Raw genomic sequence first — 61400 nt, 5'->3', positions numbered from 1 at the left:
TTACAAGGTTAATTCTTGGGATGGTGGGACTGTCATATGCTGAGAGAATGGAGCAGCTGGGCTTGTACACTCTGGAGTTTGGAAGGATGAGAGGGAATCTCATTGAAACATATAAGATTGTTATGGGCTTGGACACATGTTCCCGATGTTGGGGGAGTAAGCCATTTAGAACGGAAACGAGGAAACACTTTTTCTCACAGAGAGTGGTGAGTCTGTGGAATTCTCTGCCTCAGAGGGCGGTGGAGGCAGGTTCTCTGGATGCTTTCAAGAGAAAGCTAGACAGTGCTCTTAAAAATAGCGGAGTCAGGGGATATGGGGAGAAGGCAGGAGCGGGGCACTGATTGGGGATGATCAGCCATGATCACATTGAATGGTGGTGCTGGCTCGAAGGGCTGAATGGCCTACTCCTGCACCTATTATCTGTTGTCTATTGTTTATGTTGTCCTGCAACTTTAGGCTGTTCACACCATAACCAAGAAGCAGAAGATGGCATGGTTTGGACTGAGAATGTTCGCCCTGTATTCGTGCCGTGAATGCAAGATATTTTTTCTCCATCCTCATATTTATACAGCAGCGTCGGTATATGCAGCCTCGTTTCTTTGTCTGGTTCATAAACAGAGGAGCAAATAAATCTGATGTTTTTATATAAACAGTTTCGGAAAAATTCCAATCGCGGAACCTGTTCTGGCCTCTCTGGTTGAGTGGTTAATTCACAGAGAGACTTTCAATTTATGAATTGGACAATATGAAATATTCAAGTTTACTTAACACAATAAACATAAAGTTTTATACACGGGGAATAGAGGGATATGGCTCATGTGCTGGCAGATGAGGCCAGAAGGGTCTCGACCCAAAACGTCGCTCCATTCCTTCTCTCTGCTGATGCTGTCTGTCCCGCTGAGTTACTCCAGCTTTTTGTGTCTATCTGAACCTGGCATCATGTTCGGGACAAACATTGTGGGCCTTTATAACAAGAGGAGTTGAGTATAGGAGCAAAGAGGTCATAGAAACATAGAAACATAGAAAATAGATGCAGGAGGAGGCCATTCGGCCCTTCGAGCCAGCACCGCCATTCATTGTGATCATGGCTGATCGTCCTCAATCAATAACCCCGTGCCTGCCTTCTCCCCATATCCCTTGACTCCACTAGCCCCTAGAGCTCTATCTAACTCTCTCTTAAATCCATCCAGTGATTTGGCCTCCACTGCCCTCTGTGGAAGGAGATTCCACAAATTCACAGCTCTCTGGGTGAAAAAGTTTTTTCTCACCTCAGTCTTAAATAGCCTCCCCTTTATTCTAAGACTGCGGCCCCTGGTTCTGGACTCGCCCAACATTGGGAACATTTTTCCTGCATCTAGCTTGTTCAGTCCTTTTATAATTTTATATATTTTACAGGGCCCTGGTCACCAGGGCCTGGTGAGACCACACCTGGAGTACTGTGTGCAGTTTCCCGGTTAATTCCCGGGATGGCGGGACTGTCGTATGCTGAGAGAATAGAGCGGCTGGGCTTGTACACTCTGGAGTTTAGAAGGACGAGAGGATATCTCATTGAAACATATAAGATTGTTAAGGGTTTGAACACGCTAGAGGCAGGAAACATGTTGCCGATGTTGGGGGAGTCCAGAACCAGGGCCTACAGTTTAAGAATAAGGAGTAAGCCATTTAGAACAGAAACGAGGAAACACTTTTTCTCACAGAGAGTTGTGAGTCTGTGGAATTCTCTGCCTCAGAGGGCAGTAGGTGTGTATGTGTGTGGAGTTTGCAAGGGCTGAATGACCTACTCCTGTACCTATTGTCTATTGTCTATTTATTAATGTTTTATGTGTCATTCCTAACTGTCACTGTATGTCATGTTGTCACTTGTGGGTGGAGCACCAAGGCAAATTCCTTGTATGTGAATACTTGGCCAATAAACTTATTCATTCATTCATTCATATAAACTTTTATATATGTATTGATATCGTGATATATATATTGTTTATATTTATATATTAATTATACCCATTATGTCTATAACATTATATTTAAATTAATATTGATTCTATTAATATAAATCTATTGACATTAATATGTAAATCTATTGACATATTATAAAGATTGTTAAATGCTTTTATCTATGTCTTTTGAAAGCGATAAATGTATCTGTTTCTATAGCTTCCTCTGGCAGCTATTTCCTGGTACGGATCGGCCTCTGAGTAAAAGATTTGCGCCTGAGGTCCCTCTTAACTCTCTCCCCTCTCACCTTAAGCCTGTGCCCTCTAGTTTTAGAATCCATCGAGAACATAGAACGGTACAGCAGAGGAATGGGCCATTCAGCCCACAATAGACAATAGGTGCAGGAGTAGGCCATTCGGCCCTTCGATCCTGCACCGCAATTCAATGTGATCATGTCTGATCATCCCCAATCAGGACCCCGTTCCTGCCTTCTCCCCATATCCCCTGACTCCGCTATCTTTACGAGCCCTATCTAGCTCTCTCTTGAAAGTATCCAGAGAACCGGCTTCCACCGCCCTCTGAGGCAGAGAATTCCACAGACTCACAACTCTCTGTGAGAAAAAGTGTTTCCTCGTTTCTGTTCTAAATGGCTTACCCCGTATTCTTAAACTGTGGCCACTGGTTCTGGACTCCTCCAACATCAGGAACATGTTTCCTGCCTCTAGCGTGTCCAAACCTTGAATAATCTTATATGTTTTAATAAGATATCCTCTCATCCTTCTAAACTCCAGAGTATAGAAGCCCAGCCGCTCCATTCTCTCAGCATATGACAGTCCCGCCATCTAGGGAATTAACCTTGTAAACCTACGCTGCACCCACTCAATAGCAAGAGTGTCCTTCCTGAAATTAGGGGACCAAAACTGCACACAATACTCCAGGTGTGGTCTCGCTAGGGCTCTGTACAACTGCAGAAGGACCTCTTTGCTCCTATATTCGATTGCTCTTGTTATGAAGGCCAACATGCCATTTGCTTTCTTCACTGCCTGCTCTACCTGCATGCTTACTTTCATAGACTGATGTACAAGGACCTCCAGTTCCTGTTGAACTTCCCCTTTTCCCAACTTGACCCTCTGACTAAATAAATAATAAAACATTATTGATTAAACATGTGAATTACATAAAATACCAGAGCAAAAGGCTACAGATTTTTGGTTATTGATATATATATATAGTGTATACACATGTATTTGTGTGTATATATAGACATCAGACCGTTAAGACCAATTATTCATGCACACAGATATAAATATACACACACACGTATACATGTGTGTGTCTGTGTGTGCTACTGTCTATATAAATACATATATATATATAGATACACACATACACACAAGCATCCATACACACATATATATTTATATATATATGTGTGTGTGTGTGTGTGTGTGTGTGTGTGTGTGTGTGTGTGTGTGTTGTGTGTGTGTGTGTGTGTGTGTGTGTGTGTGTGTGTGTGTGTGTGTGTGTGTATATACACATACATCAGTTTGAAGAAGGGTCTCACCCGAAACGTCACCCATTCCTTCTCTCCAGAGATGCTGCCTGTCCTGCTGAGTTACTCCAGCATTTTGTCTCCACCATACACCTGCATATATATATATATATTTTTATATATATATATATATATATATATATATATATATATATATATATATATATATGTACCTGTATATGCCTATAATGCAATTATCAAGAAAGCTCATCAGCGCCTCTACTTCCTGAGAAGATTACGGAGAGTCGGTTTGTCAAGGAGGACTCTCTCTAACTTCTACAGGTGCACAGTAGAGAGCATACTGACCGGTTGCATCGTGGCTTGGTTCGGCAATTTGAGCGCCCAGGAGAGGAAAAGACTACAAAAGTAGTAAACACTGCCCAGTCCATCATCGGCTCTGACCTTCCTTCCATCGAGGGGATTTATCACAGTCGCTGCCTCAAAAAGGCTGGCAGTATCATCAAACACCCACACCATCCTGGCCACACACTCATCTCCCTGCTACCTTCAGTTAGAAGGTACAGGAGCCTGAAGACTGCAACAACCAAGTTCAGGAATAGCTACTTCCCCACAGCCATCGGGCTATTAAACCTGGCTCGGACAAAACTCTGATTATTAATAACCCATTTTATGTTATTTGCACTTTATCAGTTTATTTATTCATGTGTGTATATATTTATATTATGGTATATGGACACACATCTGTTTTGTGGTAAATGCCTACTATGTTCTGTGTGCTGAAGCAAAGCAAGAATTTCATTGTCCTATCAGGGATACATGGCAATAAACTCACTTGAACTTGAACATGAACTATAAATAGATATATTTTTGAAAATATATAATAATATATATATATCGCTCCATAGATGCTGCCTCACCCGCTGAGTTTCTCCAGCTTTTTTTTGTCTCCCTACCGAATAAACATTGTCAGTCCGAAATGAAGGGAGTGTCAGGAAGCTTGTATAGGACACCTCACCTGCGATAGTTCGCGAGAATCGTCACGCATTGGCTGAACAATAAGTTCGATTGAAATAAATTGTTACGACTGAGAGTTAATGAAATGGGTTGGTCGACAAAAAATGGTGGAGAAACTCAGCGGGTGAGACAGCATCTGTGGAGCGAAGGAAAGAGGCGACGTTTCGGGTCCAGACCTTTCTTCAGCCTGATGTCTAATGAAGTGGGTGTCAGTTTGGTGAAAGAGTCAGCGCCGTTCCTTGATCCATCGTGTTGCAATGTGGTTAAAACATAATCTGAAACTATTCTCTGTGACCCGCCGTCATTCGACTTTGAGCGACGAAATCTGGACAATTCATCGTTCAAATTGGATGTTTTAATAACTTCCATGATCTGGGAGAAAGACACAGAATGCTGGTGTAACTCAGCGGGTCAGGCAGCATCTCTGGAGAACATGGATAGGTGACGTTTCACAGAGTGCTGGAGTAACTCAGTGGGTCAGGCAGCATCTCGGGAGAACGTGGATAGGTGACGCTTCGGGTCGGGACCCTGCTTCAGGCTGGACGTTATCAACAAGACTGCAGAGAAACGGTTTTGCGTGATGTATGGACTGGAAACTTCAAATGATGGGGATATGGGGCAGAAAAAACGTGCAGAAGTTGGGTGCATCTCTCCACAGATGCTGCCTGACCCGCTGAGTTACTCCAGCACTCTGTGAAACGTCACCTATCCATGTTCTCCACAGATGCTGCCTCACCCGCTGAGTTACTCCAGCACTCTGTGGCTTTACTTAATGCACAATGTTTTTACACATGAATCGCCTGGCGTTGCATTATTTGTGCACTCGTTTGCAATGCTGCTCTTTACAAGGCTCCACCATTTATTTAATTTAGTTTTCGTTTAGTTTCGAGTTCCCACTTGTTCAATGTTATCTATCCCATTTCCGAGAATAAGGGACTACCCGCTGTAAAATATTACACACCGTGAACACGAAAAACAACATTTCGAATGATGGAAATGCTACATCCATTTACGCTTCGTTTCGTTTAGAGGTACAGCATGAAAAAAGGCCCTTCGGCCCACCGAGGCCGCACCGACCATCGATCGCCCGGTTCACCCTAGTTCTATGTTATCCCACTTTCTCATCCACTCGAAAGTAGACACAAAATGCTGGAGTAAACTCAGCGGGACAGGCAGCAGCATCTCTGGAGAGAAGGAATGGGTGACGCTTCAGGTAGAGACCCTTCTTCAGACTCATCACACGAGGGGGCAATTTACAGAGAGGGCCCAACTGATCGACAAACCCGCACGCCTTTGGGATGTGGAAGGAAACCGGAGCACCCGGGGGAAACCCGCGCGGTCACATGGAGAACATGCAAACTCCACACACATACACACACACACACACACAGACAGCGCCCGGGGAGGTCAGGATCGAACCCGGGTCTCTGGCGCTGTTGGGCAGCGGCACTACCCGCTGTGCCGCTCAAAAAACCAAATGGTTGATATCAAGAAATGGTTTAAGAAGCAGGACTCACACATTTAGAAGCCCGGTCGGCCGCCAATACAGGGTCACACTCTCTCAGGTTTTCGATAGAACCACCATTGTCTATTGTCTATAAAGTCAATAGACAATAGACAATAGGTGCCATTCTGCGCCGATTTCCTTCGCTCCATAGATGCTGCCTCACCCGCTGAGTTTCTCCAGCATTTTTGAGTCTACATCTTATTTACCTAGATCATAATCAATCTGCAACATTTTGGAGTTGTTAAGCACAAATTGGTGGAATAAAACATAAAGACCCTACGGGATTGCACCCAAGCACAATCTGAATTAGTCCCTTTCCAGTTCCACGCCTGCCGTGTCCTCGGCTTAGTTACACACGATGAACACAGCGCCAGAGGTCCCGGGTTCGATCCTTAGACAATAGACAATGGTCAATAGACAACAGGTGCAGGAGTAGGCCATTCGGCCCTTCGTGCCAGCACCGCCATTCAATGTGATCATGGCTGATCATCCCCAATCAGTGCCCCGTTCCTGCCTTCGCCCCATATCCCTTGACTCCGCTATTTTTAAGAGCCCTATCTAACTCTCTCTTGAAAGTATACAGAGAACCGGCCTACCCACTCTCTGTGAGAAAAAGTGTATCCTCGTCTCCGTTCTAAATGGTTTATCCCTTATTTTTAAACTGTGGCCCCTGGTTCTGGACTCCCCCAACGTCGGGAACATGTTTCCTGCCTCTAGCGTGTCCAACCCCTTAACAATCATATGTCACAATGAGATCCCCTCTCATCCTTCTAAATCCCTCTCATCCTGACTACGGGTGCTGTCTGTACGGAGTTTGCACGTACTTCCCGTGACCAGCGTGGGTTTTCTCCTCCCCACCCCACACTCACACACACACACACTCCAAAGACGTGCAGGTTTGTAAGTTAATTGGCTTCGGTAAAATTATAAAATTGTCCCTAGTGTGTGTGTGCGTGTGTAGGATAGTGTTAGTGTGCGGGGATCGCTTGTCCGCGCCGCCTCGGCGGGCCGAAGGGCCTGATTCCGCGCTGTATCTCTAAACTAAACTCTCTATAAATGTCCTAGAATTTAAATATTATTTATCTTAGAATAACGCTCTGGGAAACAAATTAAAAAAAACGCCACCATGTTGCAAACTTGCAACATTTCACAGTAAGGCTTCGATACTCTGGAGTTTAGAAGGATGAGGGGGATCTTATTGAAACATATAAGATTATTAAGGGGTTGGACACGCTAGAGGCAGGAAACATGTTCCCGATGTTGGGGGAGTCCAGAACCAGGGGCCACGCACAGTTTTAGAATAAGGAGTAAACCATTTAGAACGGAGACGATGAAACACTTTTTCTCACAGAGAGTGGCGAGTCTGTGGAATTCTCTGCCTCGGAGGGCGGTGGAGGCAGGTTCTCTGGATGCTTTCAAGAGAGAGCTAGATAGGGCTCTTAAAGATAGCGGAGTCAGGGCATATGGGGAGAAGGCAGGAACGGGGTACTGATTGTGGATGATCAGCCATGATCACATTGAATGACGGTGCTGACTCGAAGGGCCGAATGGCCTACTACTGCACCTATTGTCTATTGTCTAAAACACAATTATTACTTTTGGGAAAGAGGGGGTGTCATTCCTTGGTAAACCTGTATTTCCTTTTTTTCTACAATTATTCCCATCTGTTCTGGAGCACAGCTCTATGTATCGGCGGTAATATTCTGGTCGGTGGGGGGGGGGGGGTCTGGTCGGTGGGGTGGGGGGGGGGGGGGGGGGGGGGGGGGGGGGGGGGTTATGAGCGCGAATGCAACCTACAAATAATGTCGAACTCTAACCAATATCTCAGAGTTAATATCTTAATATGAACAGGTACACTATGATAGGACAGGTTTAGAGGGATATGGACCAAGCGCAGGCAGGTGGGACTAGTGTAGCTGGGACATTGTTGGCCGGTGTGGGCAAGATGGGCCGAAGGGTCTGTTTCCACAATGTGACTCTATTAAGTTATCATAATGTTACGCGAAACTTTTGAGACTTATCAATGCAGCGGTAGAGTTGCTGCCTACAGCGAATGCAGCGCCGGAGACCCGGGTTCGATCCCGCCTACAGGTACTGTCTGTACGGAGTTTGTACGTTCTCCCCGTTTTCTCCGAGATCTTCGGTTCCCTCCCACACACTTTCCAAAGCAGCTTTGCAGGTTAATTGGCTTGGTAAATGTAATTTTTTAAAAAACATTTTTTACATTTTTGGAAAAAGTAAAAAATTGCCCCTAGAGCAGGATAGTGTTAGTGTGCGGGTGATCGCTGGTCGGCACCGACCCGGTGGGCCGAAGGGACTGTTTCCGCGCGCTGTATCTCTAAACTAAAATCCCTTGCTGAATGCTTCCGTTCAGCCCTAAGAGCTAAATCTCTCGCTTTAAAAATCTGTACATGGTAAAAAATCTGTAGTTAGCATTACCGTCTAACTTATCAATATCTGGTGCATATTTCGAAGTCCTCTAAGTGTACGCAGTACGTTTCAATAGAAGCTATCATTGTGGTATGTAGATACTAAGCGGTTATCAATATCTTCTGTACATTTCAATATCCATATTCTAACAGTTTGTATAGGGCTCCGGTAAGACCACATCTGGAGTATTGTGTACAGTTTTGGTCTCCTATTTTGAGGAACGACATCCTTGTGATTGAAGCAGTGCAGCGTAGGTTCACGAGATTGATCCCTGGGATGGCGGGATTGTCATATGAGGAAGGATTGAAAAGGCTAGGCTTGTATTCACTGGAGTTTAGAAGGATGAGGGGGTGATCTTATAGAAACATATACAATTCTAAAAGGACTAAACAAGCTAGATGCAGGAAAAATGTTCCCAATGTTGGGCGAGTTCAGAACCAGGGGCCACAGTCTTAGAATAAAGGGAACCTTTTCACCCAGAGAGTTGTGAATTTGTGGAATTCCCTGTAACAGAGGGCAGTGGAGGCCAAGTCACTGGATGGATTTAAGAGAGAGTTAGATAGAGCTCTAGGGGCTAGTGGGGTCAAGGGATATGGGGAGAAGGCAGGCACGGGTTTTTAATTGTGGACGATCAGCCATAAAAATAAATTGGATAGGCATATGGATGAGAAGGGAATGGAGGGTTATGGTATGAGCGCAGGCAAGTGGGACTAAGGGAAAAAAGTTGTTCGGCACGGACTTGTAGGGCCGAGATGGCCTGTTTCCGTGCTGTAATTGTTATATGGTTATATGATCACAATGAATGGCGGTGCTGGCTCGAAGGGCCGAATGGCCTCCTTCTGCACCTATTTTCTATGTTTCTAAATATTGTATGTACATTTCAACCTGTGCGCGGGCACTCTCGTTTTCTTTAAGAAAGAACTGCAGATGCTGGAAATATCAGTCTGAAGAAGGGTCTCGACCAGAAACGTTGCCTATTCCCTTCTCTCCAGAGATGCTGCCTCACCCGCTGAGTTTCTCCAGCATTTTTTGTGTCGTTTTCTTTAGTTTCGTTTCGAGATACAGCGGAGAAACGGGCGCTGAAAGCAGCAACTGCACCGCTGCGCCCAATGTTCTAAGTTATCAATATCCAATGCACATGTCAATGGTACACAGCACTCCAGCAGTTGTCAATACGTTATGCACATTTTAACATGTACACGATAGTCTCGCAGTTATCATTGCTGTGTGCACATTTCAACTGTGTACAAGGTACTTGAAGTTATCAATATATGATTATATTTCAATCAATAGACAATAGACAGTAACTCAGCGGGTCAGGCAGCATCAGTGGAGAACATAGATAGGTAACCTTTCACAGAATGCTGGAGTAACTCAGCGGGTCAGGCAGCATCTGTGGAGAACATGATTCCACACATATAGGGCCAGGACTCTTTTTCCTAATGACCTGAAATGTCACCTATTCCTTTTCTCCAGACATGCTGTCTGACCTGCTATGTTAATAGACAATAGACAATAGCTGCAGAGTAGTCCATTCGGCCCTTCGAGCCGGCACCGCCATTCCATGTGATCATGGCTGATCATCCCCAATCAGTACCCCGTTCCTGCCTTCTCCCCATATCCCCTGACTCTGCTATTTCTAAGAGCCCTATCTAGCTCTCTCTTGAAAGCATCCAGAGAACCTGCCTCCACCGCCCTCTGAGGCAGAGAATTCCACAGACTCACCACTCTCTGTGAGAAAAAGTGTTTCCTCGTCTCCGTTCTGAATGGCTTACTCCTTATTCTTAAACTGTACACACGGTGCATGGTTACCAATATTTCATATACATTCCATATGTAGACGGTACTATGGGAGGTTTAAAAAAAAAAGTTTAGATTAGAGATACAGCGCGGAAAACAGGCCATTCGGCCCACCGAGTCCGCGCCGTCCGGCGATCCCCGCACACTAAAAACTATCCTTAGGGACAGTGTTTACAATTATGCCAAAGTCAATTAACTTACAAACCCGCACGTCTCTGGAGTTATGGTGGAAAGAGAAGACCTCGGAGAAAGCCTACATCCAAACTCCGTACAGACAGCACCCGTGTGAGGCAGCAACTCCACCCAACATACTAAGTTCTAAATATCGTATACACATTTCGATGTGTACATGGTTCCATGGAGTTCTCAATGCAGCCTGGAAATGTACACGCGACTCTTACAGTTAGCAATAAACCAGAGAATCTGCGATTCTTAATCAGCCTGAATCTAATCCAGCCACTTGTAAAATTACCTGATCACAAACTCGTTAGACTGTATTGATTTTCATCATACTCAATTGGACCGAGAATATAATATATTAGATGGAGAGACACAGAAAGACAGAGACAGATACAGAGACAAAATGTTTAAGAAGGAACTGCAGATGCTGGAAAATCGAAGACAAAAAATGCTGGAGAAACTCAGCGAGTTTCAGAGGGCGGTGGAGGTAGGTTCCCTGGATGCTTTCAAGAGAGAGCTAGATAAGGCTCTTAAAAATAGTGGAGTCAAGGGATATGGGGAGAAGGCAGGAACGGGATACTGATTGGGGATGATCAGCCATAATCACATTGAATGGCGGTGCTGGCTCGAAGGGCCGAATGGCCTACTCCTGCACCTATAGTATATTGAGGTAGTATCTATGGACGTACTCGCTAGAATGTAGAAGATGAGAGGGGGGGGGGGGGGGGGGGGGGGGGGGGGGGGGGGGGGGGGGGGGGGGGGGTCTTATAGAAACTTACAATTTTTTTAAGGGGTTGGACAGGCCAGATGCAGGAAGATTGTTCCCGATGTTGGGGAAGTCCAGAACAAGGGGTCACAGCTTAAGGATAAGGGGGAAATCTTTTAGGACCAAGATGAGAAAAAAAATTCACACAGAGAGTGGTGAATCTCTGGAATTCTCTGCCACAGAAGGTAGTTGAGGCCAGTTCATTGGCTATATTTAAGAGGGAGTTAGATGTGGCCCTTGTGGCTAAAGGGATCAGGGGGATATGGGGAGAAGGCAGGTCCAGGATACTGAGTTGGATGATCAGCCATGATCATAATGAATGGCGGTGCAGGCTCGAAGGGCCGAATGGCCTACTCCTGCACCTAATTTCTATGCTTCGATGTTTCGGGCCGAAACCCGATAGGCAGCATCTATGGAGCGAAGGAAGGGTTTCGGCCCGAAACGTCGCCTATTCCTTCGCTCCATAGATGCTGCCTCACCCGCTGAGTTTCTCCAGCATTTTTGTCTACCTTCAATTTTCCAGCATCTGCCTCCAGAGACAAAATGCTGGAGTCACTCAGCGGGACAGGCAGCATCCCTGGAGAGAAGGAACGGGCGAGGTTTCGGGTCGAGACCCTTCTTCATACTAGTTAGGGATGAGGGAAACGAGAGATGTAAACTGTGGTGTGGAGAGACAACGAACACATGAATGAAATATATGCAAAAAAGTCACGATGATAAAGGAATCAGGCTGTTTGTAGGGTATGGAGATAGATAGACAGGCAGACGGACCTATCTAAGCAGAAGACAGACAGACTGTGCGATAGATGTCTGTAGACTTGTATTCTAGGCTTGTATTCACTGGAGTTTAGAAGGACGAGGGGTAAAATCTTATACAAACATATAAAATTATAAAATGAGTCCAAGCTAGATGCAGGAAAAATGTTCCCAATGTTGGGCGAGTCCAGAACCAGGGGCCACAATCTTAGAATAAAGGTGAGGCCATTTAAGACTGAGTTGAGAAAAAAAAGCTTTTTCACCCAGAGAGTTGTGAATTTGTGGAATTCCCTGCCACAGAGGACAGTAGAGGCCAAATCACTGGATGGGTTTAAGAGAGAGTTAGATAGAGCTCTAGGGGTTAGTGGAGTCGAGGGATATGGGGAAAAGGCAGGCACGGGTTATTGCTTGGGGACGATGATCGCAATGAATGGCGGTGCTGGTTCGAAGGGCCGAATGGCCTCCTCCTGCACCTATTTTCTATGTTTCTATGTTTCTAACTCCATCTCACTGTAAGCTGGGGGGAGCTGCACCCTAAAGACTCTCAGTAGAAGCGGCCACACACTCGCCGGGCTGTGTGTGAGTGTGTGTGTAGACGAGGTTAAGACCTGGGTAGAAGATGCTTTAGTTTTTGCTGCCGAACCTGTTTTTACAAACAGCGGACAGCCTTCAAACTTCTAGGAGGGATAGGGGAGAAAAGGGGAAAATGTTCCCCTAAATTGGGTCTAATTGGCGGATGGTCAACTTTTTTCCAAGCTTGGAGTTCGTGAAGAGAAGATTTCCTACCTAGAAACACGGCCCCGGGCTGCGGTTCTCTCCGGAGACGCGTGCGGGTGAACAGGGTGTCACAGCGGCAATGACTCGCCTTCTTCCTTCGCCTCTTGCCCAACAGCCAAGCGTTTGGGATCCCACAAACGGGGGCGCGCTTGCTTGCTTGCGTGCGCGCCCCCGCCACACCATGTCTCACTTGGAGGTAAATGCGAACATAATTCATGTTGTTCTATTTACATAGAAAACAGGTGCAGGAGGAGGCCATTCGGCCCTTCCGAGCCAGCACCGCCATTCATGGCCTGATCATCCACAATCAGTACCCCGTTCCTGCCTTCTCCCCCATATCAATAGACAATAGACAACAGGTGCAGGAGGAGGCCATTCAGCCCTTCCGAGCCTGCACCACAATTTAATCTGATCATGGCTGATCATCCACAACAGCACCCCATTCCTACTTTGTTCCCATATCCCCTGCATCCCTTGATTCTGTTAGCCCCAAGAGCTAAATCTAACTCTCTCTTGAAAACATTGGCCTCCACTGCCTTCTGTGGCAGAGAATTCCACAGATTCACTACTCTCTGGGTGTTTTTTTTTCTCATCCTAGTCCTAAATGGCCTACCCCTTATCAGTGGCAGACTGAGTCTAAAAATATTGGTTGCCTGGAGACAAAGGGGGCCCACTTCATCAGGGGCCCACTTGCCATCGGGCAAGCTAACATCCTGGCCAGTCCACCACTGCCCCTTATTCTGTCTATACTTTCTCATTTCCATTTCGTCTGACTCTCAGTCTGAACAATGGTCTCGACACCTATTCCTTTTTCTCCAGAGATGCTGCCCGACCCGCTGCGTTACTCCAGCTTTTTAGTGACTACGGTATAAACCAGCATAAGTTTATCAGTTCGAGAAGCAGAATTAGGCCATTCAGCCCGTCAAGTCTACTCCGCCATTCAATCACGGCTGATCTATCTCTCCCTCCAAACCCCATTCTCCTGCCTTCTCCCCATAACCTCTGACACCCGCACTAATCAAGAATCTGCAGTTCCATTCCTACACCTTAATTAGTAACTGAGAACATTGTCTTGTACACTTCTGAAGCACCTGGTTCCCAATTGTCTATATAAAGAACCATTTGATACTTCGTACAGTCGAACTGTAAGTAATTAGGGGTTTTAAGATTAATTTGATGTGTGGAGATGTAAACATGTCTCCATGTTAGACACAGAGTGCTGGAGTAACTCAGCGGGTCAGGCAGCATCTCTGGAGAACATGGATAGGTGACGTTTCACAGAGTGCTGGAGTAATTCAGCGGGTCAGGCAGCATCTGTGGAGAACATGGATAGGTGACGTTTCACAGAGTGCTGGAGTAACTCAGCGGGTCAGGCAGCATCTGTGGAGAACATGGATAGGTGACGTTTCACAGAGTGCTGGAGTAATTCAGCGGGTCAGGCAGCATCTCTGGATAACATGGATAGGTGACGTTTCACAGAGTGCTGGAGTAATTCAGCGGGTCAGGCAGCATCTGTGGAGAACATGGATAGGTGACGTTTAAGAGTGCTGGAGTAACTAACTAAGGAGGACACAAATAATCTTCCTGATATAGTAGTGGCCAGAGGATCTGGGGTGACGGAGGAACTGAAGGAAATCCACATTAGGCAGGAAATGGTGTTGGATAGACTGATGGGACTGAAGGCTGATAAATCCCCATGGCCTGATGGTCTGCATCCCAGGGTACTTAAGGAAGTGGCTCTAGAAATTGTGGACGCATTGGTTGTAATATTCCAATGTTCTACAGATTCTGGATCAGTTCCTGTGGATTGGAGGGTAGCTAATGTTATCCCACTTTTTAAGAAAAGAGTGAGAGAGAGAAAACAGGGAATTATAGACCAGTTAGCCTGACATCGGTGGTGGGGAAGATGCTGGAGTCAATTATAAAAGATGAGATAGCCACTCATTTGGATAGCAGTAAGAGGATCGGTCCGAGTCAGCATGGATTTACAAAGGGGACATCATGCTTGACTAATCTTCTGGAATTTTTTGAAGATGTAACTAGGAAAATGGACAAGGGAGAGCCAGTGGATGTAGTGTACCTGGACTTTCAGAAAGCATTTGATAAGAGATTAGTGGGCAAAATTAGGGCACATGGTATTAGGGCACATGGTATTGCAGACATGGATAGAGAAGTGGTTGGCAGACAGGAAACAAAGAGTAGGGATTAACGGGTCCCTTTCAGAATGGCAGGCAGTGACTAGTGGGGTACCGCAGGGCTCGGTGCTGGGACCGCAGCTATTTACAATATACATCAATGATTTGGATGAAGGGATTCAAAGGTCCCCTAATTTGAGGAAGGACATTCTTGCTATTGAGGGAGTGCAGCATAGGTTTACAAGGATAATTCCCGGGATGGCGGGACTGTCATATGCTGAGAGAATGGAGCAGCTGGGCTTGTACACTCTGGAGTTTAGAAGGATGAGAGGAGATCTCATTGAAACATACAAGATTGTTAAGGGCTTGGACACGCTAGCGGCAGGAAACATATTCCCGATGTTGGGGGAGTCCAGGACCAGGGGCCACAGTTTAAGAATAAGGGGTAAGCCATTTAGAACGGAGACGAGGAAACACTTTTTCTCACAGAGAGTTGTGAGTCTGTGGAATTCTCTGCCTCTGAGGGCAGTGGTGGCAGGTTCTCTGGATGCTTTCAAGAGAGAGCTAGATAGGGCTCTTAATGTTCTCCAAAGATGTTGCCTGACCCGCTGAGTTCCTCCAGCACTTTGCGTTTTGCTCAACAAGGGTGGCACAACGGTGGAGTTGCTGCCTTACAGCATTTGCAGCGCCAAAGACCCGGGTTCGATCCCGACAACCAAGTGGGCAGATGCATCAGAGAGTGGTGGAGGCCGGCTCTCTGGATACCTTCAATTGAGAGCTAGATTAATCTCTTAAAGATAGCGGAGTCAGGGGATATGGGGAGAAGGCAGGAATGGGGTACTGATTGGGGATGATCAGCCATGATCACATTGAATGGCGGTGCTGGCTCGAAGGGCCGAATGGCCTACTCCTGCACCTATTGTCCATTGTCTATTGCTGTCTGTGTGGAGTTTGTACGTTCTCCCCGTGACCCGCGTGGGTTTTCTCCGAGATCTTCGGTTTCCTCCCACACTCCAAAGTGTGCGGGTTTGTAGATAAATTGGCTTGGTAAATGGAAAATAAATGTTCCTCGTGTGTTTATAGGAGAGTGTTAATATGAGGGGATTGCTGGTCGGCATGGACCCGATGGGCCGAAGGGCCTGTTTCTCTAAACCAAACCAAAAATTCTGTCATACCCTGGTCTCTTCATTAAAATTATATTTCATGTTACATTGTAAGAACATACAAAGAGCATACAGGACCTTCGGCCCACAATATCCCTGCTATACATGATGCCAAGTCAAACTGGTCCCATCTGCCTGCACGTGATCCATATCCCTCTGTTCCCTACTAATTCCCATGAATATTATACCAAATCCCCCACAATATAGTTTAAGGGGTTGGACAGGCTAGATGCAGGAAGATTGTTCCCGATGTTGGGGAAGTCCAGAACAAGGGGTCCCAGTTTAAGGATAAGGGGGAAATCTTTTAGGACCGACATGAGAAAAAAAAATTCACACAGAGAGTGGTGAATCTCTGGAATTCTCTGCCACAGAAGGTAGTTTGAGGAACTTGAGGCAAGTTCATTGGCTATATTTAAGGGGAAGTTAGAGGTGGCCGTTGTGGCTAAAGGGATCAGGGGGTTTGGAGAGAAGGCAGGTACAGGATACTGAGTTGGATGATCAGCCATGATCATATTGAATGGCGGTGCAGGCTCGAAGGGCCGAATGGCCTACTCCTGCACCTATTTTCTATGTTTCTTTGTAATATCACTTGCAGATTCACACCCACTAATCAGCGATGATTATTAAGTCAAGTCAATCACTTTTATTTCTATAGCACATTTAAAAAAACAACTCTCGTTGGCCAAAGTGCTTTACATTGGGTGGAGGTACTCACGTTATACAACAGTGGTTCATAGATTAAGTACATACATAAATACATACATATAGCCCTCCCTCAGAGGACGTCAGGAAAGGCTTGAGAGTAAAGTTTTAAGTCTCGACTTAAAAGAGTCGTTGGAGGGGGCAGTTCTGGTGGGAAGAGGGATGATGTCCGAGAAATATAAGCACAGGTTTTATCAATGAAACTGCTGATGTTGAACTATAGTTCAGTTCAGAGACACAGCGTGGAAACAGGCCCTTCGGCCCACCCAGGCCACCTGACCAGCGATCACCAGCACACCAGCACTATCCTACATGCACACACACACACACTAGGGACAATTCACAGAAGCCAATCAACCTACAAACCTGTAGATCTTTGGGATGTGGGAGGAAACTGGAGCACCCGGGGAAAACCCAGCGCTGGATACAAGAACGACTTATATTGAAAGCGAATTGACTACAAATCATTTTAACGAAATATATATGGATATATCTGGGGGTCAACATCTCCGATGACCTCTCTTGGACCCACAGTACCTCAACTCTGGTCAAGAAGGCTCACCAGCGTCTCTTCTTCCTGAGGAGACTGAAGATGGTCCATCTGTCTCCTCAGATCCTGGTGAACTTCTACCGCTGCACCATCGAGAGCATCCTTACCAACTGTATCACAGTATGGTATGGCAACTGCTCTGTCTCCGACCGGAAAGCACTGCACAGGGTGGTGAAAATTGCCCAACGCATCACCGGTTCCTCGCTCCTCTCCATTGAGTCTGTCCAAAGCAAGCGTTGTCTGCGGAGGGCGCTCAGCATCGCCAAGGACTGCTCTCACCCCAACCATGGACTGTTTACCCTCCTCCCATCCGGGAGGCGCTACAGGTCTCTCCGTTGCTGTTCCAGCAGGTCCAGGAACAGCTTCTTCCCTGCGGCTGTTACGTTACTTAACTCTGCACCTTGGTGACTGTTAGTCACCCCCCCCCCCCCCCCCCCCCGACAGTCCTTCCCCCAGAAAAAAATTGCACTAATGTATGCACATATATATATATATTCTGCTGTTCATTATTCTATGTTCACTTTTTTAGGGAGATGCTAACTGCATTTCGTTGTCTCTGTACTGCACACTGCACAATGACAATAAAGATTGAATCTGAATATGAATATCTACAATCATTTGTACTATATATATATAAATGTATCCGTATAAAATATTTGAATATATCTGTAAGCATTTGTGCAAAATGTATTTAGAAATCTGGGTGCAATCACACAGTTCTGGGGCAGCACGGCAGTAGAGTTGCTGCCTCAAAGCGCCAGAGACCCGGGTTTGATCCTGACCTTGGGTGCTGTCTGTACGGAGTTTGCACGTTCTCCCTGTGACCTGCGTGGGTTTTCTCCGGGTGCTCCGGTTGACTCTTGATGCTGTCATTACTACCTAAAGTACTCAGAACAGTGGATAGTTGATGGACCATCTTATATTAGTTTAGTTTAGTTTAGTTTAGAGATACAGCGTGGAAACCCCAGGCCCTTCGGCCCACCGGGTCCGCGCCGACCAGCGATCCCCGCACACTAACATGATCCTACACCCTCTAGGGACAGTTTTTACATTTACCAAGCCATTTAACCTAGTTCGGGTGTCAGGGATTATGAGGAGAAGGCAGGAGAATGGGGTTAGGAGGGAGAGGTAGATCAGCCATTATTGAATGGCGAAGTAGACTTGATGGGCCGAATGGCCTAATTCTGCTCCTATCACTTCTGACGTTTTGAGCATCTGACCGGGTGTGGCTTTCAAGTGCCTGTGATGTAAACCTGCAGGGAACTCTCCTGTGGTGCTGGGGCTGCTTTAATGCAATTGTGGGTCAACTAGGGGCACCTGCTATCTTCTCTCTCCTCACACACTCCTTCAATCAGTGCAGGGAGTGGAGGCAGGTGTCTATATCAGACGCTGCCACACATTCCACATGTACACGAACTCTAGAGGGAGCCTGAGACAGAGGTGGCAGTGAAGACACGTTATGGTGAGATGGGAAGATGGGAAAGAGGGAAAGGGAGTAAAGGGAAGGGGGGAGGGAAGGGGGAGGGATGGGAGAGGGAGGGAAAGGGGGGAGGGAAAGGGAGAGGAGGGGGAAAGGGGAGGGAGAAGAGGGAAGGAGGGGAGGGGGGGGAGGGAAAGGAGAGGGAGGGGAGGGGAAAGGGGAGGGGAGAGAGGGAAGGGAGGGATTGGGAGAGGAGAGGGAGAGGAAGGGGAGGAGGAGGGAGGGGAGGGAGAGGGGGGGAGGGAAGGGAAGAGAAATGAGAAGGGAGAAGGGAGGAAATGAGAGGAGAGGAGAAGGAGGAGAGGGAGGAAAGAAGGGAGGGAGGGAGAAGAGAGGGGAGGGAGAAGGGAGGGAGGGGAAATGAGAGGAGAGGGGAAGGAAATGAGAAGGAGGGGGAAGGGGAGGGACGAGGGGAAAGAGGAGGGGAGAGGGAAATGAGAGGGGAAGGAGGAAGGGGAGGGAGAAGAGGGGGAGAGGGGAGGGAGGGAAATGAGAGGAGAGGGGAGGGAAGAGGAGGGAGAGGAGAGGAGAAGAGGGGAGGGAAAGGAGAGGGGAGGGGAGGACGGGAGAAATAAAAATATATTGTGACTGTGACTTAGACTGTTTTTGTGGTTTACAAACTACATGCTGTGTCCAACGTTTGGGGAATGCGTTTCGAGTGCTGGTTTCATGAGCCGTGCCTTTATTTGTTTGATTAGAGTATTATATTTCTGACCCAAGCAAAAATAACACTCCGAAAAGAAAAATAGAATATTAGAAGTGTCTAAGGAAGGGACTCAATCTGAAACGTCACCTATCCATGTTCTCCACAGATGCTGCCTGACCCACTGAGTTACTCCAGCTTTTTGTGTCTATCTTTAAACTATTAGATTTCCATATCCTTATCTTCCTTCTGGAAAGCTGACACTTTTTTTAAACAAGCTGTGCTTTGCTAAATATTTTTTTGTTAACATTGAATGTAAATTATTTGATTTTATTCTGGTCGGGGAAGATGCGTTTTTGATGAACTCGCGTTTAAGAGGATTTAATTGTGAACTGTTAAAGTTTGTAATACGCCCTTCAATTTTTGTCAGGATAATAGATTGAGGATAGATGCAAAATGCCGGAGCTACTCTGCGAGACAGGCAGAGAGAGAGATGGGTAAGGTGTGAAAACGACAGATCAAAGCAGACGAGGTGATCAGGAAATTTAGAATGGTTCATTGCTAGCTGAGGAAGGTGACAATAAGCGATACCACAATGTGTAGGAAGGAACTGCAGATGCTGCTTTAAACCGAAGGTAGACACAAAAAGCTGGAGTTACTCAGCGGGACGGGAAGCATCTCTGGAGAGAAGGAACGGGTGATGTTTCGGATCGAGACCCCTCTTCAGACGTCACCCATTCCTTCTTTCCAGAGAGCGGTCACGGTGGCGCAGCGGTAGAGTTGCTGCCTTACAGCAAATGCAGCACCAGAGAGATCCCGACTACGGGCGCTGTCTGTAAGGAGTTTGCACGTTCTCCCTTAGACCTGCGTGAGTTTTCTCTGAGGTCTTCGGTTTCCTCCCACATTCCAAAGACGTGCAGGTTGTGTAGCTTGGTCAATGTAAAAATTGTCCCTAGTGGGTATAGGATGATGTTAGTGTGCGGGGATCGTTGGTCGGAGTGGACCCAATGGGCTGAAGGGCCTGTTTCCGCGCTGTATCTCTAAACTAAACTAAAAAAGATGCTCCCCATCCCGCTGAGTTATTGTTTGGTGGCAGTCAAATGTAAGTTGTAACGAGGGATATGGGCCAAACACACGGGCAGGTGGGACTAGCGTGGATGGACATGTTTGGTCGGTGTGGTCAAGTTGGGCCGAATGGCCTGTTTCCACACTGTGTCACTCTGTGACTCTAGGTGAGTTAAGGTTTGTAATCACCGATTTAAGGATGTGTGTGTATATATGTATATGTGAATAAAAGTGCGTTTTTTTTTCACTTCTGTACCCTCTTCTTGCCAGAGGGGAGACGAGGGAGTGGCCAGGAGTTATCTAGAGACGCGTGTTAATGGCCATTATCCGTTAAAAAAAAAAAATATATATATATATATATTTTTTTTTTTAACGGATAATGGCCATTAACACACGTCTCTAGATAACTCCTGGCCACTCCCTCGTCTCCCCTCTCCCATCTGGCAAGAGGTACAGAAGTGCGAAAACGCACACCTCCAGATTGAGGGACAGTTCTTCCCAGCTGTTATCAGGCAACTGAACCATCCTACCACAACAAGAGAGCGGTGCTGAACTACTATCTACCTCATTGTTGACTCTCGGACTATCCTTGATCAGACGTTACTGGCTTTATCTTGCACTAAATATTATTCTCGTTATTCCCTTGTCATGTATCTGTGCACTGTGGACGGCTCGACTGTAGTCATGTGTAGTCTTTCCGCTGACTGGTTAGCACGCAACAGAAGCTTTTCACTGTACCTCGGTACACGTGACAATAAACTAAACTTGTGTGACAATAAGCTGGGCAGCACTGTGGCGCAGCGGTAGAGTTGCTGCCTCGTAGTGCCATAGACCCAGGTTCCTGTACAGAGTTTGTACGTTCTCCCCAGACCTGCGTGGGTTTTCATCGGTTTCCTCTCACATTTTTATTAATTTATTTTTTTGACAGCAGTAGGCCATTCAGCCCTTTGAGCCAGCACCGCCATTCAATGTGATCATGGCTGATCATCCCCAATCAGTACCCCGTTCCTGCCTTCTCCCCATACCCCCTGACTCCGCTATTTTTAAGAGCCCTATCTAGCTCTCTATTGAAAGCATCCAGAGAACCTGCCTCCACCGCCCTCTGAAGCAGCGAATTCCACAGACTCGCCACTCTCTGTGAGGGGAAAAAGTGTTTCCTCGTCAACGTTCTAAATGGCTTGCCCCTTATTCTTAAACTGTGGCCTCTGATTCTGGGCTCCCCCAGCACTGGGAACATGTTTCCTGCCTCTAGCATGTCCAAGCCCTTAACAATCTTATATGTTTCAATGAGATCCCCTCTCACCCTTCTGAACTCCAGAGTGTACAAGCCCAGCTGCTCCATTCTCTCAGCATATGACAGTCCCGTCATCCCGGGAATTAACCTTGTAAAGCTACGCTGCACTCACTCAATTGCAAGAATGTCCTTCATAGAAACATAGAAACATAGAAATTAGGTGCAGGAGTAGGCCATTCGGCGCTTCGAGCTTGCACCGCCATTTAATATGATCATGGCTGATCATCCAACTCAGTATCCCGTACCTGCCTTCTCTCCATACCCTCTGATCCCCTTGGCCACAAGGGCCACATCTAACTCCCTCTTAAATATAGCCAATGAACTGGCCTCAACTACCCTCTGTGGCAGAGAGTTCCAGAGATTCACCACTTCCTCAAATTAGGGGACCAAATCTGCACACAATACTCCATGTGTTCAATCCTGACTGCGTGTGCTGTCTGTACGGAGTTTGCACGTTCTCCCTGTGACCCGCATGGGTTTTCTCCGGGTGCTCCGGTTTCCTCCCACACTCCCGACGACGTGTGGAGTAGGAAGGAACTGCAGATGCTGGTTTACACCGAAGATACGCATTAAAAAAAAAAAAGGCTGTAGTAACGCAGTGGGACAGGCAGCGTCTCCGGAGATAGGGAATTGGTGACGTTTCAGGCCGAGACTGGGGTAGTGGGGGGGGGGAACTAAAGATTTGGATGGGTACAAAGAACATATAAGGTGTGAAAAGAACAGATCAAAGCAGAGGACGATCAAGGAAATGTTCAACGGTTCCGTGTTGGGTGAAGGGAAGGTGACAATGAGGCCTACAAGCAGTAAAACTAATCAGGAGTGCAGTGAAATTAGTCGGGCAACTGGGATGGAGAGAGGGAAAGCAAGGGCTACTTGAAGTTAGAGAAGTCAATGCTCATACCGCTGGGGTGTAAACTACACAAGCAAAATATGAGGTGCTGTTCTCTCAATTTGCGCTGGGCCTCACTCTGACAATGGAGGAGGCCCAGGACAGAAAGGTCGGTGTGGGAATGGGAGGGAGAGTTAAAGAGTCTGGCAATTGGGAGATCAGATAAGTTTAGGCGGACTGAGTGGAGGTGTTCAGCGAAACGATCGCCGAGCCTGCGCTTGGTCTGGCCGATGTACAGGAGTCCACACCTGGAACAGCGGATACGGTAGATGAGGTTGGAGGAGGCGCAAGTGAACCTCTGCCTGAAAAGAGCGTCTGGACGGAGTCAAAGGAGTAGTCGGGACACGAGCATTCTGTGCCTGGCGAAATACGTGCAGGTTTAGAGGTTAATTGGCTTCTGTACTTTATCCCTGGTGCGTAGTGTTAGAGCTAGTGTATGATGGATCGCTGGTCAGTGTGGACTCGGTGGGCCGAAGGGCCTGTTTTCACGCTGTCTCTGATAATCTAAGTTCATGTGATAGACAATAGACAACAGGTGCAGGAGGAGGCCATTCGGCCCTTCGAGCCAGCACCACCATTCAATGTGATCATGGCTGATCATCCCCAGTCAGTACCCTGTTCCTGCCTTCTCCCCATATCCCCTGACTCCGCTATTTTTGTGCCCTATCTAGCTGTCTCTGGAAAGCATCCAGAAAACTGGCCTCCACCGCCCTCTGAGGCAGAGAATTCCACAGACTCAAGTCAAGTCAAGTTTATTTGTCACATACACATACGAGATGTGCAGTGAAATGAAAGTGGCAATGCTCGCGGAACAACAAAACAACCAAACAAATTATAAACACAATCATAACACACATATTATTTTACATAATAAATAATAGAAGGAAAAACGTTCTGTACAGTTAGTCCCTGGTGAGAAAGGCGTTTACAGTCCGAATTGCCTCTGGACTCGCAACACTCTGTGAGAAAAGGTGTTTCCTCGTCTCCGTTCTAAATGGCTTACTCCTTGATCTTAAACTGTGGCCCCTGGTTATGGACTCCCCCAACATCAGGAACATGTTTCCTGCCTCTAGCGTGTCCAAACCCGTAACAATATAATATGAGCAAAATTAAGCCATTCGGTCATGGCTGGTCTATCTCTCCCTCCTAACCCCATTCCCCTGTCTCTCTCCCCCCCCCCCAATAGCCCCTGACATTCATACTGGTCAAGAACTGCTAGCCAATCTATATCTGATAATGCCACTGATTGAGCAGTTTTTCCTGTCTCATGTGTGAACTTTATTTTTTGAAGGGAGAAGAATTGCACCAGGACAACTGAAGCCATGCCGGTTAAAAGCGAGTTCACGGTATGGTTCCGTTCTGATCCCCTTTCATGCTCGCGACCGCCCATTACAGATGTGTTAAATCCAACTGTAGAAACGTATAAAATTATAGAACGACTGGACAAGCTTGATGCAGGAAAAATGTTCCCAATGTGGGGCGAGTCCAGAACCAGGGGCCACAGTCTTAGAATAAAGGGGAGGCCATTTAAGACTGAGGTGAGAAGAAACTTTTTCACCCAGAGAGTTGTGAATTTGTGGAATTCTCTGCCACAGAGGGCAGTGGAGGCCAAGTTACTGGATGGATTTAAGAGAGAGTTAGATAGAGCTCTAGGGGCTAGTGGAATCGAGGGATATGGGGAGAAGGCAGGCACGGGTTACTGATTTGGGGACGATCAGCCATGGTTACAATGAATGGCGGTGCTGGGCTCGAAGGACCAAATGGCCTCTTCCCTCACCTATTGTCTATGTTTCTATGTAACTGTAGTTCATAAAAGCCACTGAACCTTGGCAAAGTGAAGTTTTATTCTCCTACTTGGGCGGCAGGGTGGCGCAGCGGTATAGTGCAGGAGTAGGCCATTTGGCCCTTCGAGCCAGCACCGCCATTCAAAGTGGGTATGGGGAGAAGGCAGGTACGGGGTACTGATTGGGGATGATCAGCCATGATCACATTGAATGGCGGTGCTGGCTCGAAGTGCCGAATGGCCTACTCCTGTACCTATTATCTATAATGTGATCATGGCTGATCATCCACAATCAGTACCCCGTTCCTGCCTTCTCCCCATATCCCCTGACTCCGCTATCATTAAGAGCCCAATCCAGCTCTCTCTTGAAAGTATCCAGAGAACCGGCCTCCACCGCCCTCTGAGGCAGAAAATTCCATAGACTCACAACTCTTTGTGAGAAAAAGTGTTTCCTCATCTCTGTTCTAAATGGCTTATTCCTTATTCTGAAACTGTGGCCCCTGGTCCTGGACTCCCCCAACATCGGGAACATGTTTCCTCCCTCTAGCGTGTCCAAGCCCTTAATAATCTTATATGTTTCAATGAGATCTCCTCTCATCCTTCTAAACTCCAGAGTGTACAAGCCCAGCCGCTCCAGTCTCTCAGCATATGACAGCGTATAACTTTCTGGCAGGGTTGGGTTCTGGGTGTTTGAACGTGGTGTAGGTCGTAAGGGATAGGAATAGAATCCTCGAACAAGACACTAGATTGACATCTGCAGGTTTGTGAATGGTTGTTTTTCAAAGCCTTGCCTTCCTCCCATCCAGATCCTTAAGTGGTTTGTGGTCGTGACTGAATTAACCAGTTCACCACCGGGACGTTGTAGTAAATAGCGCTCATTAAGATACAGGAGCACTCTTCTGGGCCTGTCCCACTTAGGCGACTTTTTCGGCGACTGCCGGCACCCGTCATAGGTCGTTGCAGGTGGCCGACAATTTTCGACATGTTAAAAATCTAGCGGCAACCAGAACAAGGTACGACTCTTTGGGCGACTACTCACGACCATACAGACTTCACCCCCGCGACATGTCACCAGGGCATCACCTGTACGGTCGTGAGTCGTCTCCTCTGTCGCCCAAAGAGTCGTACCGTCTTTCTGGTCGCCACTGGATTTTCAACACGTTGAGAATTTTCGGCGACCTGCAACGACCTTTCACGGGTGCCGGCAGTCGCCGATAAAAGTCGCGTAAGTGGGACAGGCCCATTAGATCATTCGGCCCTTCGAGTCTACTCCGCCATTCATCCATGGCTGAATCTATTATTTTTCATCTCATTAGTCCATAAGTCACAGGAGCCGATTTAGACCGTTTGGCCCCTCGAGTCTCCTCTCCACGTCCACTATATCCAGGCCTTTCATTCTCTGGTAGGTTTCAATGAGATCCTCCCTCGCCCTTCTAAACTCGAGCCCGAACAATGGCTTTGTAAGTCATAGGGGCAGATTTAGGCCCATCAAGTCTACTCCACCATTCTATCAGGACTGCCTCCTAACCCCATTCACCTGCCTTCTTCCCATTGCCCTTCGAGCCAGCACCGCCATTCAATGTGATCATGGCTGATAATCACCAATCAGTGCCCCGTTCCTGCCATATACCCTGATAGGAAATGTGTGGAGTGATGTGGGCCAAACGTGGGCAGGTGGGGCATCTTTGGTTGGCATGGGAATGTTGGGCTGACAAACTGGATGTTGTTGTGTTGCAGGCAGGCACAGAGTGCAGGAGTAACTCATCGGGTGAGGCAGCATCTCTGGAGAGAAGGAATGGGTGACGTTTCGGTGGCAAGAGACTGATGGTCTGAAGAAGGGTCTTGACACGAAACGTCGCCCATTCCTTCTCCCCACAGATGCTGCCTCAACCGCTGAGTTACTCCAGCATTTTGTGTCTGCCTTCGAGTATCCCAGCGTCTGCAGTCCTTTCTTACACATTTTGTCCCATTGCAGCTTTGCTCCCTTATTGACGGGGCTTTCAATGCCAATGCTTTTCAAGCTTTGGAGGAATTTCTGTTGGATACAAATGACTATCCACCTCAGCATTGCACCAAGCCGGCCCTGAACAAGCTCGACAAGTTGGCACACAAGGTAAGGCACCTGCCCCGCACCACTTGCGAAAGAGGGGTCGATGGTCAGTACTTTGCTTGGCGGATGGCAATATCTAATCGAATATAGATACAAAGAGGTCCATTGCAGTTGTACAGGGCCGTAGTGAGACCACACCTGGAGTATTGTGTACAGTTTTGGTTCCCTAATTTGAGGAAGGACATTCTTGCCATTGAGGGAGTGCAGCGGAGGTTTACAAGGTTAATTCCCGGGATGGCGGGACTGTCATATGCTGAGAGAATGGAGAAGCTGGGCTTGTACACTCTGGAGTTTAGATGGATGAGGGGGTGTCTCATTGAAACATATAAGATTGTTAAAGGTTTGGACATGCTAGAGGCAGGAAACATATTCCTGATGTTGGGGGAGTCCAGAACCAGGGGCCACAGTTTAAGAAATAAAGAGTAAGCCATTTGGAACGGAGACGAGGAAACACTTTCTCACCCAGAGAGTGGTGAGTCTGTGGAATTCTCTGCCTCAGAGGGCGGTGAAGACGGGTTCTCTGGATGCTTTCAAGAGAGAGCTAGATAGGGCTCTTAAAAATAGCGGAGTCAGGGGATATGGGGCGAAGGCAGGAACGGGGTACTGATTGGGTCTAACCTGATGAGTTAATAGAAAACAGGTGCAGGAGTAGGCCATTTGGCCCTTCGAGCCAGCACCGCCATTCAATGTGATCATGGCTGATCATCCCCAATCAGTACCACGTTCCTGCCTAGACTGGATAGACAGTCAGAATCTTTTGCCAACGTGGAAATGTCAAAGATGTCGAGGCTAGGGTGTAATGTGAGAGGGGCGAAATTTAAAGGACATGTTCCTGGTCAAGAATTTTATATGAAGATTGTCGCGTGTACCGAGGTACAGTGAAAAGCTTTTGTTGCGTGCTAACCAGTCAGCGGAAAGACAACACATGATTACAATAGAGCCATTTACAGTGTACAGATACATGATAAGGGAATGATTCCAGAACCAGGGGCCACAGCTCAAGAATAAGGGGGTTTAAGGCATTTAGAACGGAGACGAGGATATATTTTTTTCTCACAGAGGTGCGTCTGTGGAATTCTCTGCCTCAGAGGGCAATGGAAGCCGGTTCTCTGGATAGATTCAAGAGAGAGCTAGATAGGGCTCTTAAAGATAGCGGAGTCAGGGGATATGGGGAGAAGGCAGGAACAAGGTACTGATTGTGGATGATCAGCCACGATCACATTGAATGGCGGTGCTGGCTCAAAGCCCAGCTGCTCCATTCTATCAGCATATGACAGTCCTGCTATCCCGGAAATTAACCTTGTAAACCTACGCTGCACTCCCTCAATAGCAAGAATGTCCTTCCTCAAATTAGGGGACCAAAACTGCACACAATACTCCAGTTGTGACAGATCAGGTGTAGGTAGATAAGAGTTGGTCTTGGCCTGGATATTATGGGCTAAAGGACTTATTCCTGTGCTGTGCTGATCGTAATCGCTTATCTGGTCTGTTTTATTTTAATTATTATTATTTTTTAATTTTATTTATTTTTTGTTGTTGTAGGAAATGGATAAAAACCAATTCTCGAACATCTCTCTACTCTTGAAAGCGGTGCAGAGATTTACCAAGGATGAATCTGATGTTGGTCTGAATGATTTAATTAAGCATGGTCTCATTCAGAAGATAAGTAGACTTATTCAGCTTGGGCATTTTCGTATCGAAGGCTATTTTTTTCAATCACGAGGAATTGCAGGTGCTGCAAATTTTGCTGAGAACTCGAAGTGCTGGAGGAACTCAGCGGGTCGGGCAACCTCTCTGGAGGATGTGGATATGTGACCTTTTGGGTCTGGACCTTCAGTCTGAAGAAGGATCCCGACACACAGCGTCACCTATCCATGTTCTCCACAGATGCTGCCTGAGCCGCTGAGTTACTCCAGCTACAATGCTTATCACTATATTTCTGAATCTTCCCCTTGTGAACTTTGCTCTACTTGAGATGGGTTTGATTGTATTTATTGAGTATTATCTATTTGGAAAGAATGCAAAACAAAGTTTTTCATTGTACCTCGCTACACTTGACAATAATAAAGGGCCTGTCCCACTTGGGCGTCATTTGCCGCCATTTACGCAACAAGTGCTCTTGAGGGCCCTGCTTCTTTTGGGAGCCATTTGCGACGTCACTCGTACTTAGTCTGATCTCCGCGGCAGGGATTTTCCCAGTGAAAATGTTCAAAACTCTGCGCGCTTTATACCCGGGTGGTCACGTGGCGCGGCACTCAAATGGCGTACGCGGCGAAGCATGGTTACGGACGTTGACGCACGGTGACGCATAATAAATTAGCATAGGCAATGTCCGTGCGTAACCATGTGTCACCACGCGCTGCACGTACGCCATCCGTACGTCAGCGTGCGACAGGGATACGTCACGCAGGTGGTGACCGTGGATTTTGAGCATTCCAAAATCCTGGGGCGCCGCGAGTTACCGCGCGTCACTGCATACGCCACCACGTGTCGCCACGCGCCAACCGATTTTTAGGATGTCGCGCGAATGACCTGCTAATGTCACCCAAGTGGGGCAGGCCATAAGCCTGAGCCTAATGTTTGCAAAATTCATTTCCTAAAGTAACTAAGTCTCCTGTGTTGTTTCACATGCTCCTTTGGTTCGAGCGGGCTACAGAGTTTATGAAAACCGTTGAGCTGAAAGCAAATGAGTCTCTCGTGACTTTGGTTGAAGATATCTTTGACACTGCATTGGTAAGTGCCCCCACACTAGGGGCAGCACAGTGGCATAGCAGTAGATCCTTAACACAGGTGTAGCTGCCTGCAGTGTAGCTGATTACTGACGATGGCTGCCACCGTGTACTGCTCCTTGCCGTTCTACTTGCGGGCGGAGCACCAAGGCAAATTCCTTGTAGGTGCATACTTGGCCAACAAACTTATTCATTCATTATAGCACCGGAGACCCCGGGTTCGATCCCGACTACGGGTGCTGTCTGTACGGAGTTTGTACGTTCTCCCCGTGACCTGTGTGGGTTTTCTCCGGGAGTTCCGGTTACCTCCCACGCTCAAAAGATGTGCGGATTTGTAGGTTAATTGGCTTCGGTAAAATTGGAAATTGTCCCTAGTGTGTGTTGGATGGTGGAGTGCGCAGGGATCGCTGGTCGGCACGGACTCGGTGGGCTGAAGAACCTGTTCTAAACTGAATGGGACTAGAATTAATTTGTGCCACATCTTGAAACGTGTGTCATTTTCTTCTTTTTTTTTTTTCTCTCTCGTAGGTAATTTGCAAATGCAGCGGGGAAGGTAAGATGAGAAAATTGGCCTAATTCTGCTCCTAGAGCCTAATAATTATTTTTACTGAGAGAGAGAGAGAGAGCGAATGGAGACAAGCCCTTCAAAGGAAAGAAAGAGGGTGATGCATTTTCAATTAGCTCCCTGGAATCTTTCTCAGACTTATGGCCCTGTCCCACTTGGGCAACTTTTCAGACGACTGCAGGCGAGACTATGCGGTCGCCACATGTTCGCGGGTGGTTGCCGGGCAGTCGCCTTCATGGTTGTGAGGGGTTCCTGCAACATGTTGAAACATTAGCGGCGACCAGAATGAAGCCGCCATTGAGAGTAGCGAGAATTCTCGTGCCGTAGGTGGGTCGCCAGGAGGTCGAAGGTTCCCGTAGGTTGTAGCCGGTGCTGACCGGTGAATTTCATTGGCTCATTGGGGGGGAAAAAAAAAATGGAAGCATCAGTTTTCAGAACCAAGAATAACCGACCGGTAATGTTAAATGTCCGCCGAGCTTCACAGCCGTGTATCTCTGGCTTCTTAAAAGTTGTCTCCACTCCTTCTCCCTCCTTCTCCAACCCCTCCTCTTTTAAAGGACTTATCGTACACTGTGCTTTAGCCCTCTTAATTACAGCGCCAACCTTCCTGTTCATCGCGGTGTGTGTCTGTATCACTTTGGCTTTGCGCGGTGGGTATTTTTCAGACAGCGCTCCCCCACTTGCCCTGTCCCCCGCCTGCATAACGGGCTGGTGAAGGAAGCGATGCGTGTGTACGCGTGTGTGAATGTATGTGCGACTCTGACAGTCTCCGGCAGTCTCCGGCAGTCCGCTGAAAAATCACCTAAGTGGGACAGGCCCATTACAGGAAGGATTAATCAGATGAGATTCAGCGTGGAAACTGGCCCTTCGGCCCATCGAGTCTGCACTGACCCGTGGTCACCCTGTACTCTAGTATTGTCCGATACCATTGGGACAATTTCTAAAGTTCTGTGGAAGTTGATGGGAGCCAAACCTCCGAAGCCTATTATGGAAGTAAAGGTTTAAAGTGTGGGCAGGGACTGCAGATGCTGGTTTACATCGACACAAAGTGCTGGAGTAACTCGGTGGGACAGGCAGCATCTCCGGAGAGAGGGAACGGGTGACGTTTCGGGTCGAGACCCTTCTTCAGACCTTGAGTCGGGGGAATGGGAAACTAGAGATATGGAAGGGTTAGGTGTGAAAACGAGAGATCAGAGGTGATGAGGTTCAAGGAAAATGTCGAATGGTTCGTTGTTGGCTCGGGGAAGGTGACAATGAGGCACACAAAGGTAAAATGTAATCAGGAGGACAGTCAAACTAGTTGGAGAACGAGGATGGGGGAGGGATGGAGAGAGAGAGAGGGGAAGCAACGGTTACTTGAAGTTGGAGAAAGCGATAGAAGAAGAGTCTCGACCCGAAACGTCACCCGTTCCTTCTCTCCAGAGATGCTGCCTGTCCCGCTGAGTTACTCCAGCATTTTGTGTCTATCTTCAATGTTCATACTGCTGGGGTGTAAGCTGCCCAAGCGAAATATGAGGTGCTGTTCCTCCACTTTGTGTCGGGCCTGTCTCTGACAGTGGAGGAGGCCCAGGGCAGCGGTTTCAAGTGATCTCCTTGCAAGTTGTGCTCTGGTCTGGATATGTTCCAATGTTTTGAGCCTCCGCTTGCCTGGAGTCATCTTTCTGCAAATGGAATCATCCTTTTGATCCATGGGATGGCACAACTGGTAGAGTTGTGTCTGGGGTCTATTTGTTGTAATGTATGGCTGCAGAAACGGCATTTCGTTTGGACCTCAAGGGGTCCAAATGACAATTAAATTGACTCTTGACTCTCTTGACTCTTGAGTTGCTGCCTCACGGCGCCAGAGACCCGGGTTCGATCCTGCCTACGGGTGCTGTCTGTACGGAATTTGTGCGTTCTGCCCGTGACCTGCTTGGGTTTCCTCCGGGTGCTCTGGTTTTCTGCCACATCCCAAAGACGGACAGGGTTTGTAGGTTAATTGGCTTCTGGAAAAATTGCCTCCCCCCCCCCCCCCCCCCCCCTAGTGTGTTGCGAGTCGATGAGAAAGTAGGATAGCATAGAACTAGTGTGAATGGGTAATTGATGGTCGTCATGGACTAAGTGGGCTGAAGGGCCTCTTTGCTCGCTATATCTCTCTAAACTCTGATTTCTAAATGCAATGGACAATAGGTGGAGGAGTAGGCCATTCGGCACGTCGAGCCATGTAAAGAGGAGTCATGAACACATTGTGTCTTTACTACTTTTTATTAATATCACATAACCGTTGCTGCCCTAGCTGTACGTGGTCTGTCACCGGAGCTAGAGAGAGATCAATGGGTGGGGAGGTTGCAATTATACTTCTGATATGGGGAGTGGTTAGTAGTGGTGAGGTCACTATATTAAAGGCACATGCACATGATCTACAAGCCAGCACTGCTATGCAATACACAATAGGTGCAGGAGTAGGCCATTCGGCCCGTCAAGCCAGCACCGTGATCGTGGTTGATCATCCCCAATCAGCACCCTGTTCCTGCCTTCTCCCCATATCCCCGGACTCTGCTATCTTTAAGAGCTCTATCTAGCTCTCTCTTGAAAGTATCCAGAAAACCGGCCCCCACAGGCACAGAATTCCACAGATTTGCAACACCTGGGTGAAAAAGGTTTTTCCTCATCTCCGTTCTAAATGGCCTACCCCTTATTCTTAAACTGTGGCCCCTGGCAACAGCAATAGCAAGAATGTCCTTCCTCAAATTTGGAGACCAAAACTGCACACAACTAATATAAAAAAAAAAACCCAAAAAACCCCCAAATTAAATAAATCAATAACCCCACTAATACTTCAAAAACAGAAGTCTGTTAGAGTGTTCATTAATGTTTAGGGTTCAAGAGCCTGATGGCTGTTAGGGGGGAAACCATGTTCTTGATCACAGTTCTAAGACTCCTTTTTCTTCTTTCTGATGGTCAGAGTGGTGAATTTTGAATTGTCTACTGTATATCGTGTAGTCATTTGTGAGCAAAGCAACAAGGCAAATTCCTTGTACGCATTCATACTTGGCTGATAAAAAATGTATTGGATTCAATCTGTGGAACTCATTGCCACAGTGGGCTGTGGAGGCCAAGTCAGTGGATAATTTTAAGACAGAAATAGATAAATTCTTGATTAGAATGGGTGTCAAGGGTTATGGGGAGAAGGCAGGAGAATGGGGTGAGGCGGCAGAGATCAGTCATGATTGAACGGTAGAGTGGACTCGATGGGCCGAATGGCCCTATTCTACTATAACGTGAACTTGCGTGCGTATCAACTTCTGGGGCGGCAGAAGGGGACTGCAGATGCTGGAAAATCGAAGGTGGACAAAAGTGCTGGAGAAACTCAGCGGGTGCAGCAGCATCTAGGGAGTGAAGGAAATGGGCAACGTTTTGGGCCAAGCATAGGCTGCCTCACCCGCTGAGTTTCTCAAGCACTTTTGTCTACCTCAGGTTTGTAGGTTAATTGGCTCCTGTACATTGTCCCTAGTGTGTGTAGGATAGTGTTGGATTACGGGATGATCGCTGGTCGGCGCTGACCCGGTGGGCTGAAGTGCCTGTTTCCACGCTGTATCTCTTAAGTCTAATAGGTCCCATCTAGATGGCTGAGAAAGATTCCAGTAAATTAAATTAAGATTAATTGCCCTATTCCACTCCTTTGAAGGGCATGTTTCCATTCTCTCTCTCTTTTTCCCCCATCAAGTCTACTCCACCATTCAATCATGGCTGATCTATCTCTCCCTCTCAACTCCATTCTCCTGCCTTCTCCCCATAACCCCTGACACCCGCACTAATCATGAACCTGTTAATCTCTGCCTTAAAAAATATCCATTGACTTTGCCTCCGCTGTTGTCTGTGGCAAAGAATTCCACAGATTCGCCACCCTCTGACTAGTGACATTTCTCCTCGTCTCCTTTCTAAAGGTAGACAAAAATGCTGGAGGAACACGGCAGGTGAAGCAGCATCTATAGAGAGAAGGAATAGGCGATGTTTTTGGTTGAGAGCCTTCTTCAGACTGAAACGTCGCCTATTCCATATAACCATATAACCATATAACAATTTACAGCACGGAAACAGGCCATCTCGACCCTTCTAGTCCGTGCCGAACACATAATCTCCCCTAGTCCCATACACCTGCGCTCAGACCATAACCCTCCATTCCCTTCCCATCCATATAACTATCCAATTTATTTTTAAATGATAAAAACGAACCTGCCTCCACCACCTTCACTGGAAGCTCATTCCACACAGCTACCACTCTCTGAGTAAAGAAGTTCCCCCTCATGTTACCCCTAAACTTCAGTCCCTTCTGCGCTCCAAAGAATAAAGCCCTAACTTGTTCAACCTTTCTCTGTAACTTAGTTGCTGAAACCCAGGCAACATTCTAGTAAATCTCCTCTGTACTCTCTCTATTCCTTCTCTCTATAGATGCTGCCTCACCCACTGAGTTCCTCCAGCATTTTTTGTCTTTTTTTTTCAGCATTTGCAGTTCTTTCTTAAACATAATCCTTTCTGAAAGGTACATCATTTTATTTTGGGCCCTCTGGAAATATCCTCTCCACATCCACTCTATCCAGGCCCCGATTCAAATCTTCACTGATTTGTTTTATTTTCTAGGCCAAATTCAGCTCCTGGATGGTTTCCTACTGCAACTAGGCCATGGTGTGACTGACTTCCGTCTCAAAATTACTATAAGACTGGAGGTAAAAATTCAATTGACCATGTAATTAGTTTACATTAAAGCTAGGTGGCGCAGCGGTAGAGTGGCTGCCTCACAGCGCCAGGGGCCCAGGTTCGAACCTGCCCACGGGTGCTGTCTGTACGGAGTTTGTACGTCCTCCCCGTGACCCGTGAAATCTTCGGTTTCCTCCCACGCTCAAGACGTCCAGGGTTGTAGGTTAATTGGTTTGGTGTAACATCTACAATTGTCCCGTGTTTGCGGGTGGGGTAATGTTAATGTGCGGGGATCGCTGGTCGGTGCGGACTCGGTGGGCCGAAGGGCCTGTTTCTGAGCTGTGTCTCTAAAACCAAAGTTAAAAAATTAAAGCATAGTAGTCTGAGAAGAGTCTTGACCCAAAACGTCACCTATTCACGTTCTCCGCAGATGCTGCCTGACCCGCTGAGTTACTCCAGCATAGTTTGTGTCTGTCTTCTTAAACTAAAAACAAAATTGATTTTATTTATTTCTCCCCTGCAGGCCTTGAGAACCTTTAATTCGATGCTTGATTTAATCTCTCGTGAGAGGAAGATAAAATTTCACTTGTCTGAAGAAGCACATGGTTTAATGTAAGTGTTTAGACTAATTAATCACCTTTTCCCTCGAGATATACAGGTAGTTCTGTTACAACACAATAGTTTTCTTACTCCGAGAGAGGGAGAGAGATAGTGTTAACAGATTCATGATTAAACAGTCCCTTCGGCCCAACTTGCCTATGCCGGCCAACATGTCCCATCTACACTAGTCCCACCTGCCTCGTTTGGCCCATATCCCTCAAAACCTGTCCTATCCATGTACCTGTCCAAATTTTTCTTAAATATTATTGTCCCAAAACTAAACTAATGTGTATCAATTGTACAGATATCAGGCAACTGAAACATCCTGCCACAACCAGAGAGCAGTGCTGAACTACTATCTACCTCATTGGCGACCCTCGGTCTATCCTTGATCGGACTTTACCTTGCACTAAACCTTATTCCCTTATGTATCTGTACACTGTAATAGCTCTACTGTAATCGTGTATTGTCTTTTCGCTGACTGGTTAGCACGCAACAAAAGCTTTTCACTGTACCTCAGTACACAATGAACTAAACTAGTACGAATTGCAAGCTATCTTATTAGGTGGTCAAGGTGGCGCAGCGTTAGAGTTGCTGCTTTACAGGGAATGCAGTGCCGGAGACCCGGGTTCGATCCTGACTACTGTTGCCGTCTGTACGGAGTTTGGACGTTCTCCCCGTGACCTGCGTGGGTTTTCTCTGCGATCTTCGGTTTCCTCTCACGCCAATGATGTACAGGGTTTGTAGGTTAATTGGCTTGGTGTAAATGTAAAAATTGACCCTTGTGTGTGTAGGATAGTGTTAATGTGTGGGGATTGCTGGTTGGCGCGGACTCGGTGGGCCAAAGGGCCTGTTTCCGCGCTGAATCTCTAAACTAAATTATCGCCTGTTCATCATGTACAGTCTTTTCCCTGATGTTGAGTGGTCCAATAGACAACAGACAACAGGTGCAGGAGTAGGCCATTAATTCGGCCCTTCGTGCCAGCATCGCCATTCAATGTGATCATGTCTGATCATCCCCAATCAGTACCCCGTTCCTGCCTTCTCCCCATATCCCCTGACTCCGCTATTTTTAAGAGCCCTAACTAGCTCTCTCTTGAAAGCATCCAGAGAACCTGCCTCCACTGCCCACTGAGGCAGAGAATTCCACAGACTCGCCACTCTCTGTGAGAAAAAGTGTTTCCTCGTCTCCGTTCTAAATGGTTTACCCCTTATTCTTAAACTGTGTCCCCTGGTTCTGGACTCCCCTAACATCGGGAACATGTTTACTGCCTCTAGCGTGTCCAAACCCTTAATAATCTTACATGTTTCAATAAGATTCCCTCTCATCCTTCTAAACGCCAGAGTGTACAAGCCCAGCCGCCCCATTCTCTCAGCATATGACAGTCCTGCCATCCAGGGAATGAACTTGGTGAACCTACGCTGCACCATCTCAATAGTAAGAATGTCCTTCCTCAACTTTGGAGACCAAAACTGCACACGATACTCCAGGTGTGGTCTCACTAGGGCCCTGTACAACTGCAGAAGGACCTCTTTGGTGCTCGAAGTTTGATAATCCATTTTATTGATGTCTTGCCTTGAGTATCTGAATTTGTGGTCTTTGTATTTGCAGGCTTGACCTGGCAAAAACGATCCTGGATGTTGGCGGTAAGAACTTCAATTTATTTATGTGCTATTTTTCTTTCTTGAAGAATGAAGCGCGGCACGGAGACCCGGGTTTGATCCCGACTGCGGGTGCTGCCTGTATGGAGTCTGCACGTTCTCCCCGTGACTGTATGGGCTCTCTCCTGTTTCCACGGGCACTCCAAAGATGTGCAAGTTTGTAGGTTAATAGGCTTCAATGAAAAAAAGTTGGTAAATTGTCCCGAGTGTGGAGGAGAGTGTTGGTGTGCTGGTCAGCGCGGGGTCGATGGGCCGAAGGGCCTCTTCGCGCGCTGTATCTCTAAACAATTTTATTTTTGTCATACTTCTCTTCCATCCAATTTCAACAACTATTTTTGTTTCGAACCGTCATCATAAGGCCATGAGATATAGGAGCAGATTTGGTTAAGACCAAAGTTGGACCCTTGAAGACGGAGAAAAGTGAATTTATTATGGGGAGCAAGGAAGTGGCAGATGAGTTGAACAGGTGAAACTTTGGATCTGTCTTCACTAAGGAGGACACAAACAATTGTCCTGATATAGTAGTGGCCAGAGGATCTGGGGTGATGGAGGAACTGAAGGAAATCCACATTAGGCAGGAAATGGTGTTGGATAGACTGATGGGACTGAAGGCTAATAAATCCCCAGGGCCTGGCGGTCTGCATCCCAAGGGTACTTAAGGAAGTGGCTCTAGTAATCGTGGATGCATTGGAGATAATTTTCCAATGTTCTATAGATTCAGGATCAGTTCCTGTGGATTGGAGGGTAGCTAATGTTATCCCACTTTTTAAGAAAGGCGGGAGAGAGAAAACAGGGAATTATAGACCAGTTAGCCTGACATCGGTGGGTGGGTCAATTATAAAAGATGAGATAGCCAAACATTTGGATAGCAGTAACAGGATCGGTCTGAGTCAGCATGGATTTATGAAGGGGAAATCATGCTTGACTCTGAGCGCGGTGGAGGCAGGTTCTCTGGATGCTTTCAAGAGAGCTAGATAGGGCTCTTAAAAATAGTGGATTCAGGGGATATGGGGAGAAGGCAGGAATGGGGTACTGATTGGGGATGATCAGCCATGGCCACATTGAATGGCGGTGCTGACTCAAAGGGGCCGAATGGCCTACTCCTGCGCCCATTGTCCATTTGGCTTGTTGAGTCTACCTCCCATGAGGTTGGGAGGGAGCTTTCCCTCCCAACCCCATTCTCCAGTCTTCTCCGCATAACGTTTGGTGCCCTAACTAATCCAGGAACTAGCAATCTGTGGTTTGAAAACACCCAATGACTTGGCCTTCACAGCCGTCTGTGGCAATGAATTGCACAGATTCACCACCTTCTGGCTAAAGAATTTCCTCCTTATCTCCATTCTAAATGTAAGTCCTTTTATTCTGAGGCTGTGCCCTCTGGTCCTAGACTCTCCCACTGGTGGACACATCGGCTCTGTCCAAGCAGCTTAGTTTATCGTCATCACATGTGCCGAGCTGCAGTGAAAAGATTTATTTGCTTATCAGGAATGCACTGCCTGTAGATAATGGATGCCAGGAGCTATTGTCAGTAGCATCACGGAGTCACACAGCTCGGAAGTAGGTCCTTCGGCCCAACTTGAATCCTTAGGCCATTCGGCCCTTCGAGCCAGCACCGCCATTCAATGTGATCATGGCTGATCGTCCACAATCAGTACCCAGTTCCTGCCTTCTCCCCATATTCCCAGACCGCTATTTTTAAGAGCCCTATCTAGCTCTCTCTTGAAAGCATCCCGAGAATCTGCCTGCACCGCCCTTCTGAGGCGGAGCATTCCACAGACTCGCCGCTCTCTGTGAGACAAAGTGTTTCCTCATCTCTGTTCTAAATGGCTTACTCGACGAACTCGGTCATGACTGCCCATGGGTGATGCATCCTGGTCGGATGCAAGCCTGGACGATGTTATACGGAGGACAGGCTGTTGGCCATACAGCACGTCCCCCCCTCTCCACATCCAGAGATCTGTGGAATTCTTTGTTTCAGAGGAAGGTGGAGGCCGGTTCTCTGGATACTTTCAAGAGAGCTTGATAGGGCTCTTAAAGATAGCGGAGTCAGAGTACATGGGAGAAGGCAGGAACGGGGTACTGATTGTGGATGATCAGCCATGATCACATTGAATGGCGGTGCTGGCTCGAAGGGCCAAATGGCCTACTCCTGCCCCTATTGTCTATTGTCGATCCAAAGGGACAGCAGGGCTGTTACAGTTTGACACCAGCGCTGTCCCAGGAGCTGCCTTAGGGAGCTCCGACTCGGGATTTTTCTTGAGGTTTACACCTGGAGCCGTTTTCCATGACTGGATATGGCCACATGGCAGCGGAGGTTTTGAATCGTAGTTTTCCCTCTCCTAGATTCCTGAGACTAGTGGGGGCGGGAGCGTTTACCTTCTCCTGCAGGTCTATAGCACCTGCCCACTGCCCAATATACAGAATAAGTGGATAGCATTAGTGCACAGCAGGCACGTGCCGTGCGTAATTACTCAGGGTAGGCAGTCAGTCGGCTTTTTAAAAAAAAAAAAAAAGCCTTAAACCGCGTTGTTCTCCTCAGTAAAAATAAAGAATTAAAAAAAAAAGTAACAATTCAATTTGCCCAATGCTTCCAAATCTCCTTCATTGTGAATTACTGAATGGGTGGGGGGGTGAAGGGTGACGGCAGGTGGTGAGGTGGTGGGAAAAACGGGAGCACACCGGGACAAGTTGAATCAGTTGTGATCTTATTGAATGACAATACTAGTTCAAAGGACCAATTGCAGGGAGAGTTCCTTTCAGAGCGTTTGGGGAATCTGGCCAGGGGTAAAGTTGCGGGGAGGGCAGGAGCGTTGAGAAGGAGGGGGTCGGGGATCATGCCAGCAACCTGCTCAAGAGTGGGTCAGCGGGCGATGGATAACAGGTCAGCGAGTGGTGGAGCTTACTCCATGTGTCCGTGCAAGTAACCTCAATTGTTCCCTTGTTCGCGCTGACACAGGAGGAGTAAGCTCCACTGCCCGCTGTCCTGTTATCCATCGTCCGCTCACCTGCTCTGCTCTATGATCTTTGCTCTCGAGCTGGTCCCCTCACTGTTCAGATTGAGAGCACTGCCAGAGATGAGCAGACCGGCAGAAGGCGTTGAGGTTCCGGCAGCCGCTCACAGCCACCCGAGCTGCTTCCCTCCCCGGCCACATTGCGGTGGCTCCATGCCTGGGGCGCCGCGGCAGGGGTGAATGAGTGGGTTACTGGCATGAACCCCGACCCCCTCCTTCTCAACGCTCCCACCCTCCCCACAACTTTACCCCTGGCCAGACTCCCCACTGCATGCGCAGTACACAGTCCACGCTGCAAAGGCAGAATTTCAGCTGCCATCAGCTCCCCTTGTCATTAACGGCTTGAAGCAGCGTCGCCGGCACATGGGCTGCACACACTTTCCCGTGTTACATATACTGTGCATGAAAGGCACGGAGAATTATGCCGACCTAAAAGATCGATGCCTTAGATAGGCATAATTATCCCGTGCCTTTACTATTTCCATTTAATAATTATCATTTTATAATTTTAGTCCGGGTAAGCAGTGCCTGCCTTGTCTACCCTGACGGCTCGTGCCAGGTACATGGGGTCATGTAGGAAGAAATTGCAGATGCTGGTTTAAACCAAAGATAGACCATCTCCAGAAAAAGGAATTAAGTGGGGTTTCGTCTCTCTCCCTGAAACGTCACCTATCCATGTTCTCCACAGATGCTGCCTGACCCGCTGAGTTACTCCAGCACTCTGTGAAACGTCACTATCCATGTTCTCCACAGATGCTGCCTGACCCGCTGAGTTACTCCAGCACTCTGTGAAACGTCACCTATCCATGTTCTCCACAGATGCTGCCTGACCTGCTGAGTTACTCCAGCACTCTGTGAAACGTCACCTATCCATGTTCTCCACTGATGCTGCCTGACTCGCTGAGTTACTCCAGCACATTGTGTCCATCTTCAGTGTACAGAGTTACTAGTTTTGCCCCTATTTTGAAGTCCCATCCACTGTATATAGATGAAGGGAATGATTATTAGTGCAAGATGAAGTCCGATTAACGATAGTCTGAGGGTCTCCAGTGAGGTAGATGGGAGTTCAGGACCGCTCTCTAGTTGGTGAGAGGACGGTTCAGTTGCCTGATGACAGCTGGGAAGAAACTGTCCCTGAATCTGGAGGTGTGCGTTCGTTTTCACACTTCGGTACCTCTTGCCTGCTGGGAGAGGGAGTGACCGGGGGTGTGACTGGTCCTTGATGATGCTGCTGGCCTTGCCGAGGCAACGTGAGGTGTAGATGAAGTCAATGGAAGGGAGGTTGGTTTGTGTGATGGGCTGGACTGTGTCCAATGGGCCGAAGGGCCTGCATTCATACTATATCTCTAACCTAACAACTTCCCTCTTCCATTTTAAAACTAGACTATGAAATTCAGGTCGCCATTTCTGAGGCGTTGTGCCGAATGACCGACAGGAAGACGCGGGAGACACTTATTGATACGTGGTTTGACGAGAGGAATGGAAACGCATTCAAAGAGATTAAAGACTTTGAATTTGAAACTGTAAGTTTGCTAACATTTTTTTCTTGTGACTAAGTGCTTGTAGGATATTGATATGGAAATGAGAAAGATTTGTACTCCAGTCAAGTGTTGTCATTGTTTTGTTGTTTAAGAAGAAACTGCAGATGCTGGAAAAACCGAAGGTAAACAAAAATGCTGGAGAATCTCAGCGGGTGAGGCAGCATCTATGGAGCGAAGGAAATAGGCGACGTTTCGGGTCGAGACCGTTCTTCAGACTGATTGTTTTGTTGTTTTTGATATTCTTGTTATTAAGGGAGTGCAGCGTAGGATCACCAGGTTAATACCCGGGATGGCGGGACTGTCATAAGCTGAGAGAATGGAGCTGCTGGGCTTGTACACTCTGGAGTTTAGATGGATGAGAGGGGATCTTATGAAACATCTAAGATTATTAATGGTTTGGACACGCTAGAGGCAGGAAACGTGTTCCCGATGTTCGGGGAGTCCAGAACCAGGGGCCACAGTTTAAGAATAAGGAGTAAGCCATTAAGAACGGAGACGAGGAAACACTTTTTCCACACACAGTTGTGAGTCTGTGGAATTCTCTGCCTCGGAGGGCGGTGGAGGCCGGTTCTCTGGATACTTTCAAGAGAGCTAGATAGAGCTCATAAAGATAGCGAAGTTAGTGGATATGGGGCGAAGGCAGAAACGGGGTACTGATTGGGGATGATCAGCCATGATCACATTGAATGGCGGTGCTGGCTCGAAGTACCGCATAAGCTCGAAGTACCTGCAACTATTGTCTAATTTTTTTATTGTTATACGTCTCAAAACGTGTAATCATGTATTGTCTTTCCGCTCGTGTCCTGACTACTCATTTGACTCTGTCCAGGGACCCAGGCACTCTTTAGGTGAGGCAGAGGTTCACTTGCGCCTCCTCCAACCTCATCTACTGTATCGGCTGTTCCAGGTGTGGACTCCTGTACATCGGCCAGACCAAGCGCAGGCTCGGCGATCGTTTCGCTGAACACCTTTGCTCCTGGAACTTATGACCAGCGACCACCCCTTCCACTGGCACTATCCTACACACACTCGGGACAATTTACAACTTGCCCATGCCAATTAATCTCCAAAACCCGCACGTCTCTGGAGTGTGGGAGGAAACCGGAGCACCAGGAGAAAACCCGAGAGGCAGGTCACGTACAGACAGCACCCGTAGTCGGGATCGAACCCGGGCCTCTGGGGCTGTGAGGCAGCAGCTCTACCGCTGCGCCACGATGCCACCCTGTATTTGCTGCTGATAGTTTAAATAATAGACAATAGGTGCAGGAGTAGGCCATTGGGACTTCGAGCCAGTACCGCCATTCACTGTGATCATCCCCATTCAGTACCCTGTTCCTGCTTTCTCTCCATATCCCCTGACTCTGCTATCTTTAAGAGCCCTATCAAACTTTACTATTTGCTCTGCGAAATGGTCACTAAACATCTTTTTTTCTTAACCTTGAAGGACTGCCGAAAATTTCTCAACAGACTGAACGCAAGCCTTTTGAATAAAAGAAGGTAGGAGCCTGTTTTATTTGCACTGGAAGATATTTATGTTAAAAATACATCACATACTGCTATGAAGAACATGAAAAATATTGTCTCCCCACCCCCATCAGGCTGGTGGTACAGAAGTGTGAAAACGCACACCTCCACGTTCAGGTGCAGTTTCCTCCCAGCTGTTATCCTTCTTCTCTCCAGGGATGCGTGCTGCCTGTCCCGCTGAGTTACCCCAGTATTTATGTCTACCTGCAAGATTAAATAAGCAAGCTTAGAACATAAAGTACCCTGACTTCTCCCCAGCTGTCTAATTCTCATACGTCGGATTTTATAGTTTGTGATAAAAGTCATCCAAAGTCTAAACTAGAACCAATTTGCTATTGAACAAATTCTTTACAAGGTGGCACAGCGCTAGAATCGCCACCTTACAGTGCCAGAGAACCGGGTTCGTAAGATAATTAGTGATAGGAGCAGAATTAGGCCATTCGGCCCATCAAGTCTACTCTGCCATTCAATCAATAGACGATAGACAATAGGTGCAGGACTTTCCTCCCAGCTGTTATCCGGCAACTGAACCATCCTACCACAAGAGGGCTCCTGAGCTACTATCTACCTCATTGGTGACCCTCGGACTATCTACAATTACTGGACCTTATCTTGAACTAAACTTTATTCCCTTTATCACGTATGTGTACACACTGTGGACAATAGACGATAGGTGCAGGAGGAGGCCATTCGGCCCTTCGAGCCAGCTCTGCCATTCAATGTGATCATGGCTGATCATCCCCAATCAGTACCCCGTTCCTGCCTTCTCCCCATATCCCCTGACTCCGCTATCTTTAAGAGCTCTATCTAGCTCTCTCTTGAAAGTATCCAGTGAACCCGCCTCCACCGCCCTCTGAGGCAGAGAATTCCACAGACTCACAACTCTCTGTGAGGAAAAAGTGTTTCCTCGTCTCTGTTCTAAATGGATTACCCTTTATTCTTAAAATGTGGCCCCTGGTTCTGGACTCCCCCAACATCGAGAACATGTTTCCTGCCTCTATTGTGTCCAAACCCTTAACAATCTTAAATGTTTTGTTAAGATATCCTCTCATCCTTCTAAATTCCAGAGTGTACACTGGGCATGTACTCGCTGGAGTTTAGAAGGATGAAGGGAACACCTCATTTACCGAACTTACCGAATAGTGAAAGACTTGGATAGAGTGCATGTGGAGTGGATGTTTCCACTAGTGGGGGAGTCTAGGACCAGAGGGCACAGCCTCAGAATTAAAGGACCTTCCTTTAGGAAGGAGATGAGGAGGAATTTCTTTCATCAGAGGGTGGTGAATCTATGGAATTCTTTGCCACAGACGGCTATAGAGGACGTCAGTGGATATTTTTAAGTTGGGTCAATTTTATTTCTACAGCGCATTTAAAAACAACTCTCGTTGACCAAAGTGCTTTATATCAGTGCAGGTACTAACGTGCTACGAACAGTGGTACATAGATCAACAATACATACATAAATACATACATAGAACCTCAGAGGACCTCATGAAACACTTGTGTGTAGAAATAGGTTTTAAGTCTCGACTTAAAAGAGTCGATGGAGGGGGCAGTTCTGATGGGAAGAGGGATGCTGTTCCACATTCTAGGAGCTGCAACCCCAGAGCTTATGCCTAGACCGCGGGATGTTCAGTAACCCCAAGTAGGCCGATCTGAGGGACCTGGAGGTGGTGTGGTGGGTAAGCAGACTTTTGATGTAGGTGGGGACAAGCCCTTCTTTGTAAACACAAAGGAGGATCTTGAAATGTATTCGGAACCGCACAGGGAGCCGGTGGAGAGAGGCCAGGATCGGGGTGATGTGGTCCCTTTTTCGGGTGCCCGTCAGGAGTCTCGCTGCGGCGTTTTGGACCAGTTGCAGGCGGGACAGGGAAGATTGGCTGATGCCAGTGTAAAGGGAGTTGCAGTAATCAAGGCGGGAGGAGATAAATGTGTGGATGATCTTTTAAGGCAGAGATAGATAGGCTCTTGATTAGTACGGAGTGTCAGAGGTTATGGGGAGAAGGAAGGAGTATGGGGCTAGGAGGGAGAGATAGATCAGCCATGATTCACAGTTTAAGAATGAGGAAACACTTTTTCACAGAGTTGTGAGTGGAGTGAATTCTCTGAATTGGAGGGTACTTTCAAGAGGGAGTTAGATAGAGCTCTTAATGATAGCAGTCAGGGGATATGGGGAGAAGGCAGGAACGGGGTACTGATTGGGGATGATCAGCCATGATCACATTGAATGGCAGTGCTGGCTCGAAGGGCCGAATGGCCTACTCCTGCACCTATTGTCTATTGTCCACAGTGTGTACACATACATGATAAAGGGAATAAAATTTAGTTCAAGATAAGGTCCAGCAATTGTAGATAGTCTGAGGTTCACCAACGAGGTAGATAGTAACTCAGGAGCCCTCTTGTGGTAGGATGATTCAGTTGCCGGATAACAGCTGGGAGGAAACTCCTGCACCTATTGTCTATTGTCTATTGATTGAATGGCAGAGTAGACTTGATGGGCCGAATGGCCTAATTCTGCTCCTATCACTAATGATCTTACGAACCCGGGTCTCTGGCGCTGTAAGGTGACGATTCTAGCGCTGTGCCACCTTGTAAAGAATTTGTTCAATAGCAAATTGGTTCTAGTTTAGACTTTGGATGACTTTTATCACAAACTATAAAATCCGACGTATGAGAATTAGACAGCTGGGGAGAAGTCAGGGTACTTTATGTTCTAAGCTTGCTTATTGAATCTTGCAGGTAGACACAATGCTGGGGTAACTCAGCGGGACAGGCAGCACGCATCTCTGGAGAGTAGAAAGGTCTCGACCCGAAACGTCACCCATTCCTTCCCTCCAGAGATGCTGCCTGTCCTGCTGAGTTTACTCCAGCATTTTGTGTCCACCTTCGACTTTAACCCGCATCTGCAGTTCTTTCTTACTTAAGTTTTGCATTTTGGTTTTTGCAGAGTCTACACTTATCCCTGTAACTCTGCTTTCCTAGATCTGAATGAGGTAAGGGTGCTTTGTCATCTTTCAAGAATCTGGTGTCATTAAAGTTGTGGGGTGGCGCAGCGGTAGAGTTGCTGCCTCACAGCGCCGGAGGCTCGGGCTTGATCCTGACTACGGGTGCTGTCTGTACGGAGTTTGTACGTTCTCCCCGTGACCTGCGTGGGTTTTCTCCGAGATCTTTGGTTTCCTCCCACTCTCCACAGACGTATTGGATTGTAGGTTAATTGGCTTGGTGTCATTGTAACTTGTCCCCTAGTGTGCGTGTGTGTGTGTGTAGGATAGTGTTAATTTAGTTTAGTTTAGAGGTACAGCAAGGAAACGGGCCCTTCTGCCCTCCGAGTCCGCTCCGACCAATGATCCTCGCACATTAACACTATCCTACACCTACTAGGGACAATTTACACCAAGCCAATTAATCTGCAAACCTGCTGAGAGAATGGAGCGGCTGGGCTTGTACACTCTGGAGTTTAGAGGGATGAGAGGGTATCTCATTGAAACATATAAGATTGTTAAGGGTTTGGACACGCTAGAGGCAGGAAACATGTTCCCGATGTTGGGGGAGTCCAGAACCAGGGGCCACAGTTTAAGAATAAGGAATAAGCCATTTAGAACGGAGACGGGGGAAACACTTTTTCTCACAGAGAGTGGTGAATCCGTGGAATTCTCTGCCTCAGATGGCAGTGGAGGCCCATTCTCTTGATGCTTTCAAGAGAGAGCTAGATGGAGCTCTTAAAGATAGCGGAGTCGGGGGACATGGGGAGAAGGCAGGAACGGGGTACTGATTGGGGATGATCAGCTATGATCACATTGAATGGCGGTGCTGGCTCGACGGGCCCAATGGCCTACTCCTGCACCTATTGTCTATTGTGTACAAAATCATGAGAGGAGTTGACCAGGTAATTGCACAGTCTCTTGCCCAGAGTGGAATTGAGGACCAGAGGGCAAAGGTTTAAGGTGAAGGGGGTAAGATTGAATAGGAACCTGGGGGGTAACTTTTTCACACAAAGGGTGGTGAGTTGCCAGTGGAGGTGGTTTAGGCAGGGACTATCACAATGTTTATAATAATATAATAATAATAATAAGTTTATTTATATAGCACATTTATAGTCAATTTTCATTGACCCCAAAGTGCTTTACATAATTTAAAAATCAGTTCCATACAAAGCATAAAGATGGGTTAACAAAATAATAAAATGCATAAACAGGACACAACATAAACATCCACCACAGCATTCATCACTGTGGTGGAAGGCACAAAAAAAAAAAAAACATTTGAGCAGGTACGTGGATAGGGCTGCTTTAGAGGGATATGGCCAAATGCAGGCAGGTGGGACTAGCGTAGATGGGGCATCATGTTGGTTGATGGGCCAAAGGGCTCGATTTGTGAGCAATTGCTCGACGTTCATCTTCGTTGACTTTGCAGTTGAAGATGCCAGCTGATGATAAACTGGAGAACTTCTGGATTGACTTCAACCTGGGCAGTCACAGTGTGACGTTCTTTATCAAGGATGATCACGATGCTGAGGTGAGAACATGTCTATTCTATCAGAAGCCACAGAGTGATGCAGTGTGGAAACAGGCCCTTTGGCCCAACTTGCTCACGCCGGCCAACGTGTCCCAGCTGCACTAGTCCCACCTGCCCGCGTTTGGTCCATATCCCTCCATACCTGTCCTATCCATGTACCTGTATTGTTACTCAATAGACATTAGGTGCAGGAGTAGGCCATTCGGCCCTTCAAGCCAGCACCGCCATGCAATGTGATCATGGCATACTCCCAGCCTCCACTACCTCCTCTAGCAGCTCGTTCCATGCACCCATTACCATCTGTGTGAAAATGTTGCCCCTCGGATTCCTATTAAACCTTTCCCCCTTCACCTTGAACCTATATCCTCTGGTCCTCGATTCCCTTACTCTAGGCAAGAGACTCTGTGCATCTACAGGGCTCTCGCTTAACTTTTTTTCCCTGTTGCCAGCCGGGCAACCTCGGCAGCTTTTAAGTTGCCAAATGACAGTTTAGGTGGTCATTTAAGACAGCTTGCATGACGTGTGCGATAATGTGCTTGGACGAAGTGCATAGTTACCAGTCGGAATTATGGTCGAAGCATTCATATTATTTCTGCTTCAAATAAAGTCACAAACTAAACATATTCACCAATCAAGACATGATATATACTACAATGCCTTGCAGCAAAATTACAATACGGTATCTCACCTCTTTTTACACGTTGCAATGAATGCAATTTCTATTATTTCCAAACAAAAATATGGTTATTCAGCGTATGATCAACCTCGGTGAGACCAAGTGCAGGCTTGGCGATCGCTTCGCACAACACCCCCACTCAGTTCGCAATAACCAACCTGATCTCCCGGTGGATCAGCACTTTAACTCCCCCTCCCATTTCGAATTCGACCTTTCTGTCCTGGGCCTCCTCCATGGCCAGAGTGAGGCCCACCGTAAATTGGAGGAGCAGCACCTCATTTGAGTACTTTACACCCCAGTGGTATGAATATTGAATTCTCCAATTTCAGGTAGTCCCTGCTTTCTCCCTCCTTCCCCTCCCCTTCCCAGCTCCCCCACAGCCCACTGTCTCCGCCACTTCCTTTCTTCTTCCCCGCCCCCCCACCCGCACATCAGTCTGAAGAAGGGTCTCGACCCGAAACGTCGCGCGATTCCTTCGCTCCATAGATGTTGCCTGCACCCACTGAGTTTCACCAGCATTTTTGTCTACCTTGTTAACCTGTTCTAAGTTTGGTTTGAGTTCATAATTAATTTTTTCCCCTTATCTCTTTCTCTCTCTCCTCTTCTCTCTCTAGAATGACCTCTGGGAAACAGTCAGCTTGTCATATGAAGCTGTCAAAACTTTTGTTGTGGAAGGTAATAAAATACTTCGAGATACGCACATGTTGCCAGGACTCGAGAGCCTGAGCTACAGGGAGAGGTTGAGCAGGCTGGGACTCTATTCCATGGAGCGCAGGAGGATGAGGGGTGATCTTATAGAGGTGTACAAAATCATGAGAGGAATAGATCGGGTAGACGCACAGAGTCTCTCGCCCAGAGTAGGGGAACGAGGACCAGAGGACATGGGTCAGGTGAAGGGGTAAATATTTTGGTCCCTTGGAACCTTGAGGGGTAACATTTGATACACAAAGGGTTTGTATTAGGGGGTTTTGTGGTTGTATTTTTTTTTTTTTGTATCATTTTTGGTTTTTTTTTTTTGTTTTTTGACGTTTTGGTTTTTTTGTTGTGTTTTGTGTGTTGTTTTTTTTTTTTTTTTCTTGTTTTTGTATGTATTTTTTTTTTTCTGCTTTTTGTCTTTTTGTTTTTTTTTGTGTTTTTCTTGTGTCTTTTTTGTTTGGTTTTGTTTTTGTTTTGTTTTGTGGTGTTGGTTTGTTTGTTTGTTTGTATGTTTTTGTTGTTTTGCTTTTTTTTTTTGTTGTGTTTTGTTCTTTGTGTGTGGTTGTGTTTTTATTTTGTTTTTTGTAGGGAACGAGCTTATGGAGGAGGAGGTAGTGAGGATGGGACTATACAATGTAAGGAGCATTATGCAGGCAAGTAGAGCGTACGGGTTTGGAGGACATTTGCCTAATGCAGGCTGGTGGACGGCATGGGTGCAGTTGGTTAGAAGGGCATGGCTAACGCTGTAGGAAATGAAAAAAATAAAGTTGCGCTGTAAAGTTCTTCCAATGTAAACTACTTATCAGAGTTAATTCAAACGCCAATCAGTCATATCAACAGCTAAACTACGCATCAATGCAATATAGACTCAGGAGTGCTGGAGTAGACTCATGCGGGTGCAGGTCTAGCATCTGTGGTGGAGAACAGGCGATAGGTGACGTTTCAAGCAGAGTTGCTTGAGTAAAAATCAGTGGTTCAAGCGCATGGTGGTCATCTGTGGAGAACAACGGATAGGTTGACGGTTTCACAGAGTGGGCTGCGAGTAACTCAGGCGGGATCAGGCAGTAGGCATCTTGGAGAACATGATTTTGTAGACCCTCTATGAGAAATCACCCCTGCATCCTCCTGCGCTCGCATGGAGATAGAGTCGCAGACTGCTTCACTACCTGGAGCGGCTCAGGGCCCATCGGTCCCTGGGCAACGTCTTGGTAAGTCTTGCTCTGCAGCGTTTGTCATCTCGATGACGGTTCCTAAACTGCCTCCGCTCCCCTCCCGCAATGTGCAGCACGTAGTGAGAGCGCAACAATCCTCCTTCATGAACTTGAAGGGAAAGCTGCTGGTGCTCAACAAGAATGGGGGAAGGTCAAGAAGGTGAAAGATATATTTTGACTTCTACATTTGAGAATGCCTGGAGGCGGCGCAAGCTGGTGTAGGCTGCGTGGAAAAGTATGCTGGTAGGCGTGTTCAAGATGCTATTGAGTTTTTGGTTTGGTTAAGTCGCAATGTTGGGCAATGTCGTGCGCAGATGAATTAGGGCCATTCGGGCCCATGTCAATACTGATACAAACATTGCTCATCCTGGGCTGATCTTTTTTTTTTCAGTTCTCATCAGAACTGTATTTTTCACAGCCAGAAGAGATGGTGAATCATCTCTGGATTTCTCTGTTCACAGAAGTTAGTTGAGGCGGGCGTGTTCAATGGCTAATATTTACGAGGGAGTTAGATGTGGCCCTTGTGGCTAAAGGGATCAGGGGGTATGGGAGGGTAAGGGAGACAGTATCAGGATACTGAGTTGTGATGACTCAGCCATGAGCATATTGAAATTGCCGGTGGCGCTCTAGAACGAAGGGGTCCGAATTGGCGTGCTAACTCCTGGCACGATCTAATTTCTATGTTTCTCTATCTATGCGTGTCTCCTACCCGTCAGCGTCTGGTGGAATTCATTCTCTGGCCTCGAGAGGGCGGTGGAGAGTTTCCGGTTCTCTGGAACTTTCAAGAGAGAGTTAGATAGGGCTCTTCAAGCTAGGCGGAGTCAGGGGGATATTGGGGAGAAGGACAGGAACAGGGGTAGCTCGAATTGGTGATTATGGGGCACGCATGATCATCATTGAATGGTGGTGCTGCGTGCGATTAGGGTTCCCCCCGAATGGCTCTAGCTGAATTAATGAAAACTTTATTGTTAAAAAAAAAAAATAAAAAAAAAAAAAAAATAAGCATTCAGATATACACGCTAGACATCAGTGTCAATCTCTTGAATTACGAAATTTTTCGTTGGCATTTGACTGCTTTCTCTCAAAATCAGGGGGGTGTAAAAGTTAAAAGTTCGCAGGTGTCGTCCATTAAAAATGGCGTCATGGTCGGCATGGTTCTGACTATCAGATAAATTATATAGTAAAAAAGTTTTTACAAGTGACGATATTTAAAAAGTTCTAGTTCCCCGCCTCGTGGTTTTTTGTGATTGGGTTCAGATAATCTTTATGGCTGGCTGGGGTATGAAGCTGTTGTCAGAACCTGGTTGTCCGCGCTCTTCATGTGTCTGGGCGGTAGTACCCTGCGCATCCTGCCCAGAGTTTAGAGCAGTATGAACAGGTCGGCAAATTGTGGGTGTGTGGGGGCTCTGATAAATGCCGCTTAGGTCCTACTCAGGACACTGTTCTTGTACCCATGTCCTGATGGAAGGAAAGAAAGCCCAGTGATTTTTTACCGGGCTGTCCTCTAAAACCACTCTCTGAAGGTCATAGCCTTCCATCCCAGGGCTGTACAGCTGGCCGCACCACGCTACTGGAGATGCAGTGGCTGAGTCATATACACGACTCAATTCTTCTTGTAGAAAGTGGTGCTAGGATGGGAGGGTGGAGGTGATAACTTCTTCGAACCTAGGTCGGAGGAAGTACAACCTCTGCTGGTCCGCGTTTTGCCACGAGATGTAATGTTTGTTGGACGCAGTTTAAGGTGTCGGCGTTATTGCGCGTCCTCCAGAATCGTCCTTTTCACCTATTGTCTATTGGGGGATGCCGGGGTCACCCGGTCGCGGTCTTAACCGCTAGATCCTACACACACCAGGGACTTTTAATCAAAGGCATTTACTATCCTAAGGGACCAATCCAATTAACTCAGGCAACTTGCCGCACATCTTTAGAGTGTGGGAGGAAACTGCAGATCTGCAAAGAAAACCGCAGAGCGGTCTAACGTACATAGGTCCGTACAAACAGCAGCGCGTTGGGGGCTCCGGATGCGAACGCCGGGTCTCTGGGGCGCCGTGATGCAGCAGTCTCTACCCGCTGCGGGCGACTTGTCGGAAATTGCTTGCTTTTAGATTCTTTTTTGTTGGTTGTCACGTTATTTTCTTTGGAAATTTAGAGCAAATCCTTGGAAGTGGTGTCTCTTCCAACTGCGAGCCTGGGTCTGAAATCACTTCAATGGGGCCGTCAGTGACGGGGAGCTTGAGAGGAAGTCTGTGCTCCGTGCACCCCGACTGGCAAAGACGCCACAGGCGATAAAAAACACGAGGGCGAACACGCGCAATCATTCAAGGCGAGTGTCGATCGCGGCTTGGTTTAGAGGAGCACACGGTGCGAACCAGGCCGGCTTCGGGAGCCTTCTAACCGAGAGCCGTGGCCGTCAGGCGTCCTCCCTCGGCAGCGCATACCACATAGCACTATTCCATAGCTACACCACACCCCTTAGCTGACAATTTATAATTTGTTTACAAGTTGTTTGGGTATGATATGGCTGGTTGTGCCTTTATAACAATAGGAGTTGAGTATTCGAGCAGGTGCTAGAGGTCGTGCTTCTGCAGGTGTAGCAGAGGGCCGCTAGTGAGACGCACAGCCTGGAGCATGCGTGGGGCAGTTAGGTCCGTCTAATTTGAGGACGTAGGGGTCTTTGTGGCTATTGAGGGAGTAGTGCAGGTAGGGTTTACAAGGGTCTAATTCGCCCGTCGTGATGGGCGGGGACTGTCCAGATGGCTGAGTAGAATGGTCAGGGCGAGGTCTGGGCTTAGTACACTCTTGAGATTAGAAGATGAGAGGAATCCTCATTGAAACGTATGGATTGTAAGGCTTGGGCACACTAGAGGGCGGGAAACATGTTGCGCATGATGTTGGGGTGAGTCTCAGAATCTCAGGGTCCACAGTTTAAGAATACGAGACTAGGGAAACACTTTTCCTCGACGAGAAGTGTTTAGTCTGTGGAAGTCTCATGTCTCATAGGGGGCGTTGAGGCAGGTTCTCTGTATATGCTTTCTAGAGAGAGCTAGAGGACCTCGTTCTCTATAGGGCTTGATAAATAAGAGTTTATTGTCGCCTGTCAACAGTGAAGATTGCATATGATAGGTTTGATCTTCACGCAGAGAATTGCAACAACAACTATCAGGCGAATGTAACGTCTAGATGACGGCGAGTCGGGCCACTGTTGGCAGAAATTCTTTTTCTCGTCATCATCTGCGGCCCGCCAAGTTCCTCACCTCGGAGGGGCAAATGAGGGACAAAGAGGGCAAAATACGGGAGCAAATTCCCCACGGCGATTCGTTGTACCTAAAAAGAAAAGAAAGGAAAAACAAAAAAAAAAAAAAATCGACTCAGCTTCGGGCCATGTGCCTGGGTGACTGATGAGTTGGCCTCTTCGGGTGCTGGACTGCACACAAATCCGCTAGGCCGGCGGGGCCAGCTGAGGAGTTTTGGTCCCCTCCCCGGATAGAGCTTCTGGGGGCGCGCGCGACGCTCAGCTCACCGCTAAGATCTGCTGCGGCGCCCGTCCAACTCACGAACTCGATAGATCGGCGCAGTGAGAAGGAGGGGTGGTGGTGTGTCTTCCCAGGGCGGTAAGGCGAAGGTTCGTGACCGCTGGCCGTGGCTGGCGACCGAGCGGATGGGGGCTCAAGTGAGGGGAGCGAGGCGGCTGCTGCGGTTGCTGCTGCACTCGCGATGGGCTGGGGCACTTGAAGCGCAGGAGACGGGTGAGGCGGACCCGCAGTCCGCTCGACCCTGAGTAATAGCGGTCAACGATATCGGGACAAGGGGCGGTCACACCACCCGATCAGGGACAAATCAATTTAGCCCAATATACTGGATGTCCGGCTAATACATGGACGAGTTTGCAACACTAATCACAGAATACACAAGCAAATGCTCCATTCGTCAAGGCACATCAGCCACATTAGCCTTGCAGAGCCTTCCTCGCCCCACGTCGCTGGTCGCCTACCGAGTCTCGTCTCCTACCTGTTGGATCACCCGCCACACACAGCTCTATCCTGGGTCCCATCGTATAGCCCCACTTTTAGGCCACTTGCCAAACATTAGCTTATTGTTGGAGGGTGGGAGTAAACTAGGAGCACCCGGAGAAAACTCCGCGGCAGATCACGGGAGAAGTACAAAAAACTCCGTAGTGCTATACTGGTTCGCCTGTGGTCCCGGATCGTAAACCTCTGTCGCCGGATGTCGGCAACTCTACCGGCGTGACAATACGGGTGCGCACCCGCGATGTAATAGAATTGAGGGATATTGGCGATATTCAGGGCAGATGAGATGGGGTGAGTTGAACGACACTGTGTACATCACCAGACATGATGACCAAAGGGGCCGTCTGTTGCTGTGTTTCGGCCGTGCAGGAAGGAAGCTGGCATTATGCTGGTTTAGAACGTTAAGTAGAACTCTCAATAAAGCTGGAGTAACTCATTTGGTTGGTGCATTTTGGATCAGACCCTTCTTCAGATTGAGTGCGTGTGACCGGGGGCGAAAGAGAAATGATTGATATAGATTTCACACCATAACATGGCCTGTTTCCTGTTTCATCGTTTTTGTTTTACATCTTTGCATTCCATTTTTGTCTAATGCCGTCAGAGGTTCCCTCCAGCCACGGGTACCATGTAATCGCTGTTGCTTACACCGGCCTCCATGTCAGATATGTCTGGGCGACAAAACCGTCTCCCCCACGCTTGTTTTGGCCAGTTATGAGGGGGCTGTGGACCCCCATCAGGACGCGAACACAAGACCTGTCAAAGGCGGAGAGCCCGCTCACTAACGGATCGCAACGTCCTTCCATCACTTCAGTAGAAGTTGCGATGCACTGTCGACCTAGCTTAGAAAGAGCATAGAAAATAGGTTGCGATGGAGGAGGCCTTTTTCGGCCGCTTTGTGGTCCTAGCACTCCTAACTGCCATTCATTGGCGCGTGCATGGCTGATCATCCGCGCCTAATCAATAACCCGTGCCTGTGCCTTCCTCTTCCTGTTCTCCCATATCCCTTTGATTCACTAGGCGCCCATTGAGCTCTATCTAACTCTCTCTTAAGCGCATCCCGTGATTGTTGTGCCTCGCACTGCGCTCTGTGGCAGGATCTGCACAAATTCACAACTCTCTGGGATGAAAACGTTTTTGATTCTGACCTCACACGCTCAGGCCTCATAAATGACGCTGCGTTCCTTTTATTCTAAGACTGTGGTCCCCCTGGTTCGGACTGCGCCGCACATTGGGAACATTTTTTTCCCTGGGCCCCCCGCAGGGATCAATTTGTGAACCCTACGGTGCAGCTGGCTCAATCATAAAGGTATGTCCTTAACCCTCAAATAAGGATGATGATAAAACCCACACAACAACAACCCTGTATTGCATTCGTTGTTGTGGAAGTCGGCTCCCGAAAAACCCCCCCAAAAAAAAAAAAAAAAAAAACCCCCCCCCCCCCCCCCCCCCCCACAAGCCCCCCCCCCCCGGCATAGAAACTGGAGGGACAGAGATGTGTGGTGCATTTTCTGTCATCCCGTGGCCCGTGCGGAAACCAGTGTCCATCTGGCGTCGTCTAATGTTTTCACGGTGACGAATAACTGAATGAGTGTCCTATGAGCGTGGGCTTTCATTGGAAATTTCGCCGGCATTAACTCCTCCGATGTTATTTTAGTAAATATTTTGTGTATCTTTTTTTGAAAAAAGAAAACACCTAGTAACTTGAAAGCGTATGTCGCCCTTGGCTGCCGGCAAAGGTGAGTCTTCGAAATTCTTCAAACTCTGGTAAGTGATGACATCCAACTTCAAGATGCAGGTCTTCCATGAACTAGTTTCAGTTCAAGACCTTGCAATGTTTATTGCGTCAAGCAGCAATTATGTTAATGGTTGGGTCTGGCTGTGTTGTGAGGAATGTATTCAGTCCCCTTGGCAATGGGGTGACCTTGAAGTCAGGAGATGTGATAAAACACACAAAAGACAAAAAAACAAAAAAGAAAAAAGAAAAAACAGGAGAAATAAAAAAGGAGTCAATATGGATAGTACTAAGTGAGTTGGTAAGGGTAAAAAGACGGCCTACTGGCGACTAATCTTTACGAGGCCAGCCGAAACATAGGGTGGACATAGGGTGAATCGGGAGTTAAAATTTACATGTATCAAAAGCAATAATGCTGTGGTTGTTCTAGAGGTCGATTTCAACATGTCCGTTAACCTGGGAAAATCAGGTTGGTACTGGGACCCCAAGAAAGTGACTTTGTAGTAGTGCCTTCGTGATGGATGCTTATAACAGCTTTTAATGGATGGCCTACCAGGAGAAGGCATATTTCTTTCTGGATTTAGTGCTATCTATGAACGTCGGATTGATAAGGTGGCTTGGGTTCGGGCCGATTAGGGAGGGCAGTGATCATAACTTGGTCAGGTTTAAATCTACAATTGAGAAGGAACCAATTTGTAAATGTGTCAGTTTTGGCAGTTGAATAAAGGGGACTATGGGCCATGAGGGAGTGAGCTGGCCAAAGTTGACATGGAAAGATACTGTAGCAGGGATACATGGACTAATACTGGCATGAGTTTTCTAGAATAATACAGAAGGTGTCAGGATCAGTTCATTCTCTAGGGATGAAGAAAGTTCCAAGAGGGAGTAATGGGGCGATCGTGGCTGACAATGGACGTCAGGGACAGTATAAAAATTAAGCACCGAGTACACACGTCAGCAAAGATGAGCGGAGAACAAGAGATTGGTTAATTTTAAAGATCAACAGAAGATAATCTGAAAAGCCATAACGGGAGAAAAGTATGATGTACGAAGGTAAACTAGCCCAAAAATTATAAAGCGGGATGTAAAAGTTTGAAAAGCTTCTTTTATGTATTGAAGAGAAATAAATTATTAAGAGGCCAAATAGTGGACCGGGCTTTAAGCCTGAAAAAGGGTGAATTTATTGGGCGAAGGAAATGCGCAGATGAGCTTTAACAGGTACTTTGGATCTGTCTTCCCTAAGAGGACACAAGCATTTTCTGCTGATGATAGCTTATGTGGCAGAGATCTGTGGGTGATCGGAGGAATTTCTGAAAGAAATTCACCATTATAAGGGCGTAGGAAATGGTGTTGGATGGACTGGATAGGTATTTTGAACTTGAAGGTCTTTATAAATCCCCAAGTCGGGGCCTGATTGTCTGCATCGGGGCCAGGGTACTGTGAGGAAAGTGGCTCTAGTAAAGGTCGTGGCTGCATTGGTGATAATTTTCCAATGTTCTATAGATTCCTGGATGGCAGTTGCCTGTGGATTGGAGGGAGCTAATGTGATCCCACATTTAAGAAAGAGTGAGAGAGATAAGCAGGGTAATTATAGACCAGTTAGGGGGCCGACATCGTTGTGGGGATATGATAAATGTGAGGTTGTCGCACACTTTGGTGTAAATAGAACGGAAGGCAGATTAATATCTGAAATTATGTCAGTTAGGAAAAGGGGAAGTAGCAACGGGATGGTGTAGTTCCTTGGTTCATAAGTCATAGAGCATGGCTAGGTGCAGCACGGTTCAGTGAAGAAAGTGAATAGATGGGCTGTGTTGGCCTTCATAACAATAGGAGTTGAGTATAGGAGCAGAGCGGTCCTTCTGCAGTTTCCTACAGGCCCATGGAGACCGCACCTGGAGGTATTGTGTGCAGGTTTTGGTCCCCCCTAATTTGAGGAAGGAGCATTCTTGCTATTGAGGGAGTTGTAGCGTATGGTTCAGTCCATCCAGTGTTAATTCGCCGGGGATTGCTGGGATTGTCATATGTTGACTGGAGGGAATGAGCGGCACTGGAGCGTGTGTACCTACTGGAGTTTAGAAGGAGAAGGAAATCTTTATTGAAACATATGAAGATTATTCAGTTTTTAGAGTCACCTAGAGGCAGGATAGCAAATTTTCCGTGGGGCCATAAGAAAATATTGGGAGCTTTTGGTGCCGGTTCATGTTTGAGCGCATGAAGAGGGGCTATCTTGGTTAGAACAGAGATGTCTAATACTGTTGTGGGGTGGGCACAGCACAATTCCAAGTCTGTTTCATTGGGGGCCATGAACTTAAAATGTGGTGAAACCACTGCGCTAGAGGCAGGAAACTTTTCCCGAGTGTTGGTGAGTCCAGAAAACCAGGGGCTCACACATTCAGAATAAGGGGTAAGCATTTAGAACGAGAACGCAGGACACCCTTTTCCTCACTCGAGATGATTGCATGATTGCATGGAATGGCGTCCCTGCCTCGAAGTGGCCGAATGAGGCTATCTCTTGCGTCTGTATGTCTTTCAAGAGGTTCAGATAGGGCTCTTAAAGATAGCGAGTCAGGGATTAGGGGCAGGGAGGCAGTAACGGTGGTACTGAGTTTGGGCGTTTGACTCTATAATGGATAGGGCACGCTTGTCTAGGCTGGGTGTCCAAGGCAATGACGAAGGGCGAATGGCCTCGCATCCGCGTCCTGTTCATGTCTATTGCTATTTGTACGATGAATTCCAGTGGACTGCCCTGTCAGACATTTCTGATCACTGAACCATTCGAGGTGTTCTTGTGTAATCGTCGATCTGTATGCAAACAACATCTCACAGTAACCGTGTAGAAACATAGAAAATCGGTGAGGAGCCGCTCGATTCGACTCCCTTCAAAAGCTTTTGCCACCGCCATTCATCTGCGACGCCGTATGGCTGATCCCGAAATACCCTACCAAGTGGGACAGGCCTGTGCCTGCCTTCTCCCCATAATCCCTTGCAGAAATTAGCCCCTAGAGCTCTATCTACTCCTCCTCTCTTAAATGACATCCCTTGACTTGCCTCCACTGACCCTCTGTGGCATTAAACATTATACCATAAACATTCACTAACTCTCTGGGTGAAACACGTTTTTTTCCTAAACTTCAGATCTTACATGGCCTCCCCTTATTTTACACACCTAATATTGAATAGGGCGGACAACGGGTGGCGATGCCGGTGGGTCTGGATGGTTTCTGCTTCAATCACATCGCCAGTCGACCTCCAGAGTGAAGTTATTGCAATCAGTCCTGCACGAGGCTCGCGTTTCCTTAGCGAGTTTGACACTCGTGTCTCTCCCCATGGCCTGCGTCGGGTTTTTCCTCCAAGACTTACCGTTTCTCCCAGCACTCCAAAGACTTGCAGTTTGTATTAATTGGCTTGTCAAAATGTAATTTGATCCCCAGTGTGGTGGTAGTATGGTTGGTAGTTGTGGCAGGGATTCGCTGGTCCGACCCTGACTCGGTGGGTCGAATGGCTGTTTCTTCCTGCTTCTGCGCATACGTATCTCTGAGCAACTACTGAACAAAGGTCATTGTAAACCTTGAGATCCCTTAACAAGGACTTAAAGGGATGGTATAAATGTGTTTGGTTGATGGCGGGTACAGGCTGAAGGGCCTGTCCCTCTGTCTCCATGACTCTGTTACCAGCACAGATCGACTCGAATTTTTTACAATCTCCGCTGCACAAACGTGGGGGCTGTACCTGTGTCCGTGACAGTGCCAAAACTCGCATCTTCAGGCGATTTTAAAGGAGATCGTGCCGGCTAAGGCTGGGGTGGGCATTGAAGTATTTCAGGCCTGTGGGTCGGCCCTGTTTCGCCTAATGCAATCAAGCCGTCGTTCTATAACGGAAGATCCAAATATAACAATTTGTCCCAACAACTTTATGCTGGGCACGCCACACTAAAGAAGAAGCTGTCAGAGAATAAACTATACTGAAAAGCAGCATGTGAAACGCTTGCTCTGTGTACAGCACGACTAACTGCGACAGGCGCATTGGCAAATTGTTGTCCTGTTGGTTCATCTGCCCGTGCCTGCTTACTGTTCGTTTTCAACCGGTCTTTATTTTAAAACTTTTTTAGTGAGTTTTTAGCGTTGTTTTGTGTTTTGGAGCTGCTCTCTTTTTTTATGTGGTCGAGGGCCCTGGACACTGGCTTTTCTACAGGTGGGTGGTCGCCCGTGGACCTGGTCGGATGATGGCCCACTTTTTCGCCCTGGCTGCTACCGTCGAGCACCGTCGCTGTCAGTGCCTACCCACGCCGCCCTGGAGCGGCGTTTTCCTTTCGCTGCTCATGGCCCGTGCCCGAACAGCCGCTTCGTGGCCGCGCTACAGCGCTGGAGTGCAGTCTACATAAGCGGGGCTATGCCTGTCACCCGGGTTGCCTGGCTGATCGCTGCCACGTATGCCTGACCCAGTGAGCTATATGATGCCACTATAGTCCCTGCCTCAAAACTTACATCGCGTAGCTGCGGGTCTCGAGGTGCCACGCGGACATCTACGCGGCTCCTTTGTGCACAGAAGGCGGCCGCGACTTCTATCATCCGAGGACTTCCGTGGATCGCTCACGAGATCACATCTCCTGTCGGACCTTCCATCCGTGCGCGGACCTGTTGTCGCTTCGTATAGCCGCGGGCCTCCCGTACGAAGGCGGCGCCGTTCCAGTATGTCCCAAGATGGCTGAGTAGGCCATTCTCCCACCCGTAGCGAGGCATCACCGCCTCTGCGATGGGATCACTGTCCTGGAAACATTGCGGACCTGCCAATCAGTATGCAAGCTGTGTGGAGCCATCCAATCGGCCCCGACTAGGGGTGAATTCTGGGGTTTTGGTACTTTACATGGTACCTTCCCTCATGTGGTGTAGCCTCTTTTGTGGGGGATGGTTTTTATGTTATAAAGTGTCTTTGATTACTGTTATGTCTGTATTCTTTCTGGGCATCATTACTGACGGATTAGGTTGTGCGATGCATAGATGCTTTGACCGGTACTACAACCGATTGACGCGCGTTAGTATGTGACCAATGTCAGCAAATACCTTTGACAACGCTGGGTACGGATAACCACTTTGCAATAAATCCCCCAGACACCCACGCTCACTACTAAATAGAACACCACAGAAACTCGCGCAAGTGGGGATAGTTCCTTGACAGTTTTATTGCTGGAATATTCAAAAACTCAGGAAAAAGCATTGGTGCTGATTCCACTGACGTTCGTGGGACCACATGCATTTAATTCATCGCAGACAGGATGGCACATACAGAACATTCTGGAGCGCTGTGGGTTCGAAAATAGCTAGAGACGTGCCCAGGAAAGCGCTCCTGATTTGGGTCACGAGGCATCGATGGGGGCCCGTGAGTTTAAGTGAACAGCTCTGCTCATCTCCAGCAGAATGTGGCCGTCGTATCCTAGTCATGCGGCTCTCGCCTCATTTCCCATCAGAGAACTATTGTTGTCACCTGTGGATTAGTGGAGATCTCTTCCTGCTATTCCCAGCAGAAGACTAGGTGGCCTCTGTAGACAGGGAGGACTTCAACTCTGCTCATCCCACAAGTCCCAGCAGAGGCCGTGACTAGGCGCCCGGATAAGGACAGGGCGCTTTGCCTCATTCCCAGCGAGACTCATGTGGCCTCTTGTAGAAGTGGACGATCACCTCTGCTCATTCCCAGCGTCGAGACTATGTTGCCGCTCTGTATGATTTTTGGAATCACCTCTGCTC

The 61400-nt window shown here is 47.5% G+C and overlaps 1 protein-coding gene across 1 annotated transcript; it reads left to right on the top strand.

Annotated features, from left to right (window-relative positions):
* Positions 1 to 18589: 18589 nt before the first annotated feature.
* On the top strand, positions 18590 to 51071 carry LOC129705348 (synaptonemal complex protein 2-like). Its single transcript, XM_055648884.1, has 15 exons — positions 18590 to 18690; positions 23891 to 23945; positions 26358 to 26495; positions 28035 to 29225; positions 29750 to 29774; positions 34407 to 34492; positions 34987 to 35075; positions 36676 to 36710; positions 41120 to 41259; positions 42722 to 42774; positions 45749 to 45794; positions 47215 to 47316; positions 48607 to 48667; positions 49277 to 49341; positions 50991 to 51071. Exons 4-15 carry the CDS (start codon positions 29121 to 29123, stop codon positions 51069 to 51071), a joined length of 888 nt encoding a protein of 295 aa, XP_055504859.1. The 5' UTR covers positions 18590 to 18690; positions 23891 to 23945; positions 26358 to 26495; positions 28035 to 29120.
* The last annotated feature ends 10329 nt before the right edge of the window (positions 51072 to 61400 follow it).

Source organism: Leucoraja erinacea, chromosome 2, assembly GCF_028641065.1.
Source record: "Leucoraja erinacea ecotype New England chromosome 2, Leri_hhj_1, whole genome shotgun sequence".
Lineage (NCBI taxonomy): Eukaryota > Metazoa > Chordata > Chondrichthyes > Rajiformes > Rajidae > Leucoraja > Leucoraja erinaceus.
The sequence above is the reverse complement of the archived record's forward strand: the minus strand, read 5'-3'. Positions and strand labels throughout refer to the sequence as shown.

Coding starts and splice junctions, on each gene's coding strand:
- LOC129705348 (XM_055648884.1), top strand. CDS start 29,121: ATGCTCCTTTGGTTCGAGCGGGCTACAGAGTTTATGAAAACCGTTGAG. Junction 45,795..47,214: donor CTTTCCTAGATCTGAATGAG/GTAAGGGTGCTT, acceptor TTGACTTTGCAG/TTGAAGATGCCAGCTGATGA. Junction 49,342..50,990: donor ATGTAAGGAGCATTATGCAG/GCAAGTAGAGCG, acceptor TCTCAAAATCAG/GGGGGTGTAAAAGTTAAAAG.